Raw genomic sequence first — 52,304 nt, 5'->3', positions numbered from 1 at the left:
CTATGCACTATGGCGCCACCTAGCAGCCAAAAATTCCAAATACTTGCCTTTTATTTAGAGCTGACCTTCAAGCAGTCTAATCTTCCCCATCCCCAAACCTTCTCTTAACTTTCCCAAGTGCTTTTTTGCTCCTTAATATTGTTGTTGTCGACCCTTTGTTACCCCATTTGGGGTTTTCTTGGCAGAGATACTGGAGTGGTTTGCCATTTCCTTCTCCAGCTCATTTTACAGATGAGGAAACTGAGGCAAACATAGTTAAGTGACTTGCCCAGGGTCACATGGCTAGTAAGTGTCTGAGACTGGATTTGATTGTTCCTTAATATAAATGAATATCTAACTGATGGTATTTGCCAACATGGAGGGAGAGATTTGGGTTGCCAAGGTAAAACTGAAAATTGATTTTAATTTGATTTCTAAAACAGTCAATCTGGCATAGGTTAGTACTGTCTTCCACTGTATGAGTCTAAACTCCTTTCCCTTGAAATTAGCCTGTCACCTACATTCTGGAGAAACTTGCCTAAAGGTCAAGTTTGCCTCTTATAACTACCTCCAGCTTTCCTCAGATAGCCTCTGGTCATTTGAGTCTCAAGTCTATAAATTTAGTTTGTTTCTCCAACCCCACATTCAGATTGATTCAATGAAAGCTACAGACTACACCCAAGTCTGCTGACTACTCCCATCACCTGAAGATCACTCCCGTCTCATTTATATTCCCTATCAATGGGAACAAATTTGCTAAGTTTGTCTCCCTTTTGTTTGACTTTGACTTCAATTTTGTTTTCATTGAAATAAGTAGACCTATTTACCTCAGAGTTTACTCAAAAATGTCCAATAAATTTGCTTGGCTCCCATCCTCAGATGTTGAATTCAAATATATGAATTCAATTAATTCAATTCTATTAAGGTCTATGAAGGAGGGGTTGATCATAAATCTTTTGAAATATTAAAGAGTATAGTTATTTAAAGACAGCCATCCTTGACTGGTTAAGCACCTGTCTGGAAAAGTCAAGAGTCTGTAGAGAGGAAACTAAGGAAAACAGGGATAAATGACTTGCCTAGGGTCATACAGCTAGTATGTGAGGCCAGATTTAAACTGAGGTCTTCCTCACTCTAGCTACCCTACAAAGGTAGAGGATTATAATTATATTGTTTTATATTATATATGTAATTTGTATTGTTATATTATATTTATATAATTAAAATGATAACACAAAAGCTTGACCTTTAGGCAAGTATGTGGGGGGTGGGTGAAGTTTACAAGGAGAAGGAATCAGGAAAGGGAATGTTACATCTAGCTTAAGTCTTAGCAAAATAGAATTAAAATCAATTTTTAATTTTACAAGTGATTAGGAAATTTGAGGCTCAGCAAAGTGACATGAGTTACCTAGTAAAGTGAGTATTCAGGTCTTCCAATCCCAGAGCCAGGCCTTCTACATGGAGCTTTAGGGTTCAAGGGGTTCTCCTTGAGGGGTTGGGAAATGTCTTTCTCTACTTCTGTTGCCTTGAGCTCCCATTCTAGTGTAGTTCCTCAACTGACTGTGACTAGGCCTCAGTTCCACTTAACATCTACTTAATATCATTTCGTAGAAAAGGATATTTATTTTGAAGATCTAACAAGAACAAAAATACAAACATTTCCCCCTGATACTTGAGGTACAGCCTTTCCTATCCCACCTCAGTCTCTGGAGAGAGTAAACAAATTTAGCACAATTTCTATATAAGATTAATACTTCTAAGTTCATGTCAAAATGTAGACTTGGCATGGCTGAGTCATAGCTCAGCCACCCCTGTGCTTGGGTCCTGAAGGTTACTCCTCAGGCCATGATGCTGGGCTGGTTGCAAAACTCAGCATGGAGTGTAGTTAGAAATCTCAGACTTCAGATGGTTCACTTTCCTGATCTTTTGACATTCATAAGGTTGTAGCCTCCGATATGTCTTTAGTGTATAAAAGCTACAGGAAATAGGCAAAGAACTGGGACCCACAAGGTCACATGTTGATGTTGGAGGAAGTGCCTTCTCTTTATATCACTGACTGTCACTGGAAGCCATCAACCAGAAAGAATTCACACAAAGAACCAAACCAAGAGAAGAGACTGGAACTCTCGTGTCTTTTGGATACATCCCCAGCCAGTCCAAAATCTCTTCCTCACCATGTGATTACCAGACTGGAATCAGTGACAGAATATCTTTGTGTGCTTCAAAGTCTCTCTAAGGAACTTCTGTTATATATATCCTCATGACTTTCCTGGAAGCTGGCTTCTTCCACATAGAGAATTACATTAGCAGCACTCTGCATACTTATAAGAACTAGACTTAGTGGCCAGTCCCTCATTATACTCATATCACATAGTATCAGAGACAAGATTTGAACCCAGGACTGTCACCAAGCCCCATACCCTTTTCATTATGCCACATTGCTTCTTGAGAGAGCATAAAATCTTGGAATGTCAGAGGTGGGAAGGTACTTAACAGAGGCAAAGAAAAGATCTCCCTGATCTTTGCCCCTGGATGAAGGGTGGCAACTCTTGATCTTTGCCCTGGATGGGGGGCAATTCCTGTAATCTACAGGAGGGTGCTGCCTCCATCCTGTCCCAGATTTAACACTCTGTCCTCCCAAGATCCAGTCCAACCTGTTCCATTGTTCACCTGAGTGTTGCAATATAAGCCAGTGGGTCTTTAGCCTTAAGTCATAGGATTCTAGATTTAGTGCTAGAAGGGACCTGAGAGTTTATCTTCCCCCTCATATGCTTGTTGACTTTCCTCATTTGCCTTTGCACAGACTGTACCCTCTCCCCCTTCCTTCCCCCTATACCCCATGTGCTGCCATGCTCTCTATCCTCACCTCCACCTCTTGGAATCTGTGGCTCTTCTTTTTTTTTTCTGGCAATTGGGTTTAAGTGACTTGTCCAGGGTCACACAGTTAGTAAGTGTCATGTTTGTTTGGTCTGAGGCCGTATTTTGAATTCAGGTCCTCCTGACTTCAGGGCCAATGCTCTATCCGCTGCACCACCTAGCTGCCCCACTGTGGTTCTTTTTTTTTTTTTGAGGGTCATAAGTCGGCATTTATTATTTAAGTTGAGGCACAGGTTATGAATGGGGTGGGGGGGAGGCCTAGGGGAGAGGGAAGAAAGGAGGAGACAGGGAGACGAGAGCCTCTCCTTTGTGTCTGCTCCCGACGGGGCTGATCCAGATATCTGAGCCTTGGTCCAGGGCACACAACGAAGCACAAGATAAGATGAGGTTCCAGGGGCTACAGGTTTAGGAGACATCGAGGGGTGGCCCTCCAACCAGAGGTGGGGGCTGGGATTCTCCTTGGATCAGCAGCACCGCTTCCTTTCAGAAACTGCAGTATAGCGATAAGTTCCATCGCACTTATTTCAGCTCTTAGGAGACATTCTTGTGAAGTCTTTGTGCTAATGAATGTTTTCATCGCCTCTCTAGCTTCCTGTACTTTGCTTCTAGTTTCTTTGAATACGCATCCAACGTGTAAGCTGCCTGCTCCAGAGCTGCTGCTTGCTCCTCACTTAAAGTGATCTGATCCAGACAAGGCTGAAGGGCCGCATATCTCTGGTTTAAGTCCTTTAGGTTTCCACTTAGGTTTACTGCAACATCTTTCATTTCTAGATACTTCAAGCTAGTCAGTTTGTTCATATTTTCCAGAAGTTTATAGTCTTCACTGGTGGCTGTCAGCTCGCCAGTTAGGTACGTGGCCATTTTGGAGAACATGTCCTGGCACAGCCCCGTGATGTCCGCCTCGGCGGGCTCCGTGGCCTCCTCAGCCATCTCCGCCACGGCATTGTCTAGGCTGGGGAAGGGAAGAAGGAGAAGGAAGGGGGATGGGGGAGGGGAGGGGAAGAAGGGGAGAAAAGGGGAAGGGTGAAGAGTCGGAGAAGGAGGTAAGGGGAAGGGGCCCCCTGTGGCTCTTCTTAAAGTCTCTGCTCAAGCGCATCTCCTTCAAGAGGCCTGTCCTGGAGTTGGGGTAGGGGCAGAAGCCTTTCCTCATTCCCTTAGTCATGCCACATCCCCTTGATAACTGTTTAGGGGTTGAGGGAGACAAGGATTGGAGGAAATGAAGAATTCAGTTTTCTATACATGGAGTTAGAAGAGGTGGTAGAAAGGGCTTTGAGTCCAAGGATCTGGCTTTGAATCTTAACTCAGCTACCATTCCATTTCAGCTATGGACTACTGAGTCACATTCTGGTGGGGTCTTACCAGCAGGCACTTGAAGGGGTCAAGGGCTTTTGCAGTTGTTATAGCCCAGGAGGTCCAACTTCTTGTCCCTTAGACTTCTTGTCCCCCACTCTTGGAGGCTAGAATCACAAAAGGAATATATTCTATACCAGAGGTTCTTAATCTTGTGTCATGGCCTCCTTCGGCAGTGCTGTAAATGTCATTGTTGTTGAGTCATGTCCAACACTTTGTGACCCCTTTTTGGGGTTTTCTTGGCAAAGAGACTGGAGTGGTTTGCCATTTCCTTCTCCAGCTCATTTTACAGATGGGAAACTGAGGCAAACAGGGCAAAGTGATTTGCCCAGGGTCACACAGCTAGTAAGTGTCTGAGGCCAGATTTGAACTCACAAAATGTTCAGTCCTTTTTCAGCCATGTCTGACTCTTTGTGGCCTCATTTAGGGTTTTCTTGGCAAAGATCCAGGTTTGCCACTTCCTTCTCCAGCTCATTTTACAGATGAGAAAGTGAGGCAAACAGGGTTAAGTGACTTGCCCAGGGTCACACAGCTAGTAAGTTTCTGAGTTCAAATTTGAACTCAGGTCTTCCTGACTCCACTTAGTCACCTGTTGCCACCTAGCTGCAGTAAATAGCTAGCATTTATTAGGGAACTTTTAGGTTTGCCTTGTTTTACAGATTCTATTTCCTTTCACCCTCATGACAACTTTTAGGTGCTGTTATTATCTCCATCATACAACTTAAAAAAACAAAACAAAACTGAGATAGACAGAGTTTATGTGATTTGCCCAGGATACACAGCTATTCGGTGTCTGAGGGAGGATTTGTATTCAGGTATCTCTGCTCTCCATTATCACAAACTTCCAGAAGTAAGCTTACCAAACATCTTCCTGGTTCCTCTGTTCATGCTCCCAGGACCGGACCTTCATTATCTAGTCCTCCATTATAACTGCATAATAAATTCAACATATAACTTTCAAAGCTACCCCGCTAGTAGGAGATTCTGTCCTCTTCTGTGCGTTAAAATATGTGTATATACATACATAACACATTTGGGTATGTATACATGTATACATACAATATACACACATATGTATACACACATATGATATAAAATCCTCTCTCTTTTTGGGGGCCGACTCTATCGCTGTCCCTTCCTTCCTCATAGCTCCTCCTTCATTGAAAAGATGAACTCTGTAACAAATATGAATAACCAAACAAAAAAAATCTTCACATTAGTGTTATCTAAAATTTTCTATTTCATACTGCAACTTGCGGCTATCGCCTCCGCCCGGAGGTGTGTGGCACGCTTTATCTTTAGCCTTCTGGGATTGCAGTTGGTTGCTAACTGCTTTGACTGGCATTTCGTCAGGATTTCTGCTTAGTGCAGTTGAGCACACAGCTGCCACTAGATAAATGTTTGCTGAATCGAAATGAATTGTAATTTTGTTTCCTCAGTTAGCAACTGGGGAAACATTGTAACCAGATAGCAGCGGCTTGGAGAAATTCAGCGTAAAGACTTTAAACTCAGCGGGTTTACGTAAAGGTCTGAATCGTCTTGCATGCATTAATTAACACAAAGGCTAAGACTTCCGACTCCCTCCACCCCAATCAGAAGAGTCCAGGTCACAGTCTTAAGTGATTACACCTCGCAGCCTCCCGGCCCAGCGGCGAGCACGGGCGTGGCCCCAAATGCGCATGCCCCACGGCCAACGGAAGACGTAGGAGGAGGGGGCGGGGTTTAAAAGCCGGCCTCTCCCGTGTCGCGGCGGCTTTTGTGGGCGGGCCCGCGCGCGCTCGCGAGATTTGGGGGCGGAGCAAGGGGGCGGGGACAGGAGGAGTCGCTCTGAAGGGGGCCTGCGGAGGTAGGGGTCGCCCGGGGTGAGGAGGCGGCGGCGTCTAGGAGGCGGAAGTGAGCCCGGGCCGCCCCGGCAGAAGCTGTGCGTGCGTGGAGACGGCTCCGGCTCCGGCTCCGGCCCCGGCGTCGTGAGGGAGCCCGCGCCTTCCCCTGGTCCCCTCCGCGGCGGCGGCCATGGCTAAAGGCAGGGTCGGGGAGCGGGCTGAGGAGGTGGCGGCGGCCCCAGCGGGGCCGCGGGACCCCCCGGACCAGGCCCTCGGAGACTCCCTGGAAGGTGAGGCGGTCGCCCGGCTCCCCGAGGGTCCGAGCTGGAGGCTGGAGGGGTGGGGAGCGAGCCGGTAGCCGGGGAGGAGGGAGAAGCCAACTGGGAGGATCTGTCAGTCAGTCGACAAACATCGCCGGATACCGCGCTGGGGGCGAAGTGTCGCGGGTGCAGAGGCGCACCAGCAGGAGCAGCGTGAGCAGGAGGGGGTCAGGGGCCTGAAGACGAAGTCCCTGGAGGGGACGAGGCTGATCCTCCCCCCGAGTCCTACAGAAAACGTAGGACCCTGCCGTGGTCTCGAGCGTAGTCCTCTCCTTATGCAGAGGAGCAAGCAGCGGAGGCCCAGAGAGGGTAGGCGTGAGCACCCCGAGGTCCCTTGCACAGGCAGAGGCGGGATTCTATTCCATTCCCTCCGGACACTAAACTTCATGTTTTCTGCACTTCCCCAGGCTCCCTGGTATTGGAATGGGAGGTGACTCTGTGTGGGTTATCTCTAAGGCACTTTGCTGGGATACAAAGGAAAGCAAAAAACAATACAGCCCCTGCTTTCAAGTTGCTCCCTGTCTGATGGGGGAGATGACATGCAAACCCCTATGTGCAAACAAGAGTCTTAGTGCCGTTTTAAGCTTTAATAGCTATGTGGACCGCCATGTATAAATAACAGACCCACAGGGAAGGCGTTAAGGTTAAGGACGACCAGAAAAGCCTTCTTCCAAAAACCATTTTGGTTTTCGTCTTCGAAACCCAGCTGTCTATGTCCAGCACAGGGCCTGGCACATCGTAGGTAGTTAGTCAAGTTAGCAGGCATATATTAAGAGCCATCTATATGCCAGGCCCTGTGCTAAGCACCGGGGATACAAAGAAAAGGTAAACTAGCCTCCCCCCCAAAAAAAACCAAAACAAAACAACCGAAAAACCTACAATAACTCTAGTCCCTCCGTGCTTTTAGGGAGCTCACAGTCTATGCTTATTGAACAAATGAAAATCTGATTTTAGATATGAGATTGGCTCTCCTGGTCATTAAATTTTTTCCAGTCTAGGCAGCTTTTGTTGCCAACTAAAGTGTTTAGTAATCTGTATAAGAAGCTAGTTTTATTTTGCTTAATTGCCTTTTCTGTAACTTGAGCCTGTTTAGGAATGATTGGTCTGTACATAAAACATCTTAAGTTTGTAGTGTCAAACTATTATTATACAGGAGCCAGGTTTTTTTACATGCCTAAATAATGACCCTAGATAATAAATATTTTGAATCTAGCTTGGCATGGACTAGTCATTTCTGCCCATCAGTCAAAAAAAATGATTAGGCTTCTAAAAACTCTTAAAACCTATTCATTTGAAGTGGTCAAAAGAAGTAGACGTTAAGTATACTGGCCATTCAGGTAAATTTAAATGTTTTCTGTGTTATCCTGGCACTGATGAGTGAAGAGAGGGTTGGCCATGTTCATGAACTACATTACTGTTAGTCTTGTATATATGAAGAAGAGATGTTAGTGTTAATATTAATCACTCTTTGTGGAGTGTTGTGCTAGAGAATAGGGGAACATACAGTCCAGTAGAGGGAAAAGGCACAAATACATAATATTGCATATTGTAAGTGATTAGAGAGTTGTAAATCATAGTGCTACCTGAGTTCTGAAAACCAAGGTTGATGGTGTCAGGGAAGGCTTTCTCGACTAGGCTATAGGTGCTTTGTGGGAAGCTTTGGAAAGGAGAAGTTGACACTCATCCAAAGAGAGGAGAGCCACAGAACACTGAGATTGTAAAGAGACTTCAGAGTAGGAGAGTGCTGTTCTTGTTCCCAATGCAGAAAGAAAACCAGTTTGACTGGAGGTGGAGTGGTTCGAGGGACAATAGTATCAAAACCAATTTCCACTCAGTACTCGCATGAAGACTTCTCTTTGGTTTGAGACCACAGTTGATATTTGAAGAACCTGTTTTTGAGAATGTTGTGACTTCATCTCTATGCCAAAATTAAATATTTTAGTGACACCTATTACGCTTCCACCAAAATTCTACTCCATCGCCTTTCACAGGTGACTGTCCACAGAGCTCTAGCACTTTTGAGATATTTCCAAGCTGGAAAAACCTTGAATATTTATGGCTCAGCAACAGATAACTATCCTAGCTAAGTTTGGAGAAGCTTATACTCAGAAGGCACCCTACCAGGTGTTGAATTTTGATTGGCCACAGCAGCTCATCTCAATGTTGTCTGTCTACCCTGATGTAGAGAGAATGCCGTTTACATTGGTGAAGTGTGTATCAACATTAATTAAAAATACAGGATCCTTGAAATACTGTATTGAATTAGGTATATATTAAGAACTGACTTTCTTCTGAAGGAAGTTTTACAGTTTTGTTCATCAGACAGAGATATACATGAGATGGGTTTTTTTTTGTCCTGACTTATTTCATTAGTGTAGGGAAGTCATTGGTGAAGAGACTTCTTTTACCACTGTAGATCAGCATATCTTACCAACTTGAAATCTTAGAGGCACTGTGTGTCACATAGGCCCATATGTGCTAGAGGAGATACTTGAACTCAGATCTTCTGGCTTTGACGCAAGCTTTCTGTCTGTTAAACCATATTGCCTCTTATATGTAAGATAATAAAAATGCAAGGCAACATGATGAGTTTTCAAAATGAGTGTTGTCTGCATTTCAGCTCAGAGGAAGATGAGAGCATCAGTTGAGGCTAAGTAGAGGCATAAGGAGGAGAAGGAATTTGAAGGAGGGATAGATTTTCTGTAGGGCAGAGAGGAGAATTGTGGCTTTAAAACTCTCTATGTAAGGAAGGTGGGACCAGCAAAATGGAGACTTGAGTGAATGTTGAAGAGACTAACTTGTCAGAGTAGTGGTGATATAGGAGGTTGGGTAGAATAGGATGGCACCAAATTGTGGAACATCGTGGATTGCGCCACCTAGCTGCCCGCTTTTCTGTCCATGAGATCATAGGTTTAGAGCTAAAAAGAAACTTAAGAGATTCAACCCCTTCCTGTTATAGAAGAGGAAGCTATAGGCTAGAGAGGTTAGGCAACTTGCCCAAAGTCATAAAGGCAGCTCTGAGTCTGGAATCAGGAAGACCTGAGTTCAGATTTGATCTCAGCCATGTACTAGCTGTGTCACCTCGGACTTAACCATATTTGCCTCAATTTCTCATCTGTAAGATGAGCTGAAGAAGGAAATGGCAAACCTCTCCAGTGTTTTTGCCAAGAATACCCCAAATGGGGTCATAAAGAGTTCAACTGACTGAAAGGACTCAGCAACAATGTCATATATTCAGTAAGTATTTGATGCAGAATTTGAACCCAGATGGGTGGTTTTGACACATATCAGGGAGCCATTGAAGTTTTGTAAGAGTGATAGGATTTAATGGTGGGTGCAGAATAAATGGAGGAGGTTATAAGAGTCCAAGTATGCGGTGATCAGGGACTAGACTAGAGTGGACTCCTGTTCTTCATTGTTGCTTGCCATCTTGGTCTGTTTCCTGGCACTTATTTCATTGTAGTCGCATTCTGAGTTAGGGAAGTGGTTGAGGGAGTGTAATTGTTTTGAGAAAACAATATTTTGGACCTCTGATAAATTTCTTTTTTTAGTCCATTCAGGGTTCTGTCCTATTAGTGGAGAAAGACTCTGAATGATGAGAATAAGCTTGAGAAGAAACTGGATTCTTAAGATTTGGAAGAGAGAATTATTGTGAAATGATTATGTGTTTCTGTTTTTTGTTTTTGGCTAGGCAATGGGGTTAAGTGACTTGCCCAAGGTCACACAGCTAGTAAGTGTTAAGTGTCTGAGGTCGGATTTGAACTCAGGTCCTCCTGACTCTAGGGATGGTGCTCTATCCACTGTGCCACCTAGCTGCCCCCTTGATTATGTATTTCTTAACCACACAACAACACTTTTTTCATTTGGAGCCACTTTGTGATCTAAGAGATTTTAGTCCAGGCTGCAGTGATTTGAATGGGACTCCAAGAAGTAAAATCTTCAGTTGGTTGGTGAGGACATAGTGTTTGGGCTATTTTCTATTCATCATCACTTACTGGGAGTCCAGAGTAGTAATGGGGTTCACAAGGCCAGGACAATGTGCATTACATTGATAAGTCTTTTGTGGATAAGTAATATTTCTTGCCAGATGTTCGTCTTTGATTATTCTCCTGTTGGTTTTGTGTGGTTCTCTTGGGCCAGATGGATTACATCCATGTAAGTAACTGTCTCTATCAGATTTTGGGATCGAAGTGATGTTTCACTTTTATCTTTGTATCCCTAGTGCCTAACACAGTGCCTGGCACTTAAGCTTAATAACTGCTTGCTGATTGATTGCTCCTTTAGGCTTGTTCTGCAGGAAATGCTGAGTTCATTCCCTCTTATGGTAATGAAGCCTGGAGCGTTTTCTTCAGACATCATCAATCAGTGAGTCTTACTTGAATACTTACTTTACCTAGGCTTTGCCTTCTAGGCACAAAATCAGTCAGCAAGTATTAAGCACCTACTAGGTGCCAGGCATTATGCTAGGCTCTGGGGATATAAAGACAAGAGTGAAAAATCCTCTTAATAATCATTCCTGATTAAAATTTGTTAAACAGTTAATCTGTTTGAGAACAGTTCCTGAGCTACTTGCCTTATTTTTTTCCCATTTGTTTTGCTTCAGTTGCTCTGTGGTCTATATTGGCACTGTATTGGTGTTCTTTGTTCATTTCTTTTTGGGGTAAATTTTCATTCTCTTTGTGCTTTTCACCTACTTTTCTTGTCTTCTGTATGTCTCCCTCCCTCTACCACCCATTCTCAAATATGAGGAGCCTGGTTCCCTTGTAATCCTTTACTCTTCCATACTGACAGAGGTTCCCCCAACCTAGCCTTAGGAGGAAGAGTTGACTGTGAACTGTTATGATTTATGAAGACTTCATAGAGGAAGGACTTAGTATTAGGTTTTGGAGAATAGTTAGAATTTGGATTAAAGAGGGTAAGGAGGAAATGATCAAAGATATACTGACAGAAAACTTTGACCTATTCGTAGGTAATGAATAGACCTGTGGGGCCATCTCCAGTCCTCCTGATCTGTATCTGGCCACTGGACCCAGATGGCTCCAGAGGAGAAGGTGAGGCTGGTGACCTTGCACAGCACTCCCTCACTTAAATCCAATTCACTTGCAACTCATGGCATCATCTTCCAGTCATAATCCTCGTTGAGAATGAAGGACAAACAACAACAATAATAAATAGACCTGTTCAGATCCAGTCCAATCCAGTGAACTTGTATAAACATGTATTCAGTACCCACTGTGTATCAGGCACTGGGCTAAGTGTCCGGATGGTTGCAGCCTTCAAGAAGTTTACAGTTTCTCTCATTACAGGGAATTGGGGTTAAGTGACTTGCCCAGGGTCACACAGCTAGTAGGTGGACTCAGGTCCTCCTGACTCCAAGGCTGGAGCTCTATCCACTGTACCACCTAGCTGCCCCAGGGAGTTTACAATTTAATGGGAAGAGACAGCATACAAAAGGAGGAAGGAAGGGAAAAGACACATCAAGGGGCATCTTGCATCTTTCTTGGTAGAGCTGAGATAAGGCAGAGCCGTAGATGCAGTAGAGGGACATGGAGTGAAGGCGAGTAGTGGAAAATAAACCTAGGATGATATTTTGGGGACCAAATTAAGATATTTGGTCTTCACTGACAGTAATCATTTTATTAAGTGACAGTTTTATTTTATTTTGAGATCTGCATTTTTTTACTTTTCCAGCAATTGAAAAAGTAAGAAAAACAGAATCCCTGTTACAAACATGTATAATCAAGCAAAACAAATTGGTCTGCATTGGCCATGTCCAAAAAAAAAAAAAGGCTCAATCTGTCTTTCATTTCGAGTCTTTTAGAATTGTGATTGGTCAGAATTCCTAAGGCTTTCAGAATTGTTTGTCATTATAATATTGAACAGTAGTTATTAAATGTTTGTTCTTTGCAGACCATTAGACTCTGTGAAAAGTATACCGTTTAGATAACTCAGTCTGTGCCCTCCAGAAGTTATAGTCTAGATAAGAAGTCATCGTAGTAGCCAAAACACACAATATTATTTAGTAAGTGTATTAGAAAAAGCAATGCTACGTGAGTTCAGAAGGGAAAGGTTATCTCCCAACCACTGTGGGTTGAGAAAGTTTTCTATAGAAGGTAATGTTTGACTGCCTGTTGAATGCCTTCCCATTCTTTACAACCGAAGAGAGGAAAGGAAAAGCTTTTCAGGCACAGGATGAACTTGAGAGTACAATGTGTATGGGGTGTTGGGGGTAGAAGGGAGAAGGGTGCAGTATGTAAGAGCCCCTAGGGCATTGTCCTATTGTCTAAAGCAGAGATTACGTAAAGGACATGGTGGTTCCAGGTTTTGGAAAAACCTGAATGCTAAGCAAAATAGTTCAGACTTTACTTTGGAGGCAGTAGGGAATCACAGCCGAGCTGAAGAGTAACATGACCAGATCTATGTATAGAAAAGATTATTTTGTCCTGGCAAACCACTGAATGTTTTTGAGCAGAATCGTGCTTTTGAAATATAAACCTGGCAGGTGGGTGAGAAGTGGGTTAGAGGGAAGAGACTAGAGGCAGGAAGATCATTTAAATCTTCTTTATCTTTTTTGTGTCATGAATCGCTTGAGCAGCCTGAAGCCTGTAGACTCCTCAGAATAATGTTTTTAAATGAACAAAATGAGATATGTAGGATGATGAAGAAAATCAATTATGTTGAAGTAAGTTGGGGGCACTTAGGTGTTGTAGTGGATATAGCGTCAGGCAGGAACACCTAAGTTCAAACTCAACCTCAGACTTAGTAGCTGTGCGATCCTGGGCAAGTCACTTAATATGTCTGCCCCACTTTGTAAAGTGAGGATAATAATAGCACCTATTTTGCAGGGTTATTGTGAGAATCAAATGAAAGAATAATCGTAATGCGCTTAGCTTAGTGTCTGGCATAGTAAGTGCTATCTAAATGTTAGCTATTTTTATTCTTAAATGAAGATGTAAATTTTTTTCTCATCCAAGTTCTGGAACCCCTGAAATATATTCATGTTTCCCTATGGGGTTCAGAGGCCCCAGTTTGAGAACTCCTGATTTAGGAGCCTTTGTATTAGCTTGGGTTTAAGGTGATCTTGGCCTGAATAGTGAGGGTGGTGGCATTTTGAATGGACAGGAACAAGAGAAAATGTGGAAAAGGAACTGATAGGACTTAGTGACTGAATAGAATATGAGAGAGAAAGAAAGTAGAGATCAGGGATTTCAAGCTTTTGAGTAGCTAAGAAAGTGGTAGTTACAGAAATAAGAAATCTTGGGAAAGAGAGTTGTTTCATTTTTAGACCTCATTTTGGGGGGTTATAGGTTGCTCAGCATACCCTGAAGATGTAGGACTGGATATGGTTGAAGAAGCTGGAGAAGTCAGGTTCCGAGATACAGACTGGGAATCAGTTGCACAGGCTACAGGGTGAGAGAGAAAAGCCAAAAAAACTGAACCCTAGGCAAGTCCCACATTTAGGGAGACAAAAGGAACTAGTGACAGAAACAGAAACTGGTCACAGGAAGAGATTGAAAAAAGTGTCATTTGTAGAACTCAGAGTTAAAAGGTATTTTTGAGAGGGGAAAGATTAATTGTGAGAAAAGGCCGTCTAATTTAGTAGGTCATTGGTGTCAGTGTTAACAGGTAGAGTACAGTGTTAATAGGTAGAGCAAAAAACAGATAGTAGTTCTAAGAAAAGAATGAGTGACTGAGAAGTAGAATCACTTGAGAGAATTTTGGACATGTAAAGGGGTAGAGTAAAGGATAGTAGAAGTATTCTGTGTGTCCATGCCGCCTCCCCCACTCCCTTCCCCCATAGGGAGACCTGGGCTTGTTTAAAGGCAGAGGGGAGGAAGCCAATCAAGATAGAAAATTTAAGGTATGGGTAATAAGGAGGATAAGTGAGTGAGGAAGGCATATGGAAAGGGAAGAGGTTCAAGGTCAAAGATGAGAGGATGTAGGAGGAAAGGAAATGAATAAGGAAACATGCCAAAGGGAAAAAGGTTTGGAATAGTTGCTACAGGAAATCAAGCAGAGGAGCAAAAGGATTACAAGAGCATGAATTTGTGGTGGTCAAGTTAAAAGTTCCTTGCTCCTTGATATGTGTTTATAATATTTGAATTAAATATGATTCTCTGATCATCCCTTGTAATATTCTTTGGTCTGAGAATAAAAGGAAAAAAAGCAAGTGGGAGAGGGTTGCTTAAGTTGAGGGCTGGTATTATGGGAGATTAAGGAGGTAAGAAATTCTAGAGTGTTAGGGAAACCTTTAAGTGGTAGACCACCAAGTACAGATAGAACAGTGAGTTGTGTAGTTAGCCAGAAGAGGGCTACGTTATGATTGCATATGTGACATGAATGAAAAATCACTAAACCTCTAGTGACTTTTCTTCAAAGAAAAATTAAAACTACAGTCTTCATGTCCTGTTATTATTTGGGCTTAGTAGCACTGGATGTGCTTATGGAATAGGATAGCTGCAGAAAATTTGATAACTATACTTATTATGTGGCACTCTTAACTAGTCATTGATCTTTGTTTGCACTGAAGAATTGGTTTATCTAGAAAAATATACCTACCGTTAAGTAGGAGTTAAAGAAAACCTGTCTTAAACTAAACATACAAGTTGTTTTGGTTTATGTCTTAGTATTTCATCATCCTGTATGAGAATAAGCAGGAAATAGTAGAGAGCTTGGTGCCACTCTCATTCTTAAGACAGCAAATCAGCATTCAGTATTATGGTTTTCTTAATAGGAAAAGCAGGATTAAGCACTGTCTCCCTTTATTTTTTAATTGTGAATTCAGTAATCAATAGCAGTCTTAAACTTCTCAAGACGTGGAAAAGGTTCACAAAAAATCTGTGAATTCCTACCACATAAGTGACTTTTTTTAACTTAGAAAAATAAAACTTTAAACAGGATAACAAATGGCTTTATTTTTTATTTGCATTTCTCTAATTAGCGGCTTGGACAATTTTTTTTATATGATCATTGATAGCATGCATTTCTTCATTTGAGAACTTCCTCTTTTTTACTTTGACCACTTACCCATTGAGGAGTGGATTCCCCCTTAAAAAAAAACCACTATCAAACTGGTGAATTGGTAAGAATATACAGGAAAATGTTAATCTTTTTTTAAAAATTTTATTAGTTTATTTTGATTTATCAACAATCACTTCCCTATGCTTTTGAGTTTAACATTTTTCTCCCCCTTCCTCCCCCCCCCCCTCCCCAAGACGGCACATAACCTGATATAGGCTTTACATTTACATACCCATGAAACATATTTTCATATTAGTGAAGTTGTAAGCAAAAATTAAAACCAATAGGAGGAACCATCACAAAGAGGAAACGAAACTCAACAGAAGAGAAAAAAAATGATAGTGATTCAACTTCCATAGTTCTTTCTTTGGATGTGGATAGCATTTTCCATCATGAGGCCTCTGGAGATGTCTTAGATCCTTGTAATGCTGAGAAGGGTTAAGTTTATCAGTATTAGTCATCGCACAGTGTGGCTGTTATTGTGTACAAAGTCCTCTTGGTTCTGCTCACTTTACTCAGCATCAGACCATATATGTCTTTCCAGGTTCTTCTGAAGTCAGCCTGTTCATCATTTCTTATAGCACAATAGTATTCCATTACATTCATATACCACAACTTGCTCAGCCATTCCCCAATTGATGGGCATCCTCTCAATTTCCAATTCTTGGCCACCACAAAAAGAGCTGCTGTGAATATTTTTGTACGTGTGGGTCCCTTTCCCATCTGTCTGATCTCTTTGGGACATAGCCCTAGAAGTGCTATTGCCCTTTGGGCAGAGTTCTAATTGTTCTCCAAAATGGTTGGATCATTTCACAACTCCAGCAACAATGCATTAGTGTTCCAGTTTTCCCACATCTTCTCCAAAATTTATCAGAAAATGTTAATCTTTAAGCCTAAGAGCTGACATGCTGAATTCTTTATTTAATCTTTAAGGGGGAAAAAAAGCGTTTTACTTGACTGGAGCCTTTGTAACACAAGTTGAAAGCCTGTGTAACTCAAACTCATCTTTCAAGATGTAGCTGAAGTCCTGCTTTAGCAGGAACTGCTGGAAAGTTGGTAGTGATTTTAGGCATGATGTCCAAAAAAGAGAAGTAATAGTGCCGCTGAATTCTGCTCTGGTAAAAACCATATTTGGAACACAGTTTTAATTCTGAACAAGACACTTTAAAAATTGTATTTCTCTGCTATATCATCTGCATTTCCCAGTATCCCTCTTCCCTGCCCACCCCAGAGAACAAGCCCTTATAACAAATTAAAAAGGGAGAAAAAATTAAGCAAGACTACACAAAGTCATTCATCAGGTTATTGTATGTAGAATTCCATACTGATATTCTCCTCTCCAAAGAAAGGGAGGAAATATATTTTCTATTTTAAAAAAATATTTTTCTTTTGAATTTGGCATACTAAATAGGAATGGGCACTTGTGTGTACGTAGTAGAATAGAAAAGGAGAGTTGCTTATGAAACTGCCATCTTGTATGTACAGCTTGCTAGTCTTTTTAAGTATGTAAGATGCAATAGACAATTTTGATAATATGAAATGAAAAAGGGTTTGCATAGACAAATCTAGTATAGTTAAAATTAAAAAAGGAAACAAGTAAATGGAAAAAAATCCTCGCAGAAAATTTCTAAAGGTTTGTCTTTGCAAATCTAAGATTCAATTTTTTTTTCAAATCTAAGATTTGCAAGGAACTGATTCAGATTTATAAAACTTAAGAGCTATTCCCCAAGATATAAAATAGTCAAAAGATATGAGCATGTAGTTTTCAAAGGATGAAATCCAAGCTATACATAATTCTATTTAAATACTCTTAGTCATTAGTAAGTAGAGAAGTGTAAATTAAGGTCACTTTTAAGTTCTTCATACCCATCAGACTGGCAAAGGTGACAAAAGAGGAAAATGACAAATGTTTGACGGGCTATGGAAAAACAGGTACACTAATGCACTGTTAGTGGAGCTGTGAACCAGTCCAGCTTTTCTGGAGAACAATGTGTAACTGTGCCCTAAAGGTCACTAAACATATTCTGTGACTTAGCAGTGCCACTCCAAAGAGATTAAAAAACAAACAAACCAGGAAAAAGATTTGTGTACAGAAATATTTATAGCAGCTCTTTTCATAGTGGACAAAAATTGGAAGCTAATAGAGCATCCTCCTCTTAGGGAATGGTTAAATTATAGTTTATGAAGGCAATAGAGTATTATTGTGCCATATGAAGTGATGGAATAGATTGTTTCAGAGGAGACTGGGGAGACCACTAAATTGATGAAGAGTGAAGTGAGCAGAACTAGGAGAACAGTTTATACAGTAACAACGAAATTGGAAGGAGAGACAACTTTGAAAGACTTTAGAAATCTGATCAATTAAATGATAAACCAAGAGTCCAGAAGACTTACTATGAAACACATCCCTTTCCTCCTGCCAGAAAGGTAAGTTCCTTGAAAGCAGAGAAGACTGTCTTTGGATTCTCTTTGTATCACCAGCAGTTAGCTCAATGCCTGGCACATAATAGGAGCTTGATGAATGTTTATTGACTTAAATAAACTTAAATACAAAGAGAGACATTTTTCGGCATGGTCAACATGGGGATGTGTTTTGCTAGATTATGCTTATTTCTGGTGAGTTTTTTTGTTGTTGGGGTGGGACACAGTGGGAAGGATAGATTATAAATGCATATAAAACAAATATGCGTATAAAAATAGAAGAAAAATAGAAAAGACTACTAAAAAAATTAAGTATATAATATCATTCTAGTTTTCAAAAAATGTTCTGTTTGTCTGGCTTTTTTGGCCTTCCTTCTATTCTTTAAAAAAGATGCCTAAATAACTTCCTTTTGTTTCCCCTTTCCCCTTCCTATTACCTTATCCCCTTTGCTCTCCTATCCCACCCCCATTAGAAAAAAGATGAACAAAGACCTTGTAACAAGGATACAGAGCCATGCAAAATAAATCCCCATGTTGGCTGTGTCATCTGAGAATGTATGTCTCATTCTGTATCCTGAGTCCATCATCCTTCTGTCAGCAGGTGATGTCATCCTTCATCACCCTCTGGAATCCCGATTAGTTATTGATCAAAAAACACTTTGTAAACCCTTAAATGCTTTATAAATATTAGTTATTATTATTGTGTTGATTAGAGTTCTTAAGTCTTTCAAAGTTGTCTGTCTTTACAGCCTTGTCACAATGTAAATTATTCTCATAGATCTGCTCATTTGACAGTTTGTTTAACCATTCTCCAATAGATGGGTAATTCCCATAGTTTCCAGTTCTTTACTACTATAAAATAAGAACTGCTCTCCGTATTTTTGTGGCCATAGGCCCTTCCCTCTTTCTTTGATCTCTTTGGGGTATTGGCCTAGGAGTAGTATTGCTGAGTCAAAGGGTGCGTACAGTTTAGTGCATAGTTCCACGTTGCTTTCCAGAGTGGGTGGACCAGTTCACAGTACTGTCAGCAATCCCTTAGTGTGCCTGTTTTCCTGCAGCCCCAGGAAGAGGCATTCTTGAGAACCAAGCTTGGTTGTTACAGGTTCATAGACATTGATTTTGTTTATTCTTCTCATTTGCATTTCAGTAGTCATGTCTGGTAATTTCCTGGTTCTGTTTACTTTGAGTTCATATAATTCTTTTCCTACTTCTCTGTATTCGTTATATTTATAATTTTTTTGGTGGGGGGAGGAGAAGGAAAAGGGAACAAACACTATTAAATACCTACTATATACCAGGCATTGTGCTAAGTGCTTTACAAATATTGTCTCATTTGATCTCGTTTTTATCTTACTACAGCACAGTAATATGCTATTATATTCAGATATAGTCAATATTTATTATCCATCATTTTTCCAATTAATACTTTTTTCACATATAAAAATGAAAAAAAAATAGCTCCATGCTAGGGTATGAATGGAAAATGATAGAAATGTAAAGAAAGAAAAAAGTATTAATAAACCTTTATGGTTTAAAAAATAAATAGATGAAAAGAAAGTTCAGAGTGGAATATAAGAGGATGGTTTTATTACATGCCAAATTTACATGTTACTTTTGAATTTAATTTGTTTCTCTTTTAAAAAAATTATTCATTTTAAACATTTTTTCTTTCTTTTTTAAATTTTGAATTCCACATTCTCTCCTACCCTCCCGCTCTTCCCCCACCCACTGAGAAGGCAAGCAAAATGATATAAATTAATTATATATGTGAAATCATGCAAAACATTTCCATATTAGCCATATTGCAAAAAAAAAATTAAGTAAATGAGAAAATGATAATTCAGTGTGCACTCAGAATTTCAGTTCTCTCTCTGGAGGTGTATAGCGTTTTCTCATTGTGAGTCCTTTGGAATTGTCTTGGGTCATTCCTTGTATTGATCAGAGTAGCCAAGTCACAATTGATCATCGTTACAATAATGCTATTCCTGTACACAATAATCTCCTGATTCTCTTCACTTCATTTGGCATCAGTTCATATAGATTTTGCCGTGGTTTTTTCCTGAAACCACTCCTAAAACCCAGTAGTACTCCATCACAATCAGATGCTGCAACTTGTTCAACTATTCCCCAATTGATGAGCATCCCTTCAGTTTCTAATTCTTTGCCATCACAAAAAGAGCTGCTGCAAATATTTTTGTATATATAATTCCTTATCCTTTTTCTTTTGAGGGAATTGTGGGAATTGAGTGAACCACATTGACTCCATCTTTTTTTTTTTTCTTAGTGAGGCAGTTGGGGTTCAGTGACTTGCCCAGAGTCACACAGCTAGGAAGTGTTATGTGTCTGAGGCCGAATTTGAACTCAGGTGCTTCTGACTCCAGGGCCGGTGCTCTATCCACTGTGCCACCTAGCTACCCCGACTCCATCTTGTGACTCAAATTTTGGATCTAGCTTGGTTTCCTTTTTCTTTTTTTTTTTTCCAAGTCAAAAGAGACAAATTTTATTTGGACCTAGGAAGCAGTAGTGTGCTAGAGCCAGCTCATACAAATTCTAATTTAAAATTTTCAGTTTGACTTATTGTTTTGTTGATTAAGAAAGTGATACGGAAAAAATATTAATAATACATATAAATTTAAACATCTGTCCTGTTCCCTCCACCTTTGGAGTGCTAGTTACTAAACATTTTATCAGCACACCCCTGCTAAGAACTAACTTTCCATCTATAAGAAGGGTAATTATACTGGTAATAGAGTAAAGCTACAACAAAAGAAAAGGAAAATGCTAGTATTTTCTAATCTCTGGAGATTCTGAAGAGAACACATAGTGATTTGGCTTGCACTAAGAAGACCAATATTTGGGTCCTGACATTACCCATGATACCTTGAGCAAGGAATTTCATCACTCTGGACCTTAGGTTGCTCATCTTTGACATTCAGAATCTGGACCAGAGTAGTTGATTTCAAAGCTCATTTTGAGCTATTATAAATCTATGATTCTATGATCTGACCTGGAAACACTAACCATTTCCCTCAGTAAAGACTGTGATATAACTGTCAAGGTATTTTCCATTTCTTTGAATTTATGTGCACATGTGATCAATTTCCTTTCTATTCAATTACAGGTGTAGTCCAATTTCTGCCTTGTGAGAAAACTTGATTGCATTATTTGAACCCATAATGGCTGAGAAGCTGGACCACCTATATATATTGCTTAGAGACCCTTAATGAAAGACCTAGGTTATGCTGACTAGAGATCTGCTCAGATCTAAAGATTGATGCAAGGAATTAGTTTCCATTTGCCTAGTTGTAATTTTTAAGGAATTATTTTCTTTTTTTTTTAAATTTATTTTGATTTATCAGCTATCACTTCCATAAACTTTTGAGTTTTAAATTTTTCTCCCCCTCTCTCCCCAAGACTGTGCACATTCTGATATAAGCTATACAAATACATTGCTATTAAACATATTTTCACATTAGTGATGTTGTAAGGAAGCATTAGAACCAATAGGAGGAACCACAAAAAAGAAAACAAAACAGAAAAAAAAATAGCAAATAGTATGCTTTGATCTGCATTCAAACTCCATAGTTCTTTCTTTGGATGTGGATAGCATTTTCCATCATGAGGCCTTTGGATATGTCTTAGATCCTTGCATTGCTGAGAAGGGTTAAGTCTATCAAAGTTAGTCATTGCACAACGTGGCTGTTACTGTGTACGATGTTCTCCTGGTTCTGCTCACTTCACTCAGCATCAGTCCATACAAGTCTTTCCAGGTTTTCTCAAGTCTGCTTACTCATCATTTCTTATTGCACAAAAGTATTCCATTACATTCATATATCACAACTTGTTCAGCCATTCCGCAGCTGATGGGCATCCCCTCAATTTCCAATTCTTGGCCACCACAAAAAGAGCTGCTATAAATATTTTTGTACATGTGCATTCTTTCCCCATTTTTATGATCTCTTTGAGATACAGCCCTACAAGTACTATTGCTGAGTCAAAAGGTATGCACATTTTTCTAGCCCTTTGGGTATAGTTCCAAATTGCCGTCCAGAATGGTTGGATCATTTCACAACTCCACCAACAATGCATTAGTGTTCCGATTTTCCCACATCTTCTCCAGTATTTATCATTTTTTTGTTTTGTCATGTTGGCCAGTCTGATAGGTGCGATGTGGTACCTCAGAGTTGTTTTGATTTGTGTTTCTCTAATCAATAGTAATTTAGAGCATTTTTTCATATGAGTATAGATGGCCTTAATTTCTTCATCTGAAAGCTGCCTAGTCATAGCCTTTGACCATTTGTCAATTGGGGAATGACTTGTATTCTATAAATTGGACTTAATTCTCTGTATATTTTAGAAATGAGGCCCTTATCAGAGACACCGGTTGTAAAAATTCTTTCCCAATTTTCTACTTTCCTTCTAATCTTGGTTGCATTGTCTTTGTGCAAAAACTTTTCAATTTAATGTAATCAAAATTATCCATTTTGCATTTCTCAGTGTTTTGTGTCTCCTGTTTGGTCATGAATTCTTCTGTTCTCCATAAATCTGATAGGTAAACTGTTCCTTGCTCTCCCAGTTTGCTTATGGTATCAGCCTTTATATCTAAATCATGAACCCATTTTGACTTTATTTTGGTATATGGTGTGAGATTTTGATCTAGGCCTCGTTTCTGCCATACTCTTTTCCAGTTTTCCCAGCAGTTTTTTTCAAAGAGTAGGTTCTTATCCCAGAAGCTGGGGTCTTTGGGATTATCAAATACTAGATTACTATAGTCATTGACTACTATGTTTTGCCTACCTAACCTATTCCACAGATCCACCACTCTGTTTCTTAGCCAGTACCAAGTAGTTTTGATGATTGCTGCTTTAAAATACAATTTTAGATCTGGAACGGCTAGGCCACCTTCCCCTGCGTTTCTTTTCATTAGTTCCCTTGATATTATGGACCTCTTATTGTTCCAAATGAATCTTGTTATTATTTTTTCTAGCTCTATAAAATATTTTTTTTGGTAGTTTGATTGGTATGGCACTGAATAAGTAAATTAGCTTAGGTAGAATTGTCATTTTTATTATATTAGCTCAGCCTACCCATGAGCAATTGATGTTTTTCCAATTATTTAGATCTAACTATTTGTGTAAAAAGTGAGATTTTGTACCTCTTTTCATTTTGCCAATTCTGCTTTTTTTTTTTTTTGCAAGGCAGTTGGGGTTAAGTGACTTGCCCAGGGTCGCACAGCTGGTGAGTACCATGTGTCTGAGGTCAGATTTGAACTCAGGTCCTCCTGACTCCAGGGCTAGTGCTCTATCCATTGTGCCACCCAGCTGTCCCTTAATTCTGCTTTTTAAGGTATGATTTTCTTCAGTATTTTTTATGCTCTTTTTTGGGGGGAGGGGCATTTGGGGTTAAGTGACTTGCACAGGGTCATATAGCTAGTGAGTGTCAAGTGTTTGATCTGAGGCTGGATTTGAACCCAGGTCCTCCTGACTTCAGGGCCGGTGCTCTATCCACTGCGCCACCTAGCTGCCCCATTTTTTATGCTTTTACTAAGCTATTAATTATCTTTTCATAATTTTTTTGCATTACTCTTATTTCTTCCCAATTATTCCTCTATCACTCTTAGCTCTCTAGTCAATGCACCAAGGAATTCTTGTTGTGCTTGGGGCCAATTAGCATTTTTCTTTGAGGCTTTGGTTGTAACTGTTTCCACGTTGTTGTTTTCTTCTTAGTTTATGTCTTGGTCTTCCCTGCCATCCTAGTAGCTTTTTATAGTGAAATTCTTTTTCTGTTGTTGTTGTTTGCTCATTTTTCCAGTTTATTTCTTGACTTTGAACTTTATGTTAAAGTTGTACTCTGCTTACCTGGGGATGGCAATGCTTTGTCTCAAGTTACTGGCTTTTTTATGCTGCTGTTTTCAGAGCTAGTTCTAGGGATCTACAAGTTTTCAGTGCTTCCAAGTGTGATATGATCTGGGGAGAGATGTGGTCACTGCTCTCCTAGTCTGGGCTCTAGTCTTTACCAGGAAGTGTCCATTGCTCCCCTGCAGCAAGTGTTTCCGCCCCTGCTGTCTTGAGACCAATCACAAATGCTCTCCACCCTGGAACTTTGACCCAGAACTGTGTGTTGGCAGTAGAGTTGCCAGTCGGTACCAGCTGCACACAGTGCCAGCAGAGTCCCCTGTAATCTCTCTCTAACCAGTTGTTTGACCCTCTTACCACCTCTGGGCTGAGAGTTCCTAAAGCTGCTGCTGGTGCACCTCCAAAGTCCCCTTTCCCATCTCACACCTCTGCTGTTGACCTCCTTAGTTGCCTTATGCTGCAGAAATGTCTCACACTGACCTTTTGTTGGCTCTGCTGCTCCAAAATTTGTTTCAAGATTGTTTGGAGGGAAATGTTAGGAGAGTTTAGCTAGTCTGCTGCCTATACTCTGACATCTTGGCTCCCTTTCCTGTTTCTGATTTTTTGAATGTTGTCTGTTTGAATATTGTCTAGGAATTCTGTGGTAGAAAAGATTAGTTGTTTCACTCCCCCCTCACTCACTCAAGTATTATCACCTGGTAGATGGAAGACATACCTTACTTCAAGTCCTGCCTCTGACATTTTTTGTGACTGCACAAATCATTTAACCTCCATTTCCCAGGCAGCTCTTTAAGACTATTGATGACAGATGAGTTAAGTTCTCAAGGGAGGGAGCTTCTATGCTAGGAATTACCTAGATTGATGAAATCACAAGTCTTAAACCTATTTCCCTTCCCCAATAATTCCCCATGCCTGGAATGAATTCTCTCACTTCTTGAAAACTTAGATTCTTTTTTTTTTTGTCTTTGTATTCTTTGCCCTGATTTCTTTGAGATGTAGGCAGGCCTAGTAGTGTTATCAGTTTGGTAGCTTTTTGAGCATAGATCTATGTTCTTTTGACTTTAGAGTCAGTGCTTTTTCACATTTGGAACTTCGGTAGGTCCTTCTGACCCCACAAATCAAGATTGAGTCTTTCTAAAACCTGAAAAGACTTATATGGTCTGATGCTGAGTGAAGTGAGCAGAACCAAGAGGACTTTGTACACAATAACAGCCATGTTATGTGCTGACTAATATTGTTAAACGGAACTCTTCTCAGCATTACGAGGATCTAAGACATTTCCAGAGGCCTTGGGATGGAAAATGCTGTCCACATCCAAAGAAAGAACTATGGAAGTCGAATCGCTATCACTTATTTTTACCTTCTGTTGAGTTTTGTTTCATCTTTCTGATGGTTCCTTCTATTGGTTTTAATTTTTACTTACAACTTCACTAATGTGAAAATATGTTTAATAGGAATGTAAAGGTAAAGCCTATATCAGATTGTGCACCGTCTTGGGGAGGGTGGGGGGGAGGAAGGGGGAGAAAAATTTTCAACTCAAAGGCATATGGAAGTGATTGTTGATTAATCAAAATAAATTAATAAAAAATTGAGTCAAAAAAAGAAAAGATTGAGTCTTTCTACATGTGTCAGCCGCCTTACTTTAGCAATGATTAGTAATTTCATTTTCTTTCTCTTGCTTATCCACAAATACTCAAATGGATTTGTGAACTCATTGATTTGGGAGTCTCCTCCAAACAATGGATGCCTGACCATCCTGTGCAACAGCTGTGTTCTCCTCAAAAGTTCAACACTTTATCCAACTGACTTTCTGGAGGCCTTAATTAATTTTTCCCAGTACTTTGAAGAAACCGTTGGAGCACTCTGGCTATTCATCTGTTATCCCTATCTTTTGACACATTGTCAGCACATCTTTTTGTCCTGCAATCTGTGATGATATCCTTTATTTGTGTTTTTTTGACATTCCTTGTTGGTTTTATGTTGAGTCTGCTCATACCATGCTCATTCACCAACTCTTATTACCCAGTACTAATTATGTTATTCTTTCTTTCCTGTCTGTTGCATCCTAAATTGGTTATTTGCCAAAAGACAGTATAAAACTGTTAATCTTTATAAGCTATAGTGTTTTAAAATACTATATTTCACTGAAAATGTTTTAGAAAAGAGATTTGAATAGTTTCCAATAGGCGTTCAGAGAAATGCTTCCCTGGCTGAAAATAACTTTACTACTATAAATAATGTCTTCTCCTTCTTTATTTCTTAATTTTAATTTTATTTTTCTTTCAGTAAAAGCTAACGCAGAAGCTGGATCAGCAAGGATGTCTCTTCTTATACTGGTGTCCATTTTCCTGTCTGCTGCTTCTGTTATGTTTTTGGTATATAAGAATTTTCCTCAACTTAGTGAGTAAGTATCCGAAAGAGAAACTGAATTTTTCCATCAGAAATTGAGGCACATAAATATACAAAAATATCGAAATTGGTTTTGCACCATGCTTCTCAAAATGACATGAAGGATTAAAAGAATTAGATGACACTACTGTCACAGAAATGGTGTTTCAGGTTCTACAACTTGTATGCCATATCTACATTACTCTTTTCTTCTAAGATCTGCCCTCATCGGAAAAGTTAGGTTTTCTTTCCACCTATGCCCCTGAGCCAGAGGAGAAAGCTATGTTATAATGGAAAGAATAATAGATTTGGAGTCATAAAGCTGGGTTGTTTGTTTTTTATGTAGCTTTGTGACCATAGTCAAGTCATTTAACTTTTATTGCCTTTTCTTTTCTTCATCTGTAAAAATGTGAAAAAAAAACTTGCCTTCTCTCTCCCACAACATCTGTTTCCTAGAGAGACATGCTGTTGTACTCAGTCTTTTTGCCTTGGCTCTCTGACCTATCCTTGTGTTTTAGAGAAGGAATGTGCCCTAAATTTCATCAGTGAGTGGTTTCCATAATGAAATTCACCTTAAAAGACCTAGTCTCTAATAAGGCTGGAGGGTGAAATATGCTATTAACCAATTGCTCTGCTGTGAGTAAGGTTAAAGAGTCTAGAGTAAAGAGAAGTTGAGGAAAGGTTCTAGAGATCACAAGCAAGGTAAAATGAGGTAGATCTGTGACCTTTAGTAGTTAGACAAAAAGGATAAAGAAGGAAAATGAGTGGCTGTAGAAATTGGTTTAAGCAAGGAGAATTTTGCTATGACTTGCTGGGAATGTTATTTTTATGTTTCTGCATGTAACGAATACCACATGATTCTCATATCACTGCAAAGTATAAGTGAACTTCCTTCATAGAGGAGAATGAATGAAAGGAAAAATGTGTATGTGTGTGTGTGTGTGTGTGTGTGTGCATATACATGTACAAGCACATATACATGTGTGTGTGTGTGTGTGTGTATATATGCACACATGCACGCACTCTTTTTATCAGCCTATCGTTGCCCAGTAGGCTGGAGGATATGGTGTTGAGGTGGAGAACAGTGCCTGGATGAGTAGGTGGTGATCTGGAAAGCAGAGCCGTGAAGTGGATGGCAAGATTGTAAGATGTGCTGTGAGCTTATCCTTCTACTTACCAGTAAGAGAATATCACTCAGCATCTCCTTGAAGAAGATGCCTTCCTCTAATGCCACTCCTGGATGAAGTGCAGTGCCTGCCTTGTTGCTGTCACCTTGGTGCCAGAAGGACGATAGAATGAAGCTCCTTTGCCTCTGCTGCTGTGGCTTAGTAAGTCAGGTGTGGCTTTAGGCCTGCCAGTGCTGGAATCAGTTGTTCATTCCAGGGGTATGACAGCAGCACACTATGGCTCCCAAAAGAAAGGGAAAGTTGAATGGCTGGGGAAATTCATTTGTGCATTCCTGGTAGAAAACTTAAGTGTGTCCAGAGAACAGGGACAAGAATGATGAAAGGCCTAGAAAACATGCTATGTAATGATTGCTGGAGGAACTGGGAGTGTCTGTCCTGGAAAAGAATTGACTTGGAGGGGAATAGAATTACCTTCAAGTATGTAAAGATTATCATGTGGAAGAAGGCTTAGATTTCTTCTGCTTGGCCCTAAAGGACAAATGCAGTTTTGATAGAAATAAAAATTTATTAATATTTATAACTAGCCAAAAGTGTCACGGGCAGATTCCCCTTATTAGGTGGATTAAAACAGAGGCTAGACAGCCATCTGTTGGGGGATATTGTAGATGAGTTGTATCAAACTTAAATAGAAATGGGGGCCACTAAACCAAATACAAGGACCTCTGGGCCACATATTGACTTAGAAAACCACGTATTATCTATATTTTATTTTAATTTATTTTGTTAAATATCTCCCCATTACATTTTAATCTGATTCAGGCCACATTCAGGAGTGATGTGGGTCACATGCAGTGGGCTACGTGTTTGACATCTCTGTTGTAGGTAAATACTTATCTGTTATGGATTAGATTTGATGGCCTCTGGGACACCTTCTAGGCCACTATCTCTGTTGCTATTAGGTATGATTACCATTGTGTAGTTATGTAAATTATCAGTATTTTAAAATAGTTTTGTTTTATATTTACTTAAGCCTTGTATGTCCTTGGAGTAGATAATTGCTTGTAATTTAAATTTTCCCATCCTCACCAGCTACCCTTTGAAATTATACAGTTTGAACTTTAGTTCTTCAGTGTGTGGCTTGGATTTCTTACTTATAATGCAAATACCCTTGAGAAGGCAAAGAGTGAAAACTCTTTTTAATTGTTGATACCTTGAATTAGTATAAGATCCTTTCCTGTTACAAGGATAATTGATTTTAGAGCTAGAAGAGACTTACATCTAATCTAACCTCCTCATTTTATAGATGACAAAATTAAAACCCAGAGAGTTTAAGAATTTTGCCAAAGATAATAAGCGAAAGACCTGAGATTCAAACTAGATTCTCTGAGTTGAGAGGCATTGCTTTTTCTACTGTAGCACACTGTGTACAGTAAGTTTGTATGGTAGAAGGAACCACCATGGAATGAGACTAGGAGGGGGAGGGATGAGATGTCGATGAGAGTTTCCTATGTTTCTCATCCTATCAAATGAAAATGAAATTTAAAAATTTTAGAGATACAGGCTGCTTCCTCAGTTGACAAATGGTAAAAGGATATGAAGAAGAAATACAAGCTATCAGTAATCATGAAGGGGCAGCTAAGTGGTGCAGTGGATAGTGCACCAGCCCTGGGGTCAGGAGAACCTGAGTTCAAATCCGGCCTCAGACACTTGATACTTACTAGCTGTGTGATCCTGGGCAAGTCATTTAACCCCAACTGCCCAGCCAAAAAAAAAAAAGAAATAAAAATGTTTAAATTGCTAATAATTAGAGAAATGCAAATTAAGGCAATTCTGAGGTACCACCTCACATCCATCAAATTGGTAAAGATGATAGAAAAGAAAAATGACAAATAAATGACAAATGTTAGAGGGGCTGTGGAAAAATGGGTACATTAATACACTGTAGGTACAACTGTGAACTGGTCCAGTCCTTTTAGAAAACAATTTGAAACTATGCCCAAAATGATATTAATCTGTACATATGTGTCCTTTGACTCAGCTCTACTGCTAGTAGAGATAAAAGAGGTAGGAAAAGGCCCCATATATACACAAATATTTATAGCAGTTCTTTTCATGATGGCAAAGAATCAGAAACTGAGGGGATACCCATCAATTGGGGAATGGCTGAACAACTTTTAGCATGTGAATATGATGGAATACTATTGTACTATAAGAAATGAAGCTGAATATGGTTTCAGAAAGACTTGGGAAGACTTTATGAACTGATGCAAAGTGAGCAAACCAAGAAAATAATTTATAAAATAACAATGATACTGTAAGGACAAACAAAAGATTCAAGACACATGCTGCCTACCTCCAAATGGAGGGATGATGGATTCAGAGAGCAGGTTGAGGCAGAGTTTTGGTTTTTGTTGTCTTTTGTTAGTTTTTTTTGGACATGGCCAATGCAGGAATTTGTTTTGCTTGACTATACAGGCTTGTAAAAGGTTCCATTTTTCTTGCTTTCTCAGTAGGGATGGGGGGATGGAGAAGGAGTTGAAATAGAATTCAGAAATGAAAATAAAATTTAAAAAAGCAAAAAAAGATATAGGTAGCTATTTCTGTTTTCCTTGGAACTTAATAATAAGTAATGTTTATTAAATGTCTTCTGTCTGCAAAGCACCATTTTGGGCCCTGTGTCTTTATGGTTATTTATATTAGCCTCTTGTGCTTTTTGCATAGTGACAGTTAAGTATCAAAGCATTTCTCTAAGAGGATTATCATTTGTTATAAATGTAAAGATTTAGGTAATATACTTCAGGCTTTCTTAAGGAAGAAATTGCCTTGAATCTAGTTGGGGGGGGCAGGGTGGAGCCAAGATGGCAGAGTAAAAGCAGTGACTTGCTTGAGCTCTCCCCCAAACCCCTCCAAATACCTATAAAAATGTCTCTAAACAAATTCTAAAGCAGCAGAACCCACAAAAGACAGAGTGAAACAAATTTTCAGCCCAAGACAATCTGAATGGTTGATTGGAAAGGTGTATCACGCCAGGTGGGTAGAGGAGCGCAGTGGGGCATGGGTGCCCAGGCCTCAGAGGACTGAATCACAGGCAGCTGTGGTGGTTTCCAGACTTCTTAACCCAGGAATGCCAAAGACAGCTTAGAAGGTCAATGGGAAAAGTCTGTTTCTGCGGTGAGAGAGGAGCTTGGGCTCTCAGCTCCAGTTCCCGAGAGGGTGGTCCCTGGGGCGGCTGCTGCCTCCTGAGCTTATGGCCCACACACTGAAGGGGAATCAAGTGGCTGATCAGAGGAGGATTGCAGGGATCTCTCTGCTGGTGAAGGATTCTCTTGCTTTGCCCATGCTTGGATCTGGGTCACAGTTCTGGGTGGCGGACCTGGGACAAGGAGGAGTGCTGGTGTGGTGAAGCTTGCAGTTGCTATGGACAGGAAACCCCCACAGTTCTAAGACAAAAAAGAGTGCTTGTGGTAACTCTTAGACCAGAGCACAGGCCAGGAAAGGAGTAAACACCTCGCCTTTGATCATAGCACCTTGAAAGAACTGAAAATTTACAGGTGCCTAAGAAGTATCTCTGAAAACAGCTGCACAAAACCCCTGAAGCTTGGGACAGTACATTCTCCACACTGGAAACAGACTCCTACCTTAACAAAGAGTTTATAACTCAAGTAATTGGCTGGGATCATGAGCAAGCAGCGCAAAAAGAGTCAGACTATATTATCTTACTTTGGTGACAAAGAAGATCAAAACGTACAACCAGAAGAAGACAACAAAGCCAAAGCTCCTACATCCAAAGTCTCCAAGAAAAATATGAATTGGTCCCAGGCCATGGAAGAGCTCAAAAAGGATTTTGAGAATCAAGTAAGAGAAGTAGAGGAAAAGCTGAGAGTGATGTTAAAGGAGACCAAAAAACAATAGTGATGAAAATAACACCTTAAAAAATAGCCTAACCCAAATGGCAAAAGAAGTCCAAAAAGCTAATGAGGAGAAGAATGCCCTAAAAAGCAAAATTGGCCAAATGGAAAAGGAAGTCCAAAAGCTTACTGAAGAAAATACTTCCTTAAAAATTATAATGGGGCAGCTAGGTGGCGCAGTAGATAGAGCACTGGCCCTGAAGTCAGGAGTACCTGAGTTCAAATCCGGCCTCAGACCAAACATTTGACACGTACTAGCTGTGTGACCCTGGGCAAGTCACTTAACCCCAGTAGCCTAAAAAAAAAATTATAACGGAGAAATTGGAAGCTAGTGACAGTTTGAGAAATAAAGGCACTGTAATACTAATCCAAAAGAATGAAGAAATAGAAGAGAATGTGAAATATCTCATTGGAAAAACGACTGACCTGGAAAATAGATCCAGGAGAAAGAACTTAAAAATTATTGGACTATCTGAAAGCCATGATCAAAAAAAGAGCCTAGACACCATCTTTCAAGAAATTATCAAGGAAAACTGCCCTGATGTTTTAGAACCAGAAGGCAAAATAGAAATTAAAAGAATCTGCTGATCACCTCCTGAAAGAGATCCCCAAAGAAAACTCCTAGGAATATTGTAGCCAAATTCTAGAGTTCGCAGGTCAAAGAGAAAATATTACAAGGAGCCAGAAAGAAACAGTTCAAGTATTGTGGAAACATTATCAGGGTAGCACAAGATTTAGCAGCTTCTACATTAAGGGACTGCAGGGCATAGAATATAATATTCCAGAGGGCAAAGGAGATAGGATTACAACCAAGAATCACCTACTGTAAGGGAAACTGAGGAGGATAGATCCTCCCCAGCCCCCTGTGTAACCATCTCATGACCTAACGGTGTAACTGCCTCATGATCCGACATAAAGATAGATGGGAGTTACCACGCACGGCCGGAGGTGACCATGGAGACGAAACACTAAATAACCAACAAGCTATGTTATCTGGGAAAGCAATTTATGTCAAGGAATATTTTTTTTGAGAAAGGTGTGTAATTGTCCAAAGAATCTGAACACTTCTTGGAGACTTACACAACAAAAAGGTATTTGGGGCTCTGAACAAGCCCCAACTTTTGTCAATGATATGTGCGTACCTGGACATGAGCTCACCAAGGATACGTACACTAAACAAGATATCAAGATTGTCTTTCCCTAGTTTACATAGATATAAAAGGGGTCATTTGGAAAGGGATTTTTGGAGACTTTGATTTCAGAGATAGGAACGCCAAATCTCTGTTGTGTTCAGAAGCAGATCGCGAGTACAGCTTCTGTTGGGTCGGAGTGGGACGCTGCTCCATTGGCCTCCCTGACCAGACCTTTGGGCCGTTCTCCAGTCTCCCCGGTCTGTTAGGTATTAGAGCTCACCTGGTCAGTGAGTGTGTTTCCTTTCTTTTATTCCTACTTTTCTTTATTTTGATTATTACTTGTTATATTGATTGTTCTTCTTTATGTGTGTTTTGCTTTAATCATCGTTAATCATTGTAAAATAAATGTGATTATTTGTTAAGTTTATACTGAGTATGTGTCAGTATATCTTGAGATCTGAACCTAAATTGAAACTATGCAGTACATAATCCTTTGGATTACACCTACCCAGCAAAACTGAGTATAATCCTTCAGGGTAAAAAATGGTCATTCAGTGAAATAGGGGACTTTCAAGCATTCCTGAGGAAAAGACGAGAGCTGAATATAAAATTTGACTTTCAAATACAAGACTCAAGTGAAACATGGAAGAGGTAAACAAGAAGGAGAAATCATAAGAGACTTATTAAGGTTGAACTGTTTACATTCCTGCATGGAAAGATGATATTAGTAACTCATGAGTCCTTTGTCAGTATTAGGGTAATGGGAGGGGGAAAAAAATTATACGTATGTACACATAGATAGAGGGCACAGGATGAGCTGAAGAAGAAGGGATGATATCTGGAAAATAAAATAAAGGGATGAGAGAAGATTATACTGGGAGGAGAAAGGGAGAAGTAGAATGGCGTAAATTATCTCACATGAAACAGACAAGAAAAGGCTTTTACAGTGGAGGGAAAATGAGGGATGGTGAGAGGGAATGAGGGAATCTTATTCTCATAGGATTTGGCTTAAGGAGGGAATAACATACACAATGGGTATGGAAATCTGTCTTACCCTACAGGAAAATAAGGGGGGAAGGGGATAAGAGAACAGGGGGTTGATAGAGGGGAGGTAGACTGGGGGAGGGGATAATCAAAAGCAAACACTTCTGAGGAGGGACAGGTCAAAAGAGAGAATAGAATAAATGTAGGATAGATGAAGGGAAATATACTTAGTTTTCACAACAGGGCCACTAATTTTTTTTTTTAGGCAGTTGCGGTTAAGTGACTTGCCCAGGGTCACATAGCTTGTAAGTGTCAAGTGTTTGGTCAGAGGAAGGATTTGAACTGAGGTCCTCCTGACTTCAGGGCCAGTGCTCTATCCACTGCGCCACCTAGCTGCCCCTTACAGGACTACTATGGAAGTGTTTTGCATGACTACACATCTATAACCTGTATTGAGATGCTTGCCTTTTCAATAAGGGTGGGTGGGGAGGGAGGAAGGGAGAAAATTTGGAACCCAAAGTTTTAAAAACACATGTTAAAATAAAAAAAAAAATGGAATAATTGATGAGAAATGTGTTTAAACTTATTTTTATTTTTAGCCTATATATATATATATATCAACTTTGATGTTGAACTATGGATTATTTAAAATGCCATGTGTGTAATTTTAAAATAAATCTAGAAGGGAGCAGCTAGGTGGTGCAGTGGATAGAGCACCGGCTCTGAACTCAGGAGGAGCTGAGTTCATATCCGGCCTCAGACGAAACACTTGACACTTACCAGCTGTGTGACCCTGGGCAAGTCACTTAACCCCAATTACCTAAAATAAATAAATAAATGAAAATTGGAAAAAAAACTAGAGACTTTTAAGATTATGAACATTTTTCAAAGTGTTGTGTGTTTTATGTGCAGTTATATTATTACTGGTATTTCCCTACTTTTACGTAATTTTAATTTTCTCTAAATATTGGCTTTACAGTGTTTACCCAGTTATTTTGGAATCTTCCCAATATTGCTCAATAAGCACAGTTCCTTTATGGCTTATGAAATTCAGTGACAGAAGGAACTCTGTGGACTGTTGAACTTTGGTGGTTGTGAATTTGGATTTGGTCTTTGGCTAAATGAACACACTTAGGCCAGCAGCGTGCTTTTGCCTTCCACCGGTGGAATGTAAGCGCCTTAAGATTGGAGTTTCCTATCTTTCTTTGTAGTTGAAGTGCCTGGTTCCCTGGAGGGATTTGTTGTTTGTTGTTTGTTCTCAAAGAGGACCATGCCAAGAGAGGAGTGATGCCATGACGTGCAAGGGAATTGGATTTAAGTGAGGGAAGAGGGCTGTGCAAAGTCACCACCTCACTTTCTCCTCCAGAGCCATCTGGGTCCAGTGGCCAGATAGAGACCAGGACAACTGGAGATGGCCCAGCATGCAGTAGAAGAAACTTTGGCCTTTTTAAGTTAAGGTCTTTAACAAGTCTCACTTTGACTGAGGCCTTCAATGATTAAGACTTGGTAAGAAATGAGGCAGAGAATGGCCTCTGTTACTTAGTTTAAAAAAAAAATCAAATGCTTATAGATGGGCTGAACAGACTACTAAGTGCTTCCCATGGACAAGCAGCTCTGCTACACCAAGGGATACAGAGATAACAAGCAATGTATACTCCCTGTCTGCAAGGATTTTGTAGTTGAACATATACATTTGATAACAATAAAAGAGAGAACCAAACTGAGAAAAGGTAAAGAATTTATTAAGCACTGATGATGTGCCAGGAACAGTGCTAAGCCTGAGGATACGGACACGAGCGAGCAAGATAGGCCTTGATATAAGGAACTTATATATTTTAATGGAGGAAGATAATACATCGGGGGGGGGAACTAGAAGGGAGTATGATATGCATTGGCTGGCCTGATGAGGTGGTGTTAGTGGCATGGGAGCCTGATTCTGGGCAAGGGAAGGCACAGTTCATCTCTCTGAGCTGATAACCGTGGGGCAGCAGAATCCAGAGTTAGGCTAGGAGAAAAGATGAGGCTAATGCCAGAGTGAAAGAAAGCATTGACTAATTTCGGAGAAGACTTAATGTTTACCACTTTATCTTTTAAAATCATTAAAAAAAACACAATTTAGTAATTTTTTTCTGAACTAAATTAAAAAGAAACATTAACTTTCTTTTATTTCTTCAGGGAAGAAAGAGCAAACATGAAGGTTCCTAGAGACATGGATGACGCCAAGGCACTAGGAAAAGTTTTATCCAAATACAAGGACACCTTTTATGTACAAGTACTTGTAGCTTATTTTGCTACATATATTTTGTATCCTTTTTTATGAAAAACATCTTCTAGCTGTATGCAGGTAATGAAAAAGAGTTTCTTTTAGTGTTCTGTTTAACAAGGGCAATTTTTGTTAATTGTGAAAGTGACATTTGTAATTATATTTCTTTTCCTATCATTTATTTCCCATCTACCCAATTTCCAAATTAACTTGGAGCTTACAGTTCTTTAAATTGTGTCCTTTTTTTCTAATTTAATCTTTCCTCATTCTTCTTGATAAATGAAAAGATTAATTCCTTAATATCAAAAGTAAGGATAATTATTTCATTACTTCTTTGTAATTTATAAAATATTATTCACTGTAATACTTTTTATACTTTTACCTTGTTCCCATCAGTCATGTCCTATATTTTATACTCTCTTGGGCTATTGTTCCCTCTTTTTTTGTATCTTTTACAAATCACTAGCATTTTTATTATTGTTGTATATATTTTGTATTTCAGTTTATTCAACTACAGCAGCCTTTCATAGATGCCTGGTTATGGTGTGGAGGTGACTCTGGGCCGTAGAAAGCTGTGACTCTGGATCATAGCTCTAGCAGGGCCTACTGAGAGCTGAACAGACTTTTGAGTGTCAGCGCAGTGACAGATTCTGTGTCTTCTGAGGACCAGCCAAGCTATATTAGAAAGGCTTACCACCAGGCGAATGGCAGGGTGACGAATGTTCTATTGCAGTTCATAAAAACTGTCCTTTCTTTTTTGTTTTTGTTTTTGTTTTCTTTTTGGCTAGGCAGTGGGGTTAAGTGATTTGCCCAGGGTCACACAGCTAGTATGTGTTATGTGTCTGAGGCCGGATTTGAACTAAGGTCCTCTTGAATCCAGGGCCGGTGCTCTATCCACTGCGCCATCTAGCTGCCCCACAAACTGTCCTTTCAAGTGTGCAAGGATTGCAACTTGGAAAGGTCAGGTCTCTCAGTACAGTACATGTTGCTTGTTTGAGGGCTGGCATAGCTTGGTTTGGACCAACCACAAGAGCCCCATCCTAAAGCAGTATCCTAAGGTGTTAGGGGGACTGTGATCTGAATCAGTGGAGGATGTATACTCTGATACCAATTATCTATGATGTCATTGAAGTCACGGGGCATTGAGGTAATATATATAAATGTGTATGCACACATATGTGTATCTTTCCCTCTCCGCCTATCCCTGTCTCTGTCTCTCTGTATATCTGGATGTGGACCTATGATTTTATTGATTTAGGGAACTCCTAGTATGGAACTTCCCTCAGGAATGCAGATTGGCTTCTCCTGAATTTCCTGGGGCAATTAAATGACTTGTCCATAGTTACATAGCCAGTTTGTGTTAGAAACAAGACTTCCTCTATTTCACCATGCTGTGTCCGGATGCATCAATGTGGGGGTTCCCTCTGGTGATGAAGATTGTAACATCTTCTCTCTTGCTCAGATGTTTGATGGCATCCTTAACTCAGCTTATCCTTCATGATTCCTTATTCAGAGCATGTTGCAGCTAGCTCAACCATACCATGTGCCTTTCTGTTGCCTTTGGATGGTCCTCATTTCATTTCTTCAGAGAGTCTTGCTCGCATACACCACCACCAGGGTATTAGCAGTGTTTTATAAAAAAAGAGATCTTTGTGTCAGGGAGAAACTCAGGGTTTGTTGAAAGAACTTTGCGATTTTTCAAAGGTAATACTGCCTACTCTTGTGCAACTTAGGCTCCAACTCATTGACCATTTGTTCTGTCTTTCCAAAGTATAAACACATATACACATAAGGATGCACACAAACATGCATGTATTTTGTGTATCGACAAATATCACAGATTGTACATTCAACTTTATGCCACAAAAGATTATGGATCTCATTTAGGACTTGGCTCCACAGTGTTCCAGGACTTGGTGTGGTATGTTATTTTCAAAGATAAAGCATCCAGAATTTCTCATTAAGCACTTACTGTGTTCCAGACATTGTGTTAAGTTCTGAAGATAGAGAATACAAGCAAAAAGTAAGACAGTCACTGTCCTCATAGAGCTTACATTCTAACGGGAGAAGAAGATAACACATAACAGGGAGCTAGAAAGGGAACATAGGGAGTCAAAATGAAGCGTGATTGGCCTGGGTCTGTCCCCAAAATGGAGACTCTCCAGAAGGAATTCGCCAGTGGGAGAAGGGGGGGCAACTTGGTGGAGCATCTGAAGTCCCTCGCCATCTTACTAAGGGTCCCACTTTACTTAGACTTTTATACAATCTCTTCCATAAGAGCAGTAAGCACCTTTGGTGAGCCAATGTCACTGGTTTATGTTTTGCCTGATACTACTGATCAGAAGGTTCTTGAATAAGATTCTCTTTTCTTATGTCTTTTGAGGAATTTTGAATATTTTTAATACATAAATGGGAGACACCTGGAGAAAGGACTTTTAAGAGGGAGTATTTTGCACTAATGAATGAAGTACTTTTTTTTTCATATTCAGCAAACAGTAAGCACAGTTGGATTCAGAAATTCTTCTGTCTTTTAATCAGTTGTGTGATGGTAAATGTCATTTGCTGTTGAATATTGCTTTCTACCTTTTCATAATCTAATATTCTCATCAAGGATGTAGGTTATTCTCATCAAACATTTTTATAGATGAGAAAATAGCCATCTATATTGACTGATGTTATGTATCACTTTTTTTGTGGTAATAATAAGGGTTTAGGGTTTTTTTCTGTTTGTTTATTTTCTTTAGAAACCTTGATTGTGTCACCTCTTTCTGAATTCTTGGTAGAATTTCTCTAACTCCTCATTCTCATTCAGTTCCTTTAATAGGATGTCCATGAATTACTTGTGGGACAAAAGATCTTACATTTAAAGCAGCAGTAGTCAAGTTAATGTTTACAGGTTTTCTAACAATTATGGGATTCTTAGCATCCTCTCTGTTCTCTTCTTCATTTCTTTCATCATCACTTTAGAAGTGGAAGTGGGGAGGGAGGGGAATTGAACAGGACTGAGGGACATTTATTTACTTTTTGTCTCATGGGTTGCTCTCAAGGAATTTATTACCAAGTGGCTAGAGTCCTGGTGATGAACCTTTCTGCCCTTGCTAAGCCAGTCCTCAGAAAACAAGCCTCCTCTTCTGCGAGGACTATATTTGAAGCTTTTCTAGACTCTTGTAGAACTTGTTCTTCGTTGGCATATCCTTCAAGAATGCAGTGTCACTTCCATGCTAGTGGTAGGACTGGTAGAGAACGCTGAGTTCATCAAATTCAAACCCCCTCCTTTTGTGTAGGAAGAAATAGATTCTGTGCTGTGAAATGCTTTGTCTGCTCTACAGTCACACAGCTAGTTAGTGACTGAACTAGGATGAAGACAATAATTGATTGACTCAGAGCTGTAGTGTTTTAATACACCTTGTTGCTTCTTATGAATACCTTGTTATGTTTCTTTTAAATTAGCAGCATCAATGAAAATTTCCCTAATTGAAAATCTCAGCAATATCTAATATTTATACATAGGACCAACTTATTCCTTTATTTTATAAAATATGTAGTGGTGAATATTGTATACCATATCTCATCATTCTACTGTTCTACTCATAGATCTTGAGGCTAGTAGCATCAGAGAAGCTCATATGCATAGAAGATGATGAGAGTATTTAGTTTTTATTCAGTCTAATTAAATTAGCCATATAAATTAAGACATTCCTCTAATTAACAACTTACAGGTTACAAATATAATACACTGAAATCAATGTACCAAGCAGCGCCCTCCATTTCTTTTGACCTTTGTCAGATATTTATACAGTTTTTGTTTGCAGAAAATTAGGCTTTTGTTCCCTAATTGGTGGAGCTTAACAAAGCAGATAGCTTAAGAAAGAATGATGGTTAGCATTGCCAAATGTGGATAGAAATAATGAACAGGGCTTAGGTGGTGGTAGGTTTTCCTTTTTTCTCCAACCTAATTATAAGACTGATTGACAACCAAGATATATGCACTGTATACAGTGGGTTGGGCTCTTGCTCTGTGGGACCTTTTGGACTAATTAGTTCACTGTTAGAAGTTTAGTATTTACTGGGAGCAAGAGAGAGACTTTTATACTTTTATTAAGATGGCAGCATGCTCTTCATAATATCAACAATCTCATTTAATAAGCATAATTGATACATTAGATCTCACAACAGCTTTGCAAAACCTCTCTAAGGGGTAGCTGGGTGGTGCAGTGGATAGAGCAACATGAGTTCAAACCCGGCCTCAGACCAAACACTTGACACTTACTAGCTGGGTGACCCTGGGCAAGTTGCCCCAATTGCCTTAAAACAAAACAAACCAAGCAAAAAACACTCTCTAATATCTTTTGCTTGAGACAAATTGTAACATCCTTCCTGTGAAATTAATTGTCTTTTGTAAAGTGTAATACCTTTCATTTATTTATTTATTTAAATTTAAGCAGAGAATGTTTAACCTTTAATGTTTGTAACCTTTTTAAGGAATCGATTTGAGTTTGTTCCCCCATATCCAGGGAAGGTATAGGCATTGACAGCTCTGGCAAACACTCCCTTCCAATAGAATTTTCTTGTACTTCAAGGACCTGTAATTTCCTTTATATTGCAGCCTTAGTGGACAGAGTGCTGGGCTTGAACTCAGGAAGACATAGGGCAAAAATTTGCTTCTGACACTTAACTATGTGAGTTGAGTAAGTTTCTTAAGCTCCTTGAAAAAGTCACTTATACTCTTTGGGCCTCTGTTTGCTTATCTGTAAGATGAGACGGTTGAGCTGAATGGCTTCTGAGGTTTTTCCAGCTCTAGACATATGATCCTATGAGACTTAGTTTCCCTATCTGTAAAATGAGAATAAGACCTATATAGTACTTATCCCATAGAACTGTTGTGGGCTCAAATGTGATAATGTTTATAAAATTCTTTGCACCTTAAGATATTACATGACTGTCAGTTAATTATAACCTAGTGAGTGTTTCTGAGTTGCTGTGGTCATAAACTTTTAATTTTGCTAAGCTGGTGCTCACATTAGAGACATGGTCCATTAATAGACCGTACTTGGAGTCTTTGGTGGGGAAGTGCTTGAACTGTATTAGCATATAGCCTTCACGAACCCAGAGTCACCTCAGTTCCATGATGGATGTAACATTAGGGGAGAATAAAATAGCCCTTAATTATAGAAAATGTTTCCTGTTTGAAGAAAAAAACAATGAATAAAAAAGCACTATAAGTTTAGGATTAAAATGATTAATTATTTTGGTTCAGTTGTTTTGTCTGTAGCCTTTGTTATTGTCTTTTGTATCCAATTCCTTTATTGGTTTTAATATTAAATAGTATTTAAATATCATATTTCATTGCATTATCGTCACAGGTTTTATGCCAGTTTTTTTGCAAAAAGTAGGGTATGGCCATGATGTGAAGCTTTTTTTTTTTTAAAGGAGATGTGTATATATCACTTCCATAAGCTTTTGAGTTTTAAATTTTTTTCCTCCTCCCTTCCCACCTCCCTCCCCAAGACAGCGCGCAATCTGATATAGGCTATATGTATACATTCCAATTAAACATATTTTCATATTAGTGATGTTGTAATTAAGAATTAGAACCCATAGGAGGAACCACTAGAAAGAGGAAACAAAACACAACAGAAGAAAAAAAAATAGCAAATAGTGTGCTTTGATCTGCATTCAAACTCCATAGTTCTTTCTTTGGATGTGGATAGCATTTTCCATCATGAGACCTTTGGAGATGTCTTAGATCCTTGCATTGCTGAGAAGGGCTAAGACCATCAAAGTTAGTCATTGCACAACATGGCTGTTACTGTGTACAATGTTCTCCTGGTTCTGCTCACTTCACAGCATCAGTCCATACAAGTCTTTCCTGGTTTTTCTGAAGTCAGCCTGTTCATCATTTCTTATAGCACAGTAGTGTTCCATTACATTCATATACCACAACTTGTTCAACCATTCCCCAGTTGATGGACAGCCTCTCAATTTCCAATTCTTTGCCACCACAAAAAGAGCTGCTGTAAGTATTTTTGTACGTGTGGTCCCTTTTCCCATGTTTATGATCTCTTTGGGATACAGCCCTAGAGGTGCTATTGCTGAGTCAAAGGGTATGCACATTTTTATAGCCCTTTGGGCCTAGTTCCAAATTGCTTTCCAAAATGGTTGGATCATTTCACAACTCCTATGTGAAGCTTTTAAAAACAGCTGTGCTGGTATTACTTAAAAATCATTTATTGCTAAACTGTCTTTGGTGCAAGATTAGGATGCATGGAATATTCATGAATATACGTTAAAAATGGGAAGATGCAGGTCTTACCATTTCACATGACTTACTCAAGGCAGCTTTGCCTGCTTGTCTGCTTGCCTGCTTGCCTTGTGCCTATGGCTCTTTATTGGGTGAGTAACAGTTCCATTACTACTGCAGCACTCTAAACAAACCATAAAAGTTGGCTTTCGGAAATATACTGACAATGGATGTGCGCTGAGAATTCTAGGCTCATACAAAGTGTGAGAGATAAATAGGTATCCGTATGCTACTGGTGAATACATTGTTGCTCTGTTTACCTTTCAAGTGGCATAATGAACAAAATTATACCATGTGATGATTATGCAATGAAAAGTTATAAACCAATTTTTAGACTGGGAAAAACACAGACAAAAAACCAGGGTGTGACGATTATGTGGTGGCAATGATTAAAGATAGTATTAAGATAGTATTAAAATCTGTCAGTTATGCTACTAATAATTATTACCAAATTAACTTAGATTTCCAGATTATGAATTTTATGTTTACGTATGATTTATTTACAATTACATTTTGTTTATGTATAATTTTATACATTTATTATATAATGATTAGACATTAATTGTTTTTAAGCATTCTAATTTTCTTTACACATTTTGTATCTTAGACTAAAACAGTTGGAATTGAGGAAGTCTTATTGAAGAGGTCCTTTTAAACTTGCTAGACAAGAGGAAAAACTTTTGTGTTAAAGGAGATTGCCAAGACATTGTATTTCCTTGTTTTTGTTAATGCCATCACAAATTATAATACAGTATAATAACTTAAAATACAAATGTTGTTTAACCATGTACATCTTTATTTTAAAATTTTGAACTTTTTAAATTTTAATTTAAGGAGGGAGGGGAAGAGATTAACTTTATTTTCTACCCCCAAGCTAATATAATTCTATTTAGATTTTTATAAAATATCTTAATGTTTTATTGTCTAATATAGCCTCTATTTTTTTTATTAGTAAAAAATTTGTATTTTGTGGAAACATTCCTGCTTAAATTTGAAATGGTCTGTCAGCAAAGCAAGTAATTGGCGACCAAATTTTTATGGTTTTTAAGTTTGGAATATTAGTATGCCAAATTTTCTTAAACTAGGGCATTTTATTAGCATAATTATACTGGCCTTATTAACCCCATGGACAGCAACCTTTATAGTTAAGACATTCTACTAATATAAAAAAGTGAATTATGACAGTATGTAGAAATCAAACCTGTTGAGTGTTATGTTCATGTGGGTTGTTTTGTAAACCATACCGTATACATTATTCGAAGAAGTGTTGAATTTCTGTCCTTTTGAGGATTTCATTATATTTTAATCCTTAACCATTAAGTTTACAGCTTGCAAACATTTGCTATTCCAGGGTCTATATTTCTCAGTATTCTCTCAGGGTTTCTTTATCCCTTTCCACTAGCCTTATTCCTTGTTTGTTTGGTAAGTATGTATGCATGTATGTATGTGTGTATGTATGTATGGGTGTGTGGCTACATACCAACACCCACCCACACCCACACACATATATATCTTTGTAAGGAGCAGTGGGGAAATGATTTTAAAGTTGGATGTGATGATATCCTAGGGACGCTCTGTGACATGAGGTTTAGCAAAAGCTCAGTGGCTGTGTAGCTTATAAAAATCCTCCAGGAAAAGCTGTACCATTTGATGAGACAGTACAGAGCAGCTCTGTTAGCTGTCACCTGTTCTGTCTGTCCCAGAGCATACTGATCTTTGGTGAGTCACATATTGGAAAGGAGGTGTAGTTTTTGATTTGGCAGACTATAAAGACTACTTGAGAATAGTGGTTTGGGGTAAAGCAAATCAGTGCCTTGATTAGTTTGAGATTTTATCTTGAAAAATGCTTTTCTTAGCTAAAATTAGCTATTTTTATAAACTTGCCTGTGTGAGTCCTATAATAGAGCCTCATTATAAGGGTGGCCTTGGGCAGAAAGAAGATCCAGATAAATGGTACCTGATTTCTCTTATTCTTTTATGTTAAATCTGTGCAGCGGTTTTCATTAGATCCTGACTCTGCCACTTATCTGTGTGACCTTGGGCAAGTCACCTATCTGCTTTGGGCTTCAGGCTCCCCATTTCCAAAATAAGAAGGTTGGACTGAATGATTTCTGAGGTCCTTTCTAGTTCTAAATCTGTGATCTTAAGGACCACATGAAATGAGACTAGGTGAATCCTTAGAGTGAAAAGGGCCTTACCAGTCAGGTGAGGAAGTACAATTGTGCTCATAGCTTTCTATTGCTTTCTAGTGCTCTGGACTTGGCGCCTCCTTCTGTTACATGCTTTCGTATTTGGTTGGGAGACCAGTGGTATACAAGTATTTAACAGAAAAGGCAGTGAAATGGTCACAGCAGGTAAAAACCTTCTTTGTATTGATACTGTTTTATATGCTACTTATGCCTTTGATAATGTAATGCTAAATGTATCATCCTTACTATGTCCAAACATCCTTACTTAAAATAACATGGGGCTTGTCTGAAAGAAACAATAAAATGGACAGTTAAGAATTTTGATTGAAACGTAAACTATTTTATTGTTGGTGCTCTATTTCTTTAGATCTTTGCTTATCACTGTGGCATCAATAATGAGATTCAAAATAGATGCGCCACTTCCCAGTGGAGGGGAACATTTATACTTTGGGTGGGAGGTGTTCTAAATGAAGAGGTTCCTTCTGAGATTCTGTGATGCCGAATACAAAAAAAAGTTATCCATGTGCTTTTAATTAAGTTACTTATAGTGTGTTTCAGAACTTAGGCAGCCACTCAATGTTTATTGAAAGAAAAAGAGCTGTTTAATTTCCTGCAAATGAAAAATTTCATTTCAGTGAATTTAACGTCTTACACGATCACAGTATTTTAGCAATTACTTCCCATAATCATTAAAAGCCAAATTTTGATTTAAATTTTCTGTGATGTTTTTAAATGACTTAATTTAATCTTATCTGAAAAGGTCACAAATCACTTAAAAATTTTTTTTTGTTTTAGAATGAGGTCTCTTACAGATTAAGTTCTTTAGGTATAATTGCTACTGAACTTACATAGTGTTATTGCTAATCCTCCCAAGCAATTTATGGGAATTATATAATTTGACTCCAGATTTTGTGGGATTTTACTTTTGCTGTTGCCTACATTACTAATCTGTTAACTTCTAAAATTTTTGTGATGTCACTAGCCCAGTAGGAAATTGAGGTTTGTATTTAATAGGCGTGTTTATGTATGTTCACTTACTGCTATATACAAACTTCTGTGCTTTGCAGGTACCTTCACTGAAAATAAATGGATGATGCTTTTTTTACTTAGACTTTTAGAATGGATTTTTAGGTGTCATTCTAAATCTTTAATATCAAAACATCTTAGTTTTAGACTTTAGACTGGGTTTTGTTAAAGTTAAACCTCCTGAGCCTGAGTCTAATAGTCTAGACCTGTATTTCCAGGATCCAGTCAGACCTGGACCAAGAATCTGGCAGTAGATCTGGCAAATGATGTGCGTTAGTATTTTCATTCTTTAGTCATTTTAATTCTTTAAGTATTTATTTACCATCTACTGAGTGGTAGGCACAGGAAATACAAACTGCCTGCCCTCAAGGAACTGAAATCTACTGGGGGGGAAATAGTACATACAGAGACAAAATTTAAAATGTAGATACTTGGAGAATCATGGAAGGCCTCTGGTAGAAGGGATGTCACTTATCTGATTCTTGCCAGGAGCTTGAGATTCCACTAAGCAGAGAGATGAGGATCGAGATTATTCTAGGCTGGGGAGTCATATGCAGGAAATAGCAAGGAGAACAGTTGGACTGGAATGTAACTTACTGAAGACGGAGTGGAGGATAAGAAATTAGTCTGGAAGGATAGGTTGGAGCCATATTTTGAAAGACTACAGTATGTGTATGTGGGGTTTTTGTGTGTGTGAAGGACTCTAAATGATAGACAGAAGAGCTTATATTTTATCCTGTAGACAGTAGTCAGATGTTGAAATTTCTTCAGGAAGGGAATGACTTGGTCAGATCTGTGCTTTAAGAGTACCACTTTAACATAGCCATTTCAGGAATTTATTTGGTTTGACTGTGCATTTTTGTTTTTCAGTGGGAGGTGAGGGAGGTAAGAGGGAGAGAAGGTGGATTTTTGTTTAAAACTTTTTTTAATTAAAAAAATATCATCAGTTGAGCAGATATGGCAGGAGTATTAGAGAGGGGAGAGACGAGGCAGGGAGGCCCGCAAAAAGAAACTGTTGCGATAGTGTAGGTAGTCCAGACAAGAAGTGATGAGAACCCAGACTAGCATGGTGGCTTTGTGGATTGAAGGAGTGGCATGAGGAAGATGATACAGAAATAGAATCCACAATAGCATCAATTGATTGAATGTGTGAAGAGTTGGGGAGAACAAAGAAATGAGGATGATTCTGAAGTTATGTACTTGGATGGCTGGAAGTATGGCTCCCCAGCAGAACTCAATAGAGTTAGGTTTAGGTAAAAAAGAAGGAGCTCTGTTGAGCAGACCTATTCCTTTCTGACTGATTGACTACCCCACTCTTTATGGCAGCTATTTGAAATCTTTTCATTTCTACTCTAGCCTCCCACTCCATCTCACCCTCCAGAAGACTTTGCTTCATACTTTGCTGAAAAAATTGAGATTATTCTCCAAAAGTTCCTTCTTTTTCCCTCTCATCTCATCTCACATATTCAGTCATCCTCCACCATTATTTCCTTCATCAGTCCAGTCTCCTTTTCCTTGCCAGAGCCCAACTCTCCTACATTTGCTCTTATTCCCATACACTTCCAATTTGTCCCCATTTGTCCTCCCTGCTTTCTTACCTAGGATATCCCAGATGTCTTTGTGCAGTTTTAAGCCAGTAAAGCTCCTTCCCTGCTCCCTACAAACATACCCTTGTTTCCCCACCCCTGTCCTATAATTTTTCCGTCTGAATGGTTAAACTCCTTGAGAAAGTGGTCTGCCCTCAAGGCCTCCACTTTCTCTCTCTTCTTTTGCATTCTGGCTTCTGACCTCATCATTCAGCTGTGAAATGGCTCTCTCTAAAGTTACCAGCGATCTCTTAATTGCCAAGTCTACTAGCCTTTTCCAGCATTTTGCACTGCTAGTCACCTGGACATCTCCTGGGTTTTCATGACAGACACGGCCTTCTCCTGATTCCTCTCCTCTCTGTCTGATCACGCCTTCTTAGTCTCCTCTTTGAGAGCCTCCCTGTGACTGTTGAGGACACCACCATCCTTTAGGTCATCCAGGCTCACAAATGTCACTGTCATCCTTGACTCCTCCCTCTCGTGCACATGTGGCATTTGAAGTTCTTCCTAGCCTGGTTGATTCCTCTCTTTTCAGGCGCTTCTTCCCGTGCTTTACATTCTAGCAGCATTGGTCTCCTTGCAGTTCTCTGAACGTGTGCTGCATTCCTGTGTGTGCACCTCTGCACTGACTCTCCCTCATATCTGTAATGCTCTGCTTCACTTCAGCCTCTTCGGTTCCCAGGCTTCTTCCAGACTCCACCAACGTGCCACCCATTCCAGGAAGCCTTTCCTGACCCCACTCTCCACCCCTGAGTGTCTTCCATCATTTCAGTATAGATCTTGTATTTGTTTACCTTGTTGTATCCCGTATTAGAATGTATGTTCCTTGAAGACAGATGATTTTTGCCTTCCTCTGCATCTTAATGTTTAGTACAGTGCTTGGAACATTGAGTTTAATAAATGCTTGTGGTTTTGGTCAGCAGTGTTAAATATGGAGATGTCAAAAGGATTATTATCCATAGTGAAGAGTTTAGGGTTGAATTTACAGATAAGGCAGAGACAAGGAGAAAACAGTGGCTCATGGAAAAAAGGAGCCCATCAGTTTTTACTTGTAACTTCAAGTGTGAATAAATATCATTTTCTTGTCCTCTGTCAGCCTCCTTCAGGTTACCTTTACCCAAAGGAAATGAAGGGTTCTGTTATAAGAGATTACTTTTTTTAAAAGGATTAAGTACCTAAAGTGGAGCTCTTTGCCCTCCAAATTTGCTACTCTTTCCTTACTGTGTATACTGAGAGACTTCTTATAACTGGAAATAACTTTACAAAATTTTTAGTTCAATTCTTACATTTTACAGATGAGGAAACTGAGGTCTCAAGAGGTAAAGACATTTATCCTTGCCTCCATAATGCATTTAGGTGGATTCAGGACAAGCAGATGAGTGTCTTACCTCCCATTCCATTGCTCTTTCTACTACACTATGCTGAATACTTGTGCTTCACTGCAGGGAATTTATAGATAAATATATGTTGTTTATTGCCCTAAAAAGCTAATGCTCTACTTTTGTCCTTAAAAAAGAAAGAAAGAAAGAAGCCCCAGTGATAAAATTATGGTAGAAATTGTGAGCACATACCCTAAAAGAAAACCCAGTTCTGTTACTTGTTAAAAAAAAATCAGAATTTATTTTACATTCAATATCTTATGCAAATGTATGCTGGGACAATTCCTTCATTGCCACCACTGAATATTTTCATGTATTTTTCCACTCATTTTCTGTTTTGTTCATTTCATCTGGATAAGATCAGAGTGATTAGCAGATGTATGCGTTTTAAGCTATTTTGAAAGAAAAGTTGGAATGCTAGATAAGAATTTGCTTGAATTCTAATCCTTTTCTCTTCTATGACAGGTTGAACGACATCGAGATCATCTCATTAACTACATAATATTTTTGAGAATAACTCCTTTTCTGCCTAACTGGTTTATTAATATAACATCTCCTGTTATAAATGTACCATTAAAAGTATTTTTTATTGGTACTTTTCTAGGTAAGACTTTAGTTGTACATGCTTTACTGAATACCACCTCTACTGGATACTGACTTAGAGGATGGGATTATATAAGAATTTAAAACTTTTGTTATATGAGAAGACAGTGGGTTAAGAAGAAGCCTGGGCCTCTTTTGTCTTGCAATTTCCCTTTTGATTTTATCTGGCATTATATCTTTGACATAAATGTGAATCATTTAAGGAAGTTGGTTGAATTTCATTCTCTGAAGAAAATTTAGCCGATTTTGAAATTTATCTGTGCACAGTCTGCTTAGAGGCAAAATAAATATTAGATGAACTTTAGTTCTTTCTGGTCAAGTCTGTTTTTCAGATTCCCATTAAAATACTGAGATAACAAAATGGGTAGTGATTTCTCAGATTTTTGGATCTTGCCAAAGTGGTTAATGCTTGCTTCTTTGCCACTTAGTAGACTGTCTTTGAGCTCTGCTGTGACCATTGCCCCCTCCAAAAATTACCCTGGTGAACAACTTCATGATAAACCTCAAAGCTTGGCTAATCCTGATTCCAAAGTGAAAGACAGACACACCTCATCCAGCCCTTGTCTAGAGTGAGTGGTGGGCTCTTTCTTAGTTTGTGCTGAGTTGCCAAAACTTCTGCAAATGCAGCATCACCTTCCTGCCAAATGAGACATCAGAAGAAGACCTTAATGGTGGGCTCAGGTTTCTAAAATGCTTTTGATTCCTAATAGAGAAACTGATGAAGAAGTAGGCTTTTCCATTTTTACTAATAAATATGAAAAAAAAAAAACCAGCTCCACGTCGTATCTTTGTTTATAACTTTTGACTGAAAAAGGGACTTGGTACATATTGTGTCCAATGTAGTAGGTGTCTTAAGTGTTCCTGGAGTCGGGAAATTTTAAAGAGGAGGGTGTCTTAGAAATCATTTAGTTCAGCCTCCCCGTCTGAGACTCATTGAGGGAGCGCTCAGTACCAAGTCGCCCAGCTATCGTTAGTGCTTTGTCCTGTCAGCCTAATAGGACTCACTCTTCAGTAAACCTGAAAGTGGTGTTTTGCCCTGTGTCTTCCGTGAATTAGCTTTCAAAACAGAGGCAGCATATTGTTCTTGAAACTAAAATAACTTAATCTTGATCCTTTGGTTTTGTGTTTTGTTCCAGGTGTTGCACCACCATCTTTCGTAGCAATCAAAGCAGGAACAACACTCTACCAGCTTACAACAGCAGGAGAAGCTGTTTCCTGGAACTCAGTATTTGTCCTGATGATTTTAGCAGTTCTCTCTATTCTGCCAGCTGTCTTCCAGAAAAAACTGAAACAGAAGTTTGAGTAATGAAGCACTTCGGTTTAATTTCCCTGTATTTTCATCTCAGGATCTGCATTTCCATGTTTTTCTGTTTGAAATCATCTCTTCACCGATGGAAAAAGAGAACATTTTCCTATCAAACAGCTGAGGGAAGGCATTCTAAGTGGCGAGGAAGAAGAGGAAATAAAATGGGAATTAGAAAAGGACATTGATTTACTTGCTCTTGGTGGGGAGGGAAACGCTAACTTCTAAATGAACACCTAGCCGGTAACTGCAGACGAGTATTAATGACAGGTTGCAGAGAACTCTTCATCCAAACCCGTAGAGCTAATCTAGCTGTTGTAATGCCAGGACCTGGCTACACTTATCCCTGACTTGGTAATTGGGGCTGTTGATTTTCCCTTCTCCCTTCCCTCTCTTTCCCAAGTGATAACCTAATGGATATTCGACAGTACTTGCTGGAAAACAAAAGTGTTAATATTCCTGCTGAGGTCAGCCTTTTTTACAGACCATCAACTGGGAAAATACAGACTGACATGCTATGGTTTTTATTTTTTACCCCTCTTAGGTTTGTGCTGATGGATTTGTTTAAATACAGGCCCTTGGAAGATTGAGGAATTCAGTTAGGATATCAAGTTTTCTACTTTTGTGAGGTTTGATTTTTGTTGTTTTATTTTGAATTTTTATCATGAATTTGTTTGAATTTTAAAATTCTGACCTCAACTTGTTTTGTTCTCTTTAAATTAGTTTTGCCAATATTTCAGTTGTGCCTGTATACTAGGGTGATCAAAATTAATGGCAATAATTTCTATCCAAATAATAATATTTTAGAATACTATTCCTCTTTGAAAACTCAAAAGAGGGTTTCCAAAGCCTCACTCAAAATACAGTCTGAAGGGGGTAGAAAAATTACACTGTTTTGATTTTTAGGGACGAAAACTTAGTGCCAGTACATATCTTCACTGGTAAATATGATAAATTGGCTAAAATAGTTATGGAATTTTCATCCTTAATTTATTAATCTGGTATGTTATGTAATTACATTTTAGTGCATGTTGTACTTACAAGGCTATGTTTTTTATACCCAATTGGTAGCTTTTTGTTTGTGGCTGCTTTAGATCAATGCAGTTTTCAAATCGAGTTCTTTGTTTTGTCTTAAGCCATCAAATAGAAAAGAACACTGTCTCTCAAATGGTAACAACTCTAATTAGGTAGCACTGGAAAAAATTACTCGCTGCTTTCTGCTTGTTTGCAATGTCTTTGATTCTGGGCTTTGCCATTCTGCAAGGTTTTGTCTGTTTTGTTTTACCAGGAGTTTGTCATTACATTAGAGGTCTACTTTAGAAACAAGAGAAACTCTATATTATTATTATTTTTTTTAATTTAGAAAGATATGGTCATCTTTAAAACCTGGTTTCTATAATATAATGTGGATCAGTCCATTACTTTTTCTGTCACAGTATTAACAAATGAATTTATTGTAAATACACAGAAAATATATTAACATGTACACGTCTCATTACTTTATGTGATCTGATTTAATTTTGTTCATAGGAAAAGCTTCCCTTCCTGTTGATCTTAGACCACACAACAAAAGTTTGAGTATTTTTACATAAAAGGATCTAAAACATACTTTATGGACAAAGTAGAGCTAATTTAAAATACAACAGAGTAAATTTTTACTTCAAAATATGAACTTGAATTATAATTTATGAGCTTAGACTTGACAGAGCAGTGAAGCTTCACACTACTGAGTTTGTCATCTGAAGCCCTTATAACTGTTGCCTTTTCAGAGTTATTTTGTCGTCATTATTAACTGTTTAGTTACTTCCTTCTCCTGTTGACGTTTATATGGTAGATGAGTATGCCTGCTGTTTTCAGTTTGCTGTTTTTTCTTTTTTCAAGAATGTCATTGACTTCCAAGCCAGTAGTTGTAGATTCTTTTTCAGTGGCTGCTAGGAAAGAATCTTTGAGCATGTTTTACTGGGGAAAAATATAGCCAGTAGCATGCAAAGGCCCCTTCACAAATGTGGCATTCCTAGAAGACTTGTTCTAATGCCCCAAATTAGTAAAGTCCAGTTGGCACAAGTTTCAGTCCTTTGGAAGGAGAGAGCTGCCATGAAATACATGGGAAGGTAAGACACTAACTTACCACGTGAGATTGCATTCACTTGGTAAAGTAGACTGTCTTTGGAATTGTTGTATTATGTTTTGTGTACAATATTTTTAACATACTCAGTGTAAGCTAAACTGTGATGGGAATAAAACACTTGAGAAATATCACCTTTGTTGTGCATGGATTTTATTTCACAGAAGTTTTTCTATTAATAACTTATTTTGAACTTATGAACTCATTGAGGATGATCTCATAAAGTTGTAAGGAGTGCTTTATAAACCCTAAATGCTCTATAAGTGTGAGTTGTTCCATAATAATATTTGTTTATGTGTGTTATTATTGCTTCAGCTGGACAATCTCTAGAAGGGTAGAGAGGATT

At 39.0% G+C, this 52,304-nt stretch overlaps 1 protein-coding gene and 1 pseudogene across 1 annotated transcript; one reads left to right on the top strand and one right to left on the bottom strand.

Annotated features, from left to right (window-relative positions):
* Positions 1-3,049: 3,049 nt before the first annotated feature.
* On the bottom strand, positions 3,050-3,804 carry LOC110218921 (biogenesis of lysosome-related organelles complex 1 subunit 2 pseudogene; annotated as a pseudogene).
* A 2,202-nt stretch (positions 3,805-6,006) lies between these two features.
* TMEM41B (transmembrane protein 41B) lies at positions 6,007-52,092 on the top strand. Its single transcript, XM_021001951.1, has 7 exons — positions 6,007-6,316; positions 25,930-26,047; positions 35,359-35,487; positions 43,076-43,169; positions 43,997-44,101; positions 48,393-48,531; positions 49,667-52,092. The coding sequence occupies exons 1-7, from the start codon at positions 6,217-6,219 to the stop codon at positions 49,834-49,836; spliced, it is 855 nt and encodes a 284-aa protein (XP_020857610.1). The 5' UTR covers positions 6,007-6,216; the 3' UTR covers positions 49,837-52,092.
* The last annotated feature ends 212 nt before the right edge of the window (positions 52,093-52,304 follow it).

This window comes from Phascolarctos cinereus, unplaced genomic scaffold (genome assembly GCF_003287225.1).
Source record: "Phascolarctos cinereus isolate Bilbo 61053 unplaced genomic scaffold, phaCin_HiC Scaffold_9;HRSCAF=440, whole genome shotgun sequence".
Classification (NCBI taxonomy): domain Eukaryota; kingdom Metazoa; phylum Chordata; class Mammalia; order Diprotodontia; family Phascolarctidae; genus Phascolarctos; species Phascolarctos cinereus.
Note: the sequence above shows the minus strand (reverse complement) of the source record. Positions and strands in the feature narration are given on the sequence as shown.

Bases quoted from the DNA above. Each gene is read 5' to 3' on its own strand.
- TMEM41B (XM_021001951.1), top strand. From the start codon at position 6,217: ATGGCTAAAGGCAGGGTCGGGGAGCGGGCTGAGGAGGTGGCGGCGGCC. The intron at 6,317-25,929 runs GTGAGGCGGTCG...TTTTTCTTTCAG, and splicing joins CCTCGGAGACTCCCTGGAAG to TAAAAGCTAACGCAGAAGCT. The intron at 44,102-48,392 runs GTAAAAACCTTC...CTTCTATGACAG, and splicing joins CAGTGAAATGGTCACAGCAG to GTTGAACGACATCGAGATCA.